Source organism: Somniosus microcephalus, chromosome 8 (genome assembly GCF_052327205.1).
Source record: "Somniosus microcephalus isolate GS21.2 chromosome 8, FLI_Smic_1.0, whole genome shotgun sequence".
Taxonomy (NCBI): Eukaryota; Metazoa; Chordata; class Chondrichthyes; order Squaliformes; family Somniosidae; genus Somniosus; species Somniosus microcephalus.
Genome location: NC_140994.1, coordinates 136,944,046 through 137,016,134, shown reverse-complemented (window position 1 = coordinate 137,016,134; position 72,089 = coordinate 136,944,046). Strand labels below are relative to the sequence as shown.

Sequence of the window (72,089 nt, the reverse complement as noted above, 5' to 3'; positions counted from 1 at the left end):
GAGGGGGGGGACCCTGCCCCGTGGGGAGGGAGGGGACCCTGCCCCGTGGGGCGGTGAATGCGATGCCCAGGTCATTTTAACTCCGGGGTCTCATTTGGTCTCCCAGCCAATCCCAGTGATTTTTAATTCCATAAATTCAAACGGATTGCTTGACTGCAGGAATTGTGCACCGTTTTTATTTTTTGAGCAACGTAATGTAACTTTAGCACTCCTGGTCATTGATCTGGTTTTGCCCTTGCAGACAGGGAATGCTGAACACAGACTCTAAATCCTTCACAGCTGAGGAGCTGAAAAGGGCCTTGAAGTTAATTAAACAAGAAGGCAACACTGAGATTGAAGAGGTAAGGAATTAGAAACAAATCGACCAGAATTTTCCTGCAAAAAAAAAAAGCTTGCTGTTTACGGAAGTTAGTGTAAAGAATTCACCTTTAATTATATAACTGAATGAGAACTCCATATATAGAGTTTCTGTAATTTTGCATCTTACTAGGACACCTGTAATCTCTCCCTCTTATTAAGTGTTTGTTTCTTGTGATCACTATGTCCTTTCAAACTGCTGGCAAAAGGCAAACATTTGTGTGGAGCTCACAACTGATGTGATATCATGAAGTTCCCCTCTAGTAAGCTGAAATTCTAACCTTCCCCACTTTGTTCTGTTGTCCTGGTCTGGCAGGGTGCAGAGCGTTATTACTTTTCCCCACCCCCAGCGGCAGTTTGAAAACACACAATCCAGTAATGAGGGGAACGGTATGCAGTGAGTTCATCAATTGCCCTTTTATAATATTGATTGCATAGTAATTCAGTAGAACTTTCAAAGCTGGATTTCTGGGTTCCTTATACTGGGAACTAATGAAGGAATGTGAAGCATTTAAAAATTGTAGGCTGCAAATATAAATTACACTAACTTTTAAGGGTTATTTTTAAGGGTCTCTTCAATTTACTTGAGTTGAATTTAAGTGCCGAATTAAACTGACAACCACAACACAATCAATTTTCCTTCCACGCAAAGCTGATTGATTCTTAAATGTCAAACTCTTGCTGAGAATTGAGTATTTCCAATCTTACTTTGCTTATCTGTAAAGCCTTCCATTTAGTTCCATATTTTGTCTTTGCTTTGAAAAAGCAAGACCTAACATTCTTTTTGTTGGGTAAGAGTATTAAGGGATATAGAACCAAGATGGGTAAATGCAGTTGAGGTGCAGATCAGCCATCATCTAATTGATTGATTGGTGGAACAGGCTTGAGGGGCTGAATGGCCTACTGCACTCCCTATATTCCACTTACAGAAGAGTCTATAGCAGCTGGGACTTGTGTGGCTGAGGTGTGCTACAGTCAGCTACTGCATGAGCTTAGTAATAACTTCTGCTGTAGTTTACCAGTAGTATGTTGGAAGGATCAAGATGCTATAATTTGGGCCCTTTCCCAACACTTGCTCTCTCTTCATGGCAGTTTCCATAGGCAGAGTCCCTTATGATATGAAACTTGTGCCTTTTTTGTATTGACTACGGGCTAGCTTGCACGGGTTTAACAATTAACCAACCAATAATTGCAGCATTTTGCTCTTGTAGAATAGAGATTCCTAACGAGTTCTGCTGTCCCTTTTCCATCTGACCATTAAAGCTACTTGTTCACATTCATCTAGTGTAATGCATAGAAGCAGAAAGACAGCAAGATACTAAGTACAGTAACCAGCTTTACAAAATGTGAACTATCCTAAAAATAAGTAGACAATCCAAAATCATTGTTCTTTCTAGTACCTTCTGAATGGCTGACTGTCTCTGGAAGGGATATGACCCTTGAGAAGCCTTTCTTGGTCCCTTGCGCGTAAAGGCAGAGCAAAGCAGGGAATTGAAACCCTCAAGTATGTGGGTTTTAAAAGTATCCTAAAAGGCTGAAAAACCTTCAAAAGTTGTCCTTCGACACGCTTTATAGCAAAATACACATTAACAATACAGGAAATGAGTATCGTTTTGGTGACCACACTTCTCGGTATAGTTGCTCTCAATATCCAGTAAAAGAAGAGATGGCAGGGCCATTTGTTCTCCTATTCTCCTCCCTCTCCGGGGGATGTAAAAGATCCCATATCGCTATTTGAAGAAGAGCAGGGGAGTTCTCCCCAGTGTCCGGGCCAATATTTATCCCCCAACCAACATCAGTTTTTAAAAAAAAACCAGATTATCTGGTCATTATCTGATTGCTGTTTTTAGGACCTGGCTGTGTGTAAACTGGCTGCCATGTTTCCTACATTACAACAGTGATTACACGTCGAAAGTGCTACATTGGCTGTGAAGCACTTTGGGACGTCCTAAGGTCATGCAAGGAGCCATAGAAATGCAAGGTCATTCTTGTTTCTTCCCTTGCCGTCAGTCACGCGTATAGTGAAGTTGTGGGCTCGCTGCATCTTGGGACAGGTGACCAAAAGATTAGTCAAAGAGGTGGGTTTTAAGGAGCATCTTAAAGGAGATGGAGGAGTTTAGGGAGAGAATTCCAGAGAAAAATCTACCTCTGTGCCTCTTTTTTGTTCATCAAGGGCCATGAGGAGAAGGTGCGCGAGACATTCCGCCCAATCAAGCAGCTGATGGAAGATTTTGAAGCAATGAATGTGATGATGGAGACCGACATGGAAATAATCAATAAACTTGTTGGCAAATTCAACAGTTCCAGTACGACACTGGAGGAGAAGATTGCAGCTCTATACGACCTGGAATACTACGTCCATCAGGTACTGCCAGAGCTTTCAATGTGTTACGTGATTGCTGGGGATTGGTGGTGAGGCTTAACTTGTATTATGGTTTCTCCTAGGTGGACAATGCCCAGCACCTGATATCCATTGGGGGACTGCAACTTGTGATCCACGCATTAAACATCACCGAGCCCCCGATTCAGGAGCATGCCGCCTTCGTGCTGGGATCTGCACTCTCCAGGTAACAACTTGCTTGTTGCACTCTTGGTAGGAGCGAGGTGTTCAGTACTCTGACTGTAAGATGTAACTGCAGCAGATGCTGGTGTAAAATTTAATTTGTCAAGTACGAGAGGCAGACTTCAACACTCAGTTTAACAATATTGACCAAGAATTTGTTGGAGCCGGACATCTCGCGGCGTGACCCGTTGGTTAGATTTTTTTTTTTCCCCCCCTCGCCCTTCAGCTCAAATTTTTTGAGCCACAAATTGCTGGAAGTCAGTGGGGCATCTGGGACCTTGGTGAACGACAGGACTAATGGTCTATCTCCTGAACGAATAAGAACAAAAGATTGAGAAAGAAACCAGAGGAATGACCGAAAAAGGAAATATGGTGAATTAGAGTCAAATTGGGTACAGAAAGAGAAAATAGAGAGGGAAAGAAAGATCAGATTAAGAAAGGGGGGAAAAAAAGAGATAAAGGAAAAGTAAGAAAATTTAAAAACCTCGAACAATTACAACCTGCAGGAATGAGACTCCACAGCTTCAGTTGTTCCCTTTCTGGGTCTCCGAGGTTGAGTGACATTGTGGGAATATAAATCTTATCATTATTAGGGTCCTTGCATCGTTAAGTACCAGCCCTAACTTTCTGCAGTGACTTTCATTTGTTTTAACAGTGCAAATGCAGCAATTTCTTGAAACTCACTGGGAGGTTGATAGTAAGCTCCCGTTTTTGAGAAGCTAATGGAGCGGTGCAGACATCCAGCAATTTGTGTCAATTAGTAAATCGCGGGGCCATCTTCTGTGCCAAAAATTGCTGGGCTATTTACACACTAATAAGGTGTGCACATTAAAGTCACCGTTATTTTTGACAGCCAGTTGTCAGCCTTGGCTCAGTAGTAGCATTTTCTCCTTTTGAGTCAGAATGTCGTGGGTTCAAGCCCCACTCCAAAGACTTGAGCACATCTAGACTGACATCAGTTCAGTACTGGGGCATTACTGCCCTGTCACAGGTGTCGTCTTTCAGATGGGATGTTAAACCTCTGGTGGACGTAAAAGATCCCATGGCACTATTCAAGGAAAAGCAGGGGAGTTCTCCCCGGTGTCCTGATCAATATTTATCCTCATTCACATTCACTCCCTCCACCACCATGCACGTGTCTGCAGTGTGTACCATCTACAAGATGCACTGCAGCAACTCGCCAAGGCTTCTTTGACAGTACCTCCCAAACCCACTCCCTCTGCCACCTACAAGGACAAGGGCAGCAGGCGCATGGGAACACCACCATCTCCAAGTCACACGCCATCCCGACTTGGAAATATATCGCTATTCCTTCATCGTCCCGGGTCAAAATCCTGGAACTCCCTAACGCACTGTGGGAGTATCTTCACCACATGAACTGCAACAGTTCAAGAAGGCGGATCAGTACCACCTTCTCGAGGGCAATTAGGGATGGGCAATAAATGCTGGATTTGCCAGCGACACCCAAATCCCATGAATAAATAAAAAAAATTAGGCTAAGTGTCAGATTTTGTTTGAATACGTTCCTGTGAAGACTCATTATAAATGCAAGTTGTTAAAACAATGGAAAATGGAATTAAATTTAAATGCGTAACACATTCATTATTAATGCTACGCTACACAATTTTGACTCAAATTTTAAACAATAGCAACCAACAATACCAAACAATACTCATGTGAGATGTCTCAGCCCTGCCTGTCTCATACAGACTGCTTTTTGATACCTTCAGTAACAGAAATCAACTGCTGTATAGAAACTGATAGATTTTACTCCTAATGTCTTGGTGATTGCAAATTCATAAAATCCATCTCTAATATCTTTCACCTAAAGCATTTAATATCTAGAATTTCATGTTTCAATAAAATATAGATGTATTTGTGTCAGCTGTGGCTCAGTGGGTAACACTCTCCTGAGTCAGAAGGCTGTGGGTTCAAGTCTCACTCCAGGGACTTGAGCACATAAAGCTAGGCTGACACTCCAGTGCAGTGCTGAGGGAGTGCAGCACTGTTGGACGTGCCGTCTTTCGGATGAGACGTTAAACCGAGTTCCCCATCTGCGCTCTCAGGTGGACATAAAAGATCCCATGGCACTATTTCGAAGAGGAGCAGGGGAGTTATCCCCGGTGTCCTGGCCAATATTTATCCCTCAACCAACATAACAATAAGAAATTATCTGGTCATTATCACATTGCTGTTTGTGGGAGCTTGCTGTGTGCAAATTGGCGGCCAAATTTCCCTACATTACAGCAATGACTACACTTATCATTGGCTGCAAAGTACTTTGGGATGTCCTGAGGTCACGAAAGGTGCTATATAAATGTAAGTCCTTTTCTTTTTCTATTGATTATTTGGTCCTGGATTTCTTATAAAGCCATTTGACAGCAGTGCATTTTTCATGCTATTGCTTCTATGCTTTTTGTTTGCCATGAATCTCTACATGTAATTTATATAAATGAGTTTATGATCTCTGCGATTACTGTCTTTAAAAGCAGACCATGCAAATATCTCGGCTTTCTGGGTGCGGCAGAGTTTGAAACTCCACCTCTCGTTAAACTGTGTTTTATTTTACCCTTTAGCAACCCAAAAGTTCAGATTGAGGCGATGGAAGCTGGGGCTTTGCAAAAATTATTGGTACTGTTGGCTACTGACCAGCCAGCGGCTATAAAGAAAAAGGTACTGGTAAAAAATCTCCGTGGGCCAGAGGGTGAGGGTGGATCTGTAGGAGGGAGCCAGAGTCAAAGTAGTGGCATATTTGTAGTGAAGAGGTTGCTGTACCATGGCCACTAGCTCAAAGAAAAATGTTGGTAAAGGTTACACACTTGGACTCTTAACTTGTGAAGTCATGCTCTTTTCAGCTTTAAAAAATGTACACACAAGCCTTTTTTTTTTAATGAGAGTAAATTTTCATTGCATTTGGGGGAGGAGAAGGAAGATTGGAAGTCAGGCATACTCCCCAAGCAAATATAACTCTTAATTCTCATCGTCTTGAAGTTGTACACATTGTTCAGGCAGCACCTTGAATATTGTATTGTGCTCTGGCTTGGGAGTCTAGAACTAGGGGTCACAGTCTCAGAATAAGGGGTCGGCCATTTAGGACTGATGAGAAATTTCTTCACTGAGTGGTGAATCTTTGAAATTCTCTACCCCAGAGGACTGGAGGCTCAGTCGTTGAGTATATTCAAGACAAAGATCGCTAGATCTTTGGATATTATGGGGATAGTGCAGGAAGGTGGAGTTGTGGTAGATGATCAGCCACGATTTTATTGAATGGTAGAGCAGGATTGAAGGGCCTACTCCTATTTCTTGTGTAAGCTGCATGAAGGACCCTGAGGCTAATTCGGAGTGTTGGAAAGCTGAGTTATGAGCTTAGTTAGAAAAATTTGCATTCTTCTATCTTGATAGGCGGTGAATGACTTGTGCCTGTTCCGCCATTCAGTTAGATCATGGCTGATCTGTACCTCAACTCCATTTGGCCGCCTTTGCTCCATATCCCTTGATACCCTTGCCTAATAAAAATCTGTTGCTCTGTCTGGAAAATTTCAATTGTTTTGCCTTCCACAGCCTTTTGAGGAGAGAATTCTAGATTTTCACGATCTTTTGTGTGAAACCGCATTTCCTGATTGGCCTGGCTCTAATTTTAAGACTGTGCCCCCTTGTTCTGGATTTGATTATCAGAGGAAATAGTTTCTCTTTATCTACCCTATCCAATCCTTTGATCATTTTAAGCACCTCAATGAAATCACTACTCAACCTTCTAACTTAAGGGAATACAAGCTAATTTTATGCAACCTACCCTCAATTTAAGCCCTGGTATCATTCTGCTGAATCTGCACTGTACCCTCTTAAGGCCAGTAAAGTGTTTCTGTGGTATGGTGCCCAAAACTAAATACATTACTCCTGATGAGGTTTGACTAAATCTTTGCAGAACTAAGCATAATTTCCTCCCCTTTGTATTCCAGCCCCTTTGAGAGAAATGCCAATATTCCATTTGCCTTTGATTACTTTTTGTACGTGCCCACTAGCTTTTAGCGATCTGTGTACATGGACTCCCAAATCCTTTTGCTGGTCTCTTGCCATTAAGAAAATATTTGGATTTGTCTTTCTTGGATCCAGCGTGGATGACTTCACACTGCCCCACATTGAACCCCCATCAGTGGCCAGTTTTACCCACTCACTTAATCGTATCTTATAGTCCACTGTAAGGTCCCTTTAGTGGAATACAAAATGTTAATGCTAAACACTATTTTAAGTTGAGCCATATCTGCAGGACGATGGGCACAAACTAGTAAAAAGGCAAGTTTGTGACTGATGTTGGGAAACATTTCTTCATTTTGAATGGTCTTTCTGGTAAAGTAATGGAGCTAAAACCCAAGGCAGTTGGAGGTTATGGGGAGAGGAATTGTAGATTTTTATAAAAGGGTGTATTATTGGGCCAGATCGCCCTCATTTGTTGTACTTGTTTTTCAGGCTCTCTTTGCGCTCTCATCTATGTTGCGTGACTTTCCCTTTGCCCAGCAGCAGTTCCTGAAACTTGGAGGCCTGCAAGTGCTAGGACAGCTCTTTCAGGCGAAGGGAATGGAGTCCCTGCGTATTCGAGTCATGACGCTGCTCTATGATATGATCATGGAGAAGGTGAGGAAATGGGCCAATAGAAAGACTTTGTCGTGAAATACTCAGTGTTCTGCAAATAAAGCTGGCATTTACACCATGCTGACTTCCTTCACCGAGCACGCCATCCTCATTGTGACTTTGTCACACAATCTTTATCTTTATTGTTTTCAGGTCACCTATTTCATAACTTGGTTCAAAGGAATTGTTTAGTTTCAATTGACTCATACTAATTTAAATAGCTGCTGTCTGGCTGTGACTTGACTTTGTTAGTATTCTTAAGCCACTCAAATGTTACTCTTGTGACTTGATGCCAAAAATACTGTACTGAATTAGTGATTTGCAACTGTCTGGGATCCAAGTATTGTCCTGTGACCTAGCTCCACAAAATGTATTTTCAGATTTCTTGAGACAGATTCTTGTTGAGATGCCCTTGTTCATCTGAGTTCAACAGAGGTTAGTTTCCAGGGGATCTTCAAGGAATGGCAGCACCATTCGAGACTCGTCAGATACTGATGCAGTCCGTGTCCATATGCAGCAAGACCTGGACAACATTCAGACTTGGGCTGACAAGTGGCAAGTAACATTCGCACCACACAAGTGCCAGGCAATGACCATCTCCAACAAGCGAGACTCTAACCATCTCCCCTTGACATTCAATGGCATTACCATCGCTGAATCCCCCACTATCAACATCCTGGGGGTTACCATTGATCAGAAACTGAACTGGACCAGCCATATAAATACTGTGGCTACAAGAGCAGGCCAGAGGCTGGGAATTCTGCGGCGAGTGTCTCACCTCCTGACTCCCCAAAGCCTTTCCACCATCTACAAGGCACAAGTCAGGAGTGTGATGGAATACTCTCCACTTGCCTGGATGAGTGCAGCTCCAACAACACTCAAGAAGCTCGACACCATTCAGGATAAAGCAGCCCGCTTGATTGGCACTCCATTCACCTTCAACATTCACTCCCTCCACCACCGGCGCACTGTGGCTGCAGTGTGTACCATCTACAAGATGCACTGCAGCAACTCGCCAAAGCTCCTTCAACAGCACCTTCCAAACCCGCGACCTCTACCACTTAGAAGGACAAGGGCAGCAGACGCATGGGAACATCACCACCTACAAGTTCCCCTCCAAGCCACACACCATCCTGACTTGGACCTGTATTGCCTTTCCTTCAGTCGCTGGGCCAAAATCCTGGAACTCCCTTCCTAACAGCATTGTGGGTGTACCTACACCATATGGACTGCAGCGGTTCAAGAAGGCGGCTCACCACCATCTTCTCAAGGGCAATTAGGGATGGGCACTAAATGCAGGCCTAGCCAGCGACGCCCACATCCCATCAATGAATTAAAAAAAAAAGTAGCCAGTTTAATTGGCAGCCCTACTGGCCAGCACCTAGACAGTGAGTCAGAGGTCAAACTAGCAACGTCCTATTCAGGTAACAAACAGAAGAAGAGACATAGTCTGGGTTAGTTGTGGAAGGCTGATGAAGGAGATGAGGAAGTAGCAGATTCTCTCCTGTTTCAGATAGAACTGGTCAGAGTTGGAGAGAAAAGGCTGACCATGAAAAGCCCCATTAGTGGAGCAACTTAATATCGTGGCACGCTTTGCTTTATATATTATTATTATGGGAAGTGTTAACAGAATAGGTAAAATTCAGGATTTACTACTCTGTTCAGTCACATAATCTGCAAAATAAAACAGTTTCTTAACTTTTTTTCAACAGCCTGGTTTCACCAGAGTGTTTTACCAGTTCTGCCTTTCAGACTGTTGTGCATAGAAAAATAGGAGCAGGAGTAGGCCATTCAATATGATCATGGTTGATCCTCTATCTCAATACCATATTCCCGCTCTCTCCCCATACCCCTTGATGCCTTTTGTGTCTAGAAATCTATCTATCTCCTTCTCAAATATATTCAGTGACTTGGCCTCCACAGCCTTCTGTGGTAGAGCATTCCACAGGTTCACCACCCTCTGAGTGAAGAAATTTCTCTTCATCTCAGTCCTAAATGTCCTCCCCCGTATCCTGAGACTGTGACCCCTCGTTATAGACCCCCAGCCAGGGGAATCATCCTCCAGTCTGTCTAGCCCTGTCAGAATTTTATACGTTTCAATGAGATCCCCTCTCATTCTTCTAAACTCTAGTGAATACAGTCGTAGTCGACCCAATCTCTCCTCATACGACAGTCCTGCCATCCCAGGAATCAGTCTGGTGAACCTTCGCTGCACTCCCGCTATGGCAAGCCTATCCTTTCTTAGATAAGGAGCCCAAAACTGCACACACTACTCCAGGTGTGGTCTCACCAAGGCCCTGTATAACTGTAGTAAGACATCCTTGCTCTTGTACTCAAATCCTCTTGCAATGAAGACCAACATGCCATTTGCCTTCCTAACTGCTTGCTGCACCTGCATGTTTTCTTTGTGACTGGTGTACAAGGACACCTATGTCCCTCTATACATCAACATTTCCCAATCTGTCACCATTTAAATAATACTCTGCCTTTCTGTTTTTCCTACCAAAGTGGATAACTTCACATTTGTCCATGTTATACTGCATCTGCTATGTATTTGCCCACTCACTCAACTTGTCTAAATTGCCTTGAAGCCTCTTTACATCCTCCTCACAACTCACAATCCCACCTAGTTTCGTGTCATCAGCAAACTTGGAAATATTACATTTGGTTCCCTCATCCAAATCATTGATATATATTGTGAATAGCTGGGACCCAAGCACTGATTCCTGCGATACCCCACTATTCACTGCCTGCCACCCCAAAGAGGTACATGCGAGTTTACAGTAACCAGTTGACACAAGGTGTTCGATTTGTTACAACCACAGATCATGCTATCATATGACTCGATATTGGGTAGTAAAGATAACCGGCACAGGACCTGCTTACAGGAGACACCAGCAACACTGAACCCGAGAGAATATCTAGAGCAGACCTGAAATGTGTAACACTTATCAACTCCCTTACTGTGGCAGAAATATCTCTGGCTAATCCCTCTTCCCTTTTTGAATCTAGATCTTTACCTGCACAGCATTTTCTTTCAAAAACAGTGTGTTCCTACAAACATTTCTTTGCAGCCGGGTTCATTTTTATTTCTTTTAAATTACAAAAACCTGTTAAATCTATGCCAACCAAGTTAGTCAGATTCACTGCTTTGGGTTATGCGCTGAAGTTGAGGAGACAACCCTGTGCAGGAATGTAGATGTGGGACAGTCTCTGAGGCAGTGGTCCTGATGTAAAACCAGCCAGTCAATGACAGTTGTTTGAGATTTAGTCCAGATGCGAACTCTAGTTTCCCCATTTGATTCCTCAGTTAGAAATATTTTAGTATGGGTAGCAGAAACTTGGAACTGGAATATAAAGCAGTAAATCCAGGGGTTTGGATGTTAACTCAATAGCTGAGTGAAGATTAAGTGTATTAAGTATTCAGTATAGTTTGATTACTCTTTTGCAGAAACTTATCGAAGAAGCACAAGACAACAGTGCTCAACACAAGGAGAAATGCCGTCAATATGATGAGGTTAACTTGCTGCCTCCCATGCTGGAGCAAGACTGGTGCATGCTGGTTCCAAAGCTCTTGACGTCTACTGACCACGACACGAGAGAGAAGGTCTTGAAGACCATGAACCTTATGATGTCGTACTGCAGGGGCGAGTACCAGGCTGTGCAGGGCCTGAGCTCCTCGCTGAACATGCTCCAAGCAGAGTATGAGGAACTGGCTGCTGAAGAGCACAGAGAGGGAGAGCAAGATGGTTACTTCCTGGGGCTCTTGAACTCTGCCAATGGCATCATTAAGAAACTGGGATGATTGGTGTCAAAAAAAAATCATCTGGAACTGGTTTCAACTTTAACTTAAAGATACTGTGACAATATATTGTGAAAGGTTTTACTTTCCTGAGTAAATTTAAGCCAAAGTGAACTTCAGGCTAACATGTCTCTTTCTATTTGGAATGTATTGTAATGCCTTATGATTAAGTGTGAAAATGAAACAGTTGGGTTAGTAAAGCCCTTTGTTATCTAAGTTGTCCTCTTCACCTCTGGTTTTAAAAGAAAACTGTGCATTTTGTTGTGTATTATTTATGCTGTATTGTGTAAATTCAGTATTCAGCAAGCTGTCTTTCTGTTAACTGACTGATTCCGAAGCTTTTTTTCCTCTTTGTACATTTTGCTTTTGATCCTCAAATTTCTCCAAGATCACATTTATTCTTTGAGGAGTCAGTAAATGTAATCAATACCAGACATGCAGGCCGTGGGTCCCATCAGATCGGTACCGGGGCCTTCCTGTTGATCTCATTCACCTGTCACTGGTCAGTAAATGTTGCTCCTGAGTTGGAACAGAGGAGTGCAGAAGGGGCAATTAAATGCTGACCAGTGTCCACTTTAAAATAATAGTTGGTCATTAGTTACAATGAGTACTGTAACATCTAATGGGTGTTTGAAAAATAGTGATTGAGAATGTTTTACTGAAGAGTTTAACACTTCTGCATATTTAAAATTATAGAGAAGAATTTTACTTATCCTTATTTAAAAAAATATATATTCGGTTTCCACCAGCACTTTTTTTTTTAAATGCCTGGCTACTGAAATTTCACAATGATTTCCTCCACTGGTGGAGGTGATGTTTATAACACTGGATGCATCATCTTTCAAGTTTTCTGTATCCAAACAAAATAAAAATGTAAATGTGTGCTCAATGAGTTCTGTTTGCAGTGAATTACTGATATGTTCAAATCTCCGCTTCAGCTGCAAGAATTTAAGAGCATCTGCTTAGTGCGGATTAAAAGGTAGAAGTCAGTGCTTGATGTGCTCCTTTAAGAAAAATATTATTGTACAGGTAGTGGTTTTGAATCTTTTCTGGAAATATATGGGATAAACCTCTGTTCTAGCTCCTGAAAGAAAAAAAGTGAGAATCAAGTTATTTGTATCTAGGCAAAAATCAGGCAAGGGGACAAGTAAGTTTGATTTAGTTAATGTTCAATATTTTGTGTCAACCTTAATAGTCTTGATGATAAAACTCTCTTTACTCTCTTTACTCCTCTTTTCTCTCCCCCCCCCCCCACCCCCCCAAAACAAAAAAGACAACTTAAGTTTTAAAAGGGCAACCTTTTTTATATGTGGTTTACATTTTAGAAATAGCTGGATATTTCATTTGAAAATTGGTCAGGTGGTAATCCAATTGGTTCAAAACTGGACAGGTGATAATCCAACTGCAAACTTGCATCCACAATTCTTCAGAAGCACAGTGGAGGAAGAAACTGTTCAAACTCAACTGCCTTGTTCAGTTTAGGTTTTAAAAACATCTTAGATTGCCATCTGGTCCAAAATCAGATGGATAATGGGCCACTGATAGCAGCTACAAGTGACCTAATTCCAAGAACTGCTTAGGATGGGTAGGGCTACATATTTTTAAAATGATCTACATGTACACAAAGCAATGATGCTCATGTGCACACAGCAGTTTTTTTTTTGAGACAGCAGTGGTAAAACTAGATTGTTGCTGTCCAATTTTCAATTACAAAAATTACTGGAAGGCGAATCTAGGAAAAAAAAACATTTTAAGTGACACTGATGTATTTTTAAGTTAGAATAGAGGGCAAATGCTGGCAACCGGCAATACAACCGGATGGCATCTATTTTAATGCAAGGAGCCTTGCAAATAAGGTGGATGAACTGAAGGTGTTGATAAACACATGGGAGTATGATATTGTTGCTATCACTGAGACATGGTTGAGGGAGGGGCAAGACTGGCAGCTCAATATTCCGGGGTACAGAATCTTCAGGCGAGACAGAGGGGGAGGTATAAGAGGAGGGGGTGTCGCAATATTAATTAAGGAGTCAATTACTACAGTAAGGAGGGATGATATATTAGCTGGGTCCTCTAATGAGGCCATATGGGTGGAGCTTAAAAACAAAAAGGGGGCAAGCACTTTGCTGGGAGTGTACTATAGGCCTCCAAACAGTCAGGGGGAGATAGAGGAACAGATATGTAGGCAAATCTCAGAGAAATGTGCAAATAATAGGGTAATAATAATGGGGGATTTCAACTTCCCCAATATTAACTGGGATAGTCAAAGTGTGAAAGGCTCAGAGGGTGTAGAATTCTTAAAGTGCATCCAGGAGAGCTTTTTGAGCCAGCATGTAGAAAGTCCTACAAGAGAGGGGGCGGTACTGGACCTAATTCTAGGGAATGTGGCCGGCCAAGTGGAAAAAGTGCTAGTAGGTGAGCACTTTGGTGATAGTGACCATAATATGGTAAGATTTAAGGTGGTCATGGAAAAGGACAGGGATGGGCCGGAAATAAAGGTTCTAAATTGGGGGAAGGCTGATTTTAATAGGATAAGGCAGGATCTGGCCAAAATGGACTGGGATCAGCTACTTGTAGGAAAATCCGCATCGGAGCAATGGGAGGCTTTCAGAAGGGAGATTGAGATCATACAAGGGCAACATGTTCCCATAAAGGTCAAGAGTGGTTCCAAAAACCACAGGGAACCGTGGATGTCAGGGGATATACGGGAATGGATTAGGAAAAAAAGGAGGGCTTTTGGTAGATACAAAAGGCTAAAGACGGAGGAAGCCCTAGAGGAGTACAAAAAGTGCAGGGGGATACTTAAAAAAGAAATTAGGAGATCAAGGAGGGGCCATGAAATAACACTGGCGAGCAAAATAAAGGAAAATCCGAAGATGTTTTATAAGTATATTAAGGGTAAAAGGATAACTAGGGAAAAAATAGGGCCCATTAGGGACAAAAGTGGCAATCTGTGTGTGGAGCCGGAAGATGTAGGAGGGGTTCTAAATGAATTTTTTGCATCTGTTTTCACTATGGAGAAGGACGATGTAGACAGAGAAATAGGGCGGGGGGACTGTGATATGCTCGAACATATTAACATCGAGAGGGAGGAGGTATTGGCGGTTTTAGCTGGCCTAAAAATGGATAAATCCCCAGGCCCCGATGAAATGTACCCCAGGCTGCTGTGTGAGGCAAAGGAGGAGATTGCGGGGGCTCTAACACATATATTCAGGACCTCTCTGGCCACAGGGGATGTGCCAGAGGACTGGAGAACCGCTAATGTAGTACCATTATTCAAGAAGGGTAGTAGGGAAAAACCGGGGAACTACAGGCCAGTGAGCCTAACATCAGTGGTAGGAAAATTACTGGAAAAAATCCTGAGGGACAAAATTTGTCTCCACTTGGAGAGGCAAGGATTAATCAGGGATAGTCAACATGGCTTTGTCAAGGGAAGATCATGTCTGACTAATTTGATTGAATTTTTTGAGGGGGTGACTAGGTGTGTGGATGAGGGTAACGCAGTGGATGTGGTATACATGGATTTCAGTAAGGCCTTCGATAAAGTCCCGCACAGGAGACTGGTCAAGAAGGTAAGAGCCCATGGAATCCAGGGTGCCTTGGCACATTGGATACAAAACTGGCTTAGTGGCAGAAGGCAGAGGGTGATGGTCGAAGGTTGTTTTTGTGACTGGAAACCTGTGGCCAGTGGGGTACCACAGGGATCGGTGCTGGGTCCCTTGCTGTTTGTGGTCTACATTAATGACTTGGATATGAATGTAAAGGGTATGATCAGTAAATTCGCGGATGATACTAAAATTGGTAGGGTGGTAAATAGCGAGGAGGGTAGCCTCAGTCTGCAGAACGATATAGATGGGTTGGTCAGATGGGCGGAACAGTGGCAAATGGAATTTAACCCGGAAAAGTGCGAGGTGATGCACTTTGGGGGGTCTAACAAGGCAAGGGAATACACAATGAATGGTAAGACCCTAGGCAAGACGGAGGGTCAGAGGGATCTGGGTGTGCAGGTACACAGATCCCTGAAGGCGGCGGAACAGGTGGATAAGGTGGTAAAAAAGGCATATGGGATACTTGCCTTCATTAGCCGAGGCATAGAATATAAGAGCAAGGAGGTTATGATGGAGCTGTATAAAACACTGGTTAGGCCACAGCTGGAATACTGTGTGCAGTTCTGGTCGCCACACTACAGGAAAGATGTGATCGCGTTAGAGAGGGTGCAGAGGAGGTTCACCAGGATGTTACCAGGGCTGGAGCGCTTCAGCTATGAAGAGAGACTGGGCAGATTGGGTTTGTTTTCCTTGGAGCAGAGGAGGCTGAGGGGGGACATGATTGAGGTGTACAAAATTGTGAGGGGCATAGATAGGATGGATGCTGAGGAGCTTTTCCCCTTAGTAGAGGGGTCAATAACTAGGGGGCATAGATTCAAGGTAAAGGGAGGGAGGTTTAGAGGGGATTTGAGAAAGAACTTTTTCACCCAGAGGGTGGTTGGAGTCTGGAACTCACTGCCTGAAAGGGTTGTGGAGGCAGAAACCCTCACAACATTTAAGAAGCATTTGGATGAGCATTTGAAATGCCATAGCATACAAGGCTACGGGCCAAATGCTGGAATATGGGATTAGATTAGACAGGGCTTGATGGCCGGCATGGACACGATGGGCCGAAGGGCCTCTATCTGTGCTGTATTATTCTATGACTCTATGACTAACCAAAAGCTGCTGCCTATAAAAGGACAACTGGTGATCAGCTTGGGTGTGTACTGTAAGGTGCATTACATTAATGGATTTGTGTACACTTGCAAGCACAAACTAGTTGCTTGTATTCAAATTCTACCATGGTCTTGCCCCTCCCTATCTGTAATCTTCTCCCCACCCCGCACCATATCTGCGCTCCTACAATTCTGCCCTCTTGAGCATCCCTGATTATAATCGCTCACCCATTTGTGGCTGTGCCTTCTGTTGCCGTGGCCCTAAGTGCTAGAATTCCCTGCCGAAACCGCTCTGCCTCTCTTTCCTCAAAACTTACCTCTTTGACCAAGCTTTTGGTTACCTGCCCTAATTTCTCCTTATGTGGCTTAGTGTCAAATTTCTCCTGTCTCTTTATACTCCTGTGAAGCGCCTTGGGACGTTTTACTACGTTAAAGGCGCTATATAAATACAAGTTGATGCTGTCTGATGCCGACCTTTGACCCCAGCTGCTGTCTGACGAAAGTTTGTGCAAGACGCTGTAACCCCCCGGTAACCTTCACACACAAGGACCCAAGGCCCGGACTGCCTATCCAACGCCAGCAGCCCTCGGAACAAAAATTGAAGATACAACGCACAGTATTCCGGCTGTAGACACTTCCTGGCGACCCTTCTTGAGCGCTGAACCGATTTCGTTGCTGCTTCTCCCTGTGTCTAGTTAGTTTAAAAAAAAAACTGCTCGGGCGCGGTGTGAAGTCGGACTGCTGGGGGGTCCTTGCTGCCGGGCTCCGACGACACCACCTCCCCATAGCACGTGCGGCCGGCGGATCTTTCCAGAAGCAGCGGCGGAGCCCAAGCGGACACTGTCAGCGCGGCCCCGCAACCCACCGGAGCCCGCCCGCCCGCCCGGACACACACACACACAGACGGAGACCGCGCCGCCCGGACACACACACACACACACACACACAGACGGAGACCGCGCCGCCCGGACACGAATCTGCACGGACTCGCCTAGCAACCCGCCGTCGCTATGCTCCACTTGGTGCGTGCCGCCTCTCAGCGCCTCGCCGCCGGCAGGGTAAGTTGGGAGAGGGCTGGGGGCGGTTGAGTGGGTTGAGGTGATGGTGAAGGGGTACTGGCGGGGTGTGTGGACGGTGTAGGCCGTGAATCCTGGGCCTCCCATCGTGTGCGGCCGAGAGCGCGAGTGACCTTCACCGTCTTCCTCTGGCGGCGGGGCTGTCTGAGGCCGCGGGGCTCGCTGGCCGATTGGTCAGGGCAGCTGCCCCCCAGCTGTTCGATAGCCGAGCGGAGGGCCCGAGGGTTCGGACTGGGCTCTGCTTCTGTGTGGCCTGACAGCTCGCAGCCCCGCGCCCAGGCTGTTTCTCGCTCTTGGTTTGTAGTTCATCTAAATCCGGGAGAAGTACCTTCAGCGTCGCACACTTGCTCCCCTCAAAAAGCCGTGGATGCCGGGGGCCAATTAAAATTTAAGCCTGTGATCGAGATGTTTTTTAACGTAAGGGTATCACGCAACGTGGAACAAATCTGGGAAGGCGCAAATCAGCCATCACCTCATCGAACAGGCTTGAGGGTTCAATGGCCTACAATCCTGTTCATATGTTCCTAAGTGGCATAATGCGTTGGTACGGTGTCTCTTCACCTCTGGGAACTGGGTTTAAATGTAGTCCAGACTAAAGTGATGAAAGTCTCTTCTCTGGCTGACCAGGTGGTAAGTGAAATGAGTTTGAGCAGTCTTACCCTGATCATTATTGGCACAGTAAAAAAAAAAATCCACTGAATTAGGCAGTAATTGCAAATAGATTGACAATCTCACTCAGGCAAAGGCTGCTGTTTATATTAATGTGGACTTGGATCTTGGGAGCTCAGTATCAAAATTTGCAGATGATATGAAACTGTCCTAATCAAAGTCACAAATAACACCCTCTGTGACTGGTAGACTACCCTTCCTTGTCATTCTCGACCTCTTGCCTTTGATGTCGACCACACCGCCGTCCTCCAAAACCTTTCCTCTGTTGTCTTGCTGAGTGGGACTGCCCTCGATTGGTTCCACTCTTGCCTATACAATCGTAGCCAGAGCACAGTATCTCCATAGAATTTTACAGCACAGGAAGAGGTCATTCAAGCCAGCATGTCAGCTATTTGAATGAGCTGTCCAATTAGTCCTACTCCCCTGCTATTTTCCTATAGCCTCTCAATTTTTTCCAGTTCAAGTGTATATCCAGTTCCCTTTTGAAAGTTACTAACAAATCTGCTTCCACTATCCTTTCAGGCAGTGCATTCTTGATCATAACTCACTGCATTAAAAAAAATCTCATCTCCCCTGGATCATAGAATCATAGAATAGTACAGCACAGAAGGAGGCCATTCGGCCCATTGAGTCTGTGCCGGCTCTTTCTAAGAGCAATCCAGTTAGTCCCACTCCCCTGCTCTCTCCATTTCCCTGCAGTTTTTTCTCTCAAATATTTATCCAGCTTCCTTTTGAAGGCTACTAATTAATCTGTATCCACTACCCTATCGGGCAGCGCATTCCAAATCATAACCGCTCGTGTAAATAAGTCTTTCCTCATGTCGCCTCTGGTTCTTTTGCTAAACACCTTAAATCTGTGCCCTCTTGCTATCGACCCTTCAGCCATTGGAAATAGTTTCTCTTTATTTACTCTATCTGAACCCTGAGGATTGGGAGCAGTTTAGGATTCAACAAAGGAGGACAAAGGGATTAATTAAGAGGGGGAAAATAGAGCATGAGAGTAAGCTAGCAGGGAACATAAAAACTGACTAAAAGCTTTTATAGATATGTGAAGAGAAAAAGATTGGCGAAGTCAAGTGTAGGTCCCTTGCAGTCAGAATCGGGGGAATTTATACTAGGGGACAAAGAAATGGCAGACCAATTTAAATACATACTTTGGTTCTGTTTTCACAAAGGAGGACACAAATAACCTCCCAGAGATGTCGGGGAACATGGGGTCTAATGAGAGGGAGGAACTGAAAGAAATCAGTATTTGTAGGGAAATGGTGTTAGGGAAATTGACGGGATGGAAGGCTGATAAATCCCCAGGGCCTGATAATCTACATCCTAGGGTACTTAAGGAAGTGGCCTTAGAAATAGTAGATGCATTGCTGGTCATCTTCCAAAATTCTATAGACTCTGGAACAGTTCCCATGGATTGGAGGGTAGCTAATGTAACCCCACTATTTAAAAAAGGTGGTAGAGAGAAAACGGGGAATTATAAGCCTGACATCGGTAGTGGGGAAAATGCTAGAGTCCATTATAAAATATGTAATAGCAGAGCACTTGGAAAACAGTGACAGGATTGGACAAAGTCAACATGGTTTTACAAAAGGTAAATCGTGCTTGACTAATCTACAGGAATTTTTTGAGGATGTAACTGGTAGAATAGATAAGGGATGTGGTGTATTTGGACTTTCAGAAGGCTTTCGATAAGGTCCCGCATAAGAGATTAGCGTGTAAAGTTAAAGCACATGGGATTGGGGGTAAGGTATTGACTTGGGATAGAGAATTGGTTGGCAGACAGGAAGCAAAGAGTTGGAATAAACGGGTCGTTTTCAGAGTGGCAGGCAGTGACTAGTGGGGTACCACAGGGATTGATGCTAGGACCCCAGTTATTCATCACAATATATATTAATGATCTAGACGAGGGAACTAGATGTAATATCTCCAAGTTTGCAGTCGACACAAAACTGGGTGGGCGTGTGTGCTGTGAGGAGGATGCAGAGAAACTCCAGTATGATTTGGACAGGTTGGGTGATTGGGCCAGATGCATGGCAGATGCAGTATAATGTGGATAAATGCGAGGTTTTCCACTTTGGTGGCAAAAACAGGGAGGCAGATTATTATCTGAGCGGCAATAGATTGGGAGAAGGGGGAGTGCAACGAGACCTGGGTGTCCTTGTGCACCAGTCGCTGAAGGTAAGCATGCAGGTGCAGCAGGCGGTTAAGAAGGCAAATGGTATGTTGGCCTTCATAGCGAGAGGATTTGAGTACAGGAACAAGGATGTCTTGCTGCAGGGGGCCTTGGTGAGACCACACCTTGAGTATTGTGTGCAGATTTGGTCGCCTTATCTGAGGAAGGATGTTCTTGCCATGGAGGGCGTGCAGCGAAGATTCACCAGACTGATACCTGGGATGGCAGGAATGACGTATGAAGAGAGATTGGGTTGATTAGGCTTATATTCGCTGGAGTTTAGAACAATGAGAGGGGATCTCATTGAAACGTATAAAATTCTAACAGGATTAGACGGACTAAATGCAGGAAGGATGTTCCCAATGGCAGGGGAGTCCAGAAACAAGGGTCACAGTCATAAGGATAATGGATAAGCCATTTAGGACTGAGATGAGGAATTTCTTCACCCAGAGAGTGGCGAACCTGTGGAATTCTCTACCACAGAAGGCAGTAGAGGCCAATTCATTAAATATATTCAGGAAGGAGTTAGATATATTTCTTAAGGCTAAAGGGATCAAGGGATATGGGGAGAAAGCAGGGACAGGGTACTGAATTTGGATGATCAGCCATGATCTCATTAAATGGCAGAACCATCTCGAGGGGCCGAATGGCCTACTCCTGCTCCTATCTTCTATGTTTCATGATTTTAAACACCTCTATCAAATCCCCTCTTAGCCTTCTCTGTTCCAAGGAGAAGAACCCCAGCTTCTCTAGTCTATCCACGTAACTGTAATCCCTCATCCATGGAACCATTCAAGTAAATCTCTTCTGTACTCTCTCCAAAGCCTTCACATCCTTCCTAAAGTGTGGTGCCCAGAATTGGACACAATGCTCCAGCTGGGGCCGAACTAGTGTTTTATATAGGTTTAGCATGACTTCCTGCCTCTATTTATAAAGCTCAGGATCCCATATACTTAATTAACTGCTTTGTTAAACTGTCCTGTCACCTTCAAAGATTTGTGCAGAAGCACCCCGTCTCTCTGTTCTAGCACCCCCTTTAAAATTGTACCATTTAGTATGTATGGTCTCTCCTTATTCTTCCTACCAAAAGGTATGACCTTGCACTTCTTCTCTACATTGAATTTCATCTGCCATGTGTCTGCCCATTCCACCAGCCTGTCTTGTCTGTCTTGAAGTCTATTACTATCTTCTTCATTGTTTTCCTCACTGTTTACTACACTTCCAAGTTTCGTGTCATCTGCAAATTGTGCCCTGTACCCTCAAGTCCAAGTCATTAATGTATATCAAAAACAGCAATGGTCCTAGTACTGAACCTTGGACAACACCACTGTATACCTTCCTCCAGTCCGAGAAACAGCTATTTACCACAACTCTGTTTTCTATCCCTTAGCCAATTTTGTATCCATGCTGCTGTTGCCCCTTTTATCCCATGGGCTTCAATTTTGCTAATGAGCCTAGTATGTGATATCCTATCAAATGCCTTTTGAAAGCCCATATACACATCGGGCCAGAATTTGCGGTCGGAGGCGTACCTCCGGAGTACGCCTGTGACCTGATTTTTAAAATAAAATTCTGCACCTACCTTTGGGCTCCTGGGCTTTGGAGACTTGCACCTTCAAATTTTATCTATGTGACCCCTTAGGTCTCTACCTGTGCTCCCTTTAAAATTGTTCCATTTAGTTTATATTGCTGCATCTCATACCTCTAAAAATGCATTACAACACACTTCTCCAAAACTCCTTAGTCCTTCCTATTCCTTATTTACGTGCTGCCCCTCGGTGACATCATCCAAAGATGTGGCATCAAGTTCCACAAATACGATGTCAGCCTGCTTGCCCAACATCCAGTCCTGGATAATGCACATTTTCCTCCAGTTAAACATTGAGAAGACCAAAGCCATCGTCTTCACCCTCTACAAACTCCACTACCTCGTCACAGATTCCATTCCCCACCCCGAGCTGAGCTTCTGACCCCATCACAAAAACCGCCTACCTCCACCTCGTAACATCGCTTGTCTCCGTCCCTGCCTCAGCCCATCTTTTGCGGCAGCCCTCACCCATGCCTTTGTCACCTCCAAACTCAATTATTCCGACGTTCTCCTGTTCGCCCCCCATCCTACACCAAGTCCCACTCGCCCATCTCCCAGTCCCCCAACGTCTCCAATGAAAGCTATTTCAGCTGGTGGTTGAATCAATAATTAGAAGACATAAATTTAAGATCTTCAAAAAGCAACAGAAGAGGCTAGACTTCTTTGTTTTGCAGAGGGTTATTAGGATTGGAACGCTCTACTGGGACGCAGATTTTAAAAGGGAAGTGGATAAACATTTGGTAAAATAAAAATTTGGAAGAGCGAGGGAATGGGACTGCATGGATAGCTCTGAGAGCTGGCTCAGCACAACCCGAGTGGTTTCTGTGTCCTGCATATCTTAACTACAGTCTGCAGTTGGAGATTTAGAATTTTAAAAACACTCTGAATGCTTGCTTTGAGATACTCCAAGATGTGTCTGCTATTTTCCTGCTCGCTAATCATAAGTGCTGTAACTTATATTTTAAAGAATTACAAAACAATTAGAGAACATGTTTCCTTCATTCTCTGGGGGAATTAGGATATAAATAATGTGATGGTACCTGTTTGCAGTGTGCTTGGTGATGGGGCCTACTGAGAGTGGCGTAGAGTCAGCAGACCTGTTGAACTGATGGCTCCACATTGTTGTCTAGCAAAGTAGCATGTCCCCGATGGCCTCCGAATGCTGGTTAAATTCTTGATTTTAGTTAGTCTAACCAAGCAATTGGGAGCTCTTATAGTTCATTTGCATCGATCGCAGTTATGCTGTAACTTGTGTGAAGCCAGATTGGTGAGTGACTACCTTCTTGACGTAGTCTCGCACAGCTTGGCCGAATGTAATCTGGCCAACTTCTCTCAAATTATACTACACAGTTATCATTGGTGTGAAGCCAAAACTGCTTTGCATCAATGTGAACTGTAGAATAACTGTCCTATAAGTCTTATTGGGTTGCTGTTTGGAGAGATCTTGCACAATTCATTGGTTTTGTCTTTGCTTACTAATAGCAGCCATATTAGGGAGTGCAAAAGGAATGGTGCAGTTTGTAGTTTAATTTACTACACCTTACTGGGAGGCTTAGTTAGTATCTGCAATAAACAGAATGGTACAAATGATGAAAAAGTGTTAACACTAAGATATTTACTTTCCAGGGTCATTGGAATGGACTCAGCCAGGATGTACTTCGAACTTTGGCGAGACGTAATTATGCGTGAGTGTTTTTATTGAAGTAGTCAAAAATGAGATAAATCTTGTTACTGTCTATCATTGACTAGTAATGTTCTTATGAGTTTATGGCATATAGCAATTCTAGTTTTAATGTCCATAAATAATCTCAGTAATTTAAAACTTAGGTTAAAATTCTGGCTGTGGTGGTGAATTATTGCTCCTCAGTTTACATAAGTGATTATGTGCAATAGTACCCTTGTGCTTCAGCCATTATTAATCTTTGGTCACCAACTTGTAACCTTGAATCGTAGTCATCTATAGGTTGGGATGGCAGGAATGACGTATGAGGAGAGATTGTGTCGATTGGGCTTATACTCACTGGAGTTTAGAAGATTGAGAGGGGACCTCATCGAAACCTATAAAATTCTGTCAGGTCTGGACAGACTAGATGCAGGAAGGATGTTTCTGATGGCCGGGGAGTCCAGAACCAGGGGTCATAGTCTAAGGATAGGGGTAAGCCATTTAGGACTGAAACGAGGAGGAATTTCTTCACCCAGAGAGTGGTGAACCTGTGGAATTCTCTACCACAGAGGGCAGTGGAGGCTAGTTCATTAAATATATTCAAGAAAGAGTTGAATATATTTCTTGAGGCTAAAGGGATCAAGGGATATGGGGAAAAGGCAGGGACAGGGTACTGAATTTGGATGATCAGCCATGATCACATTGAATGGCGGAGCAGGCTCGAATGGCCTACTCCTCCTATCTTCTATGTTTCTATGTTGATATCCAGAGTGCGATGTTCTCCAGTATTGGTGTTCTGGGTAATTTTGAAATGTTAAATGTTTGTGGTCCTGGATGACTCCAAAAGGCTGGTTAAAATCCACATTTGTAAAGCTTTCAAACTTTATAGAGCTGAAGCTTTCATGTTTTTAGACTTTGGATGAGGGGAGTGAAGGAAGATGGTAGGGGGTCTCACCTCTTGTGTGTTTGTGGGTCTTGCCTGTCTGTGTCCATGTGGTCTCCCTTTTTATGTACATGGGGTGTCATCATTCTGTTTGTGAGGCCTTGCATTATTTTGCAATCCTGTAAGGTTTTGCTCCATATATCCAACTCACAGCTCCAAATGGCTGGACATTTCTAGAATGTTTAATTCATTCTCAGGATGTGGATGTTGATGGCAAAGTTGGCACTTCTTGCCCATCCCTAGTTGCCCTGAGAAGGTGGTGGTGGGCCACCAACCTGAACTCCTGGCACTGCTTTTTTTGAGTGGCTTGCTAGACAACTCCAAAGGGCAGTTAAGAGTCAACCATGTTGGTGTAAGACTCCATCGTGTTGTGTGGCACTACCACCATGCTAAATGGGATAGATTCAGAACAGTTCTAGCAGCTCAAAACTGGGCACCCACGAGGTGCTGTAGGCCATCAGCAGCAGCAGAATTGTATTCCACCACAATCTGTAACCTCATGGCCTGGCATATGCCTCACTCAACCATTACCATCACGCCAGGGGACCAACCCTGGTTCAATGAGGAGTGCAGAAGAGCATGTCAGGAGCAGCACCAGGCGTACCTAAAAATTAGGTGCCGACCTGGGGAAGCTGCAACACAGGGCTACATGCATGCTAAACAGCAGAAGCAGCATGCTATAGACAGAGCTAAGCGATCCTACAATCATCAGATCAAATCAAAGCTCTGCAGTCCTGCCACATCCAGTCGTGAATGGTGGTGGGCAATTAAACAACTAACTGGAGGGGGAGGCTCCATGAATATCCCCATCCTTAATGATGGCAGAGCCCAGCACGCGAGTGCAAAAGACAAGGCTGAAGCATTTGCAACCAGAAGTGCCGAGTGGATGATCCATGTCAGCCTCCTCCTGAGGTCCCCACCATCACAGAAGCCAGTCTTCAGCCAATTTGATTCACACCACGTGATATCAAGAAACAGCTGAGTGCACTGGATACAGCAAAGGCTATGGGCTCCGACAACATCCCGGCTGTCGTGCTGAAGACTTGTGCTCCAGAACTAGCCGCGCCTCTAACCAAACTGTTCCAGTACAGCTACAACACTGGTATCTACCTGACAATGTGGAAAACTGCCCAGGTATGACCTGTCTGCAAAAAGCAGGACAAATCCAATCCGGTCAGTTGCTGCCCCATCAGTCTACTCTCAATCATCAGCAGAGTGATAGAAGTTGTCATCGACAGTGCTATCAAATGGCACTCACTCACCAATAACCTGCTCCCCGATGCTCAGTTTGGGTTCTGCCAGGACCACTCGGTTCCAGACCTCAGTACAGTCTTGGTCCAAACATGGACAAAAAGGCTGAATTCCAGAGGTGAGGTGAGATTGACTGCCCTTGACATCAAGGCAGCATTTGACCGAGTGTGGAATCAAGGAGCCCTGGTAAAATTGAAGTCAATGGGAATTGGGGAAAACTCTCCACTGGCTGGAGTCATACCTAGCACAAAGGAAGATGGTTGTAGTTATCGAAGGTCAATCATCACAGCCCCAGGATATCGCTGCAGGAGTTCCTCAGGGCAGTGTCCTAGGCCCAACCAACCATCTTCAGCTGCTTCATCAATGACCTTCCCTCTATCATAAGGTCAGAAGTGGGGATGTTAGCTGATGACTGTACAGTGTTCAGTTCCATTCGCAACTTCTCAGATAATGAAGCAGTCCGTGCCCACATGCCGCAAGACCTGTACAACATTCAGGCTTGGGCTGATAAGTGGCAAGTAACATTCGTGCCACACAAGTGCCAGGCAATGACTATCTCCAACAAGTGAGAGTCTAACCACCGCCCCATGACATTTAACGGCATTACCATCGCCGAATCTCCCACCATCAACATCCTGGGGGTCACCATTGACCAGAAACTTAACTGGACCAGCCACATAAATACTGTGGCACCAAGAGCAGGTCAGAGGCTGGGAATTCTGCGGCGAGTGTCTCACCTCCTGACTCCACAAAGCCTTTCCACCATCTACAAGGCACAAGTCAGGAGTGTGATGGAATACTCTCCACTTGCCTGGGTGAATGCAGCTCCAACAACACTCAAGAAGTTTGACACCATCCTACCAAAATGTAATACCTCACATTTTTCTGTGTTGAACTTCATTTGCCAATCACATGCCCATTCTGCAAGTTTATTAATGTCCTGTAATTTGTTGCAGTCCTCCTCAGTATTGACTACCCCCCCTAATTTGGTGACATCCACAAATTTAGAAATTGTGTTTTTGATTCCAAAGTCTAAATTGTTAATGTAAATTGTGAACAACAGTGGTCCCAGCACTGATCCTTGTGGAACACCACTACCCACCTTCTGCCACTGTGAATAGCTACCCTTTACCCCCACTCTCTGCTTTCTGTCTTGAAGCCAGCTAGCTATCTATTCTGCTACTTGTCCCCTGGATGAGTGCAGCTCCAACAACACAAGAAGCTCGACACCATCCAGAACAAAACAGCCGGCTTGATTGGAACCCCATCCACCACCTTAAACATTCACTCCCTCCACCACCAGCGCACTGTGGCTGCAGTATGTACAATCTACAAGATGCACTGCAGCAACTTGCCAAGGCTTCTTCGGCAGCACCTCCCAAACCCGCGATCTCTTCCACCTAGAAGGACAAGGGCAGCAGGCGCATGGGAACACCACCACCTCCAAGTTCCCCTCCAAGTCACACACCATCCTGACTTGGAAATATATCACCGTTCCTTCATCGTCACTGGGTCAAAATCCTGGCACTCCTTCCTTAATGGCACTGTGGGAGTACCTTCACACGGACTGCATTGGTTCAAGGCGGCGGCTCACCATCACTTTCCCGAGGGCAATTAGAGATGGGCAATAACTGCTGGCCTTGCCAGCGCCGCCCACATCCCAGAGACGAATGAAAAAACATATAGGCCAGACCGGTAAGGACAGCGGGTTTCCTTCCGTACAGGACATTTGTGAACCAGAGTTTCTTTCAGCAATCTTGACAGTTTCATGGTCACTTTCACTTGTTAACTTTTTTTATTTCTAGATTTTTTTTTAACTGAATTAAAATTCTCAAACTGCCATGGTGGAATTTGAACTTGCATTCTCTGGATTACTCGTCCAGTAACATAACCACTACACTACCTGCTACTGTGTATCTTAATTTGACAATACCCTGTGTTATTAAATAACTTGGGGACCGTGTTGGTGGAATGGAGGAAATTAGTTGAGCGTGTGGTCAGTTGTCATTCATAATTGGACCTCAGTGATACAGTTGTGTTAACTATTTTCAAGTTGTGATTTAGGTTGAATCCCATATTTGGATGGAGGCTTATAACTGCTAATAAAGAATTCAAAATGTGCATGCAAGTCAATATTTGCACTTTGTATTTCTCAGGTCTGAAGCTATTAAGGGTGCTGTTATTGGAATTGATCTCGGCACAACCAACTCCTGTGTTGCTGTGATGGAAGGCAAACAAGCAAAGGTAGGTTGCTATAGCCAATGCAGGACTTTAGAAGGGAAGGTTTGAAATAGTGTGGTAATTGGAGAAGGTGGAGGGGTTTAAGTTTGTTTTTTGAGGTTGATGCATACTGCTTCAAAAGGTACTAACCATGATGGAAGATAATTTGATTGCAGCAAGCAGAGAGCTGAGTAGGAGCATTTTAGTGATAAGGAGGTACGGTTGGGGGTAATAGAGCATGTGGTAGGTTTCATTAACGGGGGGGCGGCGGGGTGATCGTCAATACTGAGGAGGACTGCAACAAATTACAGAAGGACATTAATAAACTTGCAGAATGGGCAAATAATTGGCAAATGAAGTTCAACACAGACAAATGAGGTATTAAATTTTGGTAGGAAGAATAGGGAGGTCACTTATCACTTGGCAGGTGTGAGACTAGGTGGGGTAGAGGAACAAAGGGATCTCGGAGTACAAAAACACAAATCACAAAGTTGCGCCACAGGTTCGCAAGGGCATTAAAAATGCAAACCAAGCATTAGGGTTTCTTTCTAGAGGAATAGAATTGAAAAGTAGGGATGTTATGCAAAACCTGTATCGAACCTTGGTTAGACCACACTTGGAGTACTGCGTGCAGTTTTTTATTATTTAAATTTCTTTTTTAAATTCGTTTATGGGGTCGGCACCGCTGACAAGGCCAGCATTTATTGCCCATCCCTAGTTGCCCTTGAGAAGGTGGTGGTGAGCCGCCTTCTTGAACGGCTGCACTCCGTGTGGTGATGGTACTCCCACAGTGCTGTTAGGTAGGGAGTTCCAGGATTTTGACCCAGCGACGATGAAGTTCTGGTCACCATGTTATATAAAAAGGATATAGAGGCACTGGAGAGGGTGCAGAGATTTACAAGGATGATACCAAAAATGCGAGTGTACACATCAGGAAAGGATGAACAGGCTGGGTCTCTTTTCTCTTGGGAAAAAAAAAGGCTGAGGTCTATAAAATCGTGAACGGTTTTGATAGAGAGAATAAACATGAGAAATAGGAGCAGGAGTCGGCCATTTGGTTCATCGAGCCTGCTCCGCCAGAATGTTTCCACTTGTGGGGAAGAGCATAATTAGAGGCCATCAATATAAGAAAGTCACCAAAAAATCCAATAGGGAATTCAGAAGAAACTTCTTTACCCAAAGAATGGTGAAAATGTGGAATTCACTACCACAGGGAGTGGTTGAAGCGAATAGTGTAGATGCATTTAAGGGGAGGCTAGATAACCATATGAGGGAGAAGGGAATAGAGGGTTACGCTGATAGATTTAGATGAGGAAAGACGGGAGGAGGCTCAAGTGGAGCATAAACACCAGCATGGACTGATTGGCCTGTTTCTGTGCCGTATATCCTATGTAACTAGATGAGTTGATGAGGCCAAATTGGAGACGTGGGGAAAGCTGGAATTAAATGTGGGTGGAGCTATGAATTGAAAGATGGAAGAAGCAAGGGATTGGAGTCTGGGGTGGAGGACGTGGCAGAAGTGCCACTATGATTGCATCAGTTTTGGTTGCAAACTAGTTTGGAAATTTCTCTTATTTAGAATATGAGGATGGCATGGAATTCACATTGAGCAATCCAAAACTAATCCCATTATCCTGCTCTCTTGAAGGGATAATTACTAGTCCTAGCCCCTTTAGGCCTACCCTGGATCAGGCGTATTCCTCAGACGTTCACTTTCAACTAAAGTTTGAGGTAGCCGAATCCTAAAGATGCTTAATTGGGTCTAAAGGTCTGGACTATCTCTCCCTAAAGGAAAGGAACAACCTGAAAATGTTACTGTCCTCCAGATAGCACTTTTAATAAGTTTAGCTAGACTGTAACTCCTCGCCAAAGAGTGTACATAGATTGAGTTTGCAAGTTTGATACAGAAGTCTTATGTGAGACAATTCTAAAAATATATAGATTTATTAAAGAACCGACATGTAATTTACAGTTGGTGAGTCAATCGCAACATTAACAGTTCCAAAAAGAGAGAGCTTACAATTCTATTATCAGAGAACCTTACTCTCAAATCTTAACTTCGCTACAGTTTTACAGTTCTTAGTTTTCTACAGGATATCCACCAAAATCAAATGCCTTTGATACCCGGGGTACAAAGAGTTGGAGACTTACAGAGCCGCCTCTGAAGTAGAGAATTGCTTTGCCCCTTTAAAGCGAGTCTACTATCGCATTTGAGAGTTCAATATTTACACCCTTTTCCAGTGGTATTTCTTTTAAGGTTTTCTGCTGATGTAAGCTAATTATCTCGTCATTTTTCTGCTGACCCCTGCAATTCTTAGCCACCTCAGCTGGTAGCATTACAGAATTATGTCTCTTTAGGTGTTCTAAGTTTACAATAAAAAACGGTGTAACAGCAGGTGCGTTTTACTTGGTCATTTTTACGAAGGCAGATGTTTCTGCTTCTTTACATAGAGACATAGACATAGAAGATAGGAGCAGGAGTAGGCCATTCGGCCCCTCGAGCCTCTTCCGCCATTCAATGAGATCATGGCTGATCATCCAAATTCAGTACCCTGTCCCTGCCTTCTCTACACATCCCTTGATCCCTTTAGCCTTAAAAAATATATCCAACTCCTTCTTGAATATATTTAATGAACTGGCCTCCACCGCCCTCTGTGGCAGGGAATTCCACAGGTTCACCACTCTCTGGGTGAAGAAATTCCTCCTCATCTCAGTCCTAAATGGCTTACGCCTTATCCTTAGACTATGACCCCTGGTTCTGGACTCCCTGGCCGTCGGGAACATCCTTCCTGCATCTAGTCTGTCCAGGCCTGACAGAATTTTATAGGTTTCGATGAGATCCCCTCTCAATCTTCTAAACTGCAGTGAGTATAAGCCCAATCGACACAATCTCTCCTCATACGTCATTCCTGCCATCCCAGGTATCAGCCTGGTGAATCTTTGCTGCACTCCTTCCATGGCAAGAACATCCTTCCTCAGATAAGGCGACCAAAACTGCACACAATACTCAAGGTGCGGTCTCACCAAGGCCCTGTACAACTGCAGCAAGACATCCTTGTTCCTGTACTCGAACCCTCTTGCTACGAAGGCCAACATACCATTTGCCTTCTTTAACCGCCGGCTGCACTTGCATGCTTACCTTCAGCGACTGGTGCACAAGAACACCCAGGTCTCTGCACTTCCCCTTCTCCCAATCTATTGCCATTCAAATAATAATGTGCCTTCCTGTTTTTGCCACCAAAGTGGATAACCTCACATTTATCCACATTATAGTGCATTTGCCATGTTTCTGCCCAATCACCCAACCTGTCCAAATCGTACTGGAGTTTCACGACACCCTCCTCACAGCATACCCTCCCACCCAGCTTTGTGTTGTCTGCAAATTTGGAGATATTACATCCAATTCCCTCATCCAGATCATTAATATATATTGTGAACAGCTGGGGTCCTAGGACCGATCCTTGCGGTACCCCACTAGTCACTGCCTGCCACTCGGAAAATGACCCGTTTATTCCAACTCTTTGCTTTCTATCTGCCAACCAGTTCTCTATCCAAGTCAATACCTTGCCCCCAATCCCATATGCCTTAATTTTGCACGCTAATCTCTTATGTGGGACCTTATCGAAAGCCTTCTGAAAGTCCAAATACACCACGTCCACTGGTTCTCCCTTATCTATTTTACCAGTTACATCCTCAAAAAATTCCAGTAGATTAGTCAAGCACGATTTACCTTTTGTAAATCTATGTTGACTTTGTCCGACCCTGTCACTGCTTTCCAAGAGCTCTGCTATTACATCTTATATAATGGAGTCTAGCATTTTCCCCACTACCGATGTCAGGCTTACCGGTCTATAATTTCCTGCTTTTTCTCTACCAGCATTTTTGAATAGTGGGGTAACATTAGCTACCCTCCAATCCATGGGTACTGTTCCAGAGTCTATCGAGTTCTGGAAGATGACCAGCAATGCATCTACTATCTCCAGGGCCACTTCCTTAAGTACCCTAGGATGTAGATTATCAGGCCCTGGGGATTTATCAGCTTTCAATCCCGTCAACTTCCCCAACACCATTTCCCTACAAATACTGATTTCTTTCAGTTCCTCCCTCATTAGTCCCTATGTTCCCCGACATCTCTGGGAGGTTATTTGTGTCCTCCTTTGTGAAGACAGAACCAAAATATGTATTTAATTGGTCTGCCATTTCTTTGTTCCCCATTATAAATTCCCCTGATTCTGACTGTAAGGGACCTACGCTTGACTTTACCAACCTTTTACGAGGTGTAAATTAGAACACCTTGTACAGGGTGAACCATTGTCTTGTTCCTAAAGGTCAGCCTGTCAGGAGCCTTTAACCTTCTGTTTCAATAAGGTTATGGATTCAGTGTCAACAACTATCTTATCTCAATAGCCAGAATGCTATCACAGCTTTTTCATAGTTCGGTTTCTAGATTTCCAGACCCAGTTTGTCATGTTTTAATAAAGCCAGAATTCTTTCATAGAATGGTGTATTTTTCTGAATAGGTTATATGGCTTATTCCTTCACACTCTCTCATAGCCCTGTAATTTCCTCTTTAAATATCCACCTTTTCTCAAAAGATGCAAGGTCTCTGCCACCCCCTGTGGTGAAGCATTGCATGCTGCATCAACCCACTGCGTAAATACATTTATCCTAACCCCATTCCTCACTGATAACTTTAAATTGATAATCCCTTGTCACTGACTCCCCTACCAGAGACACTAGTCTTTCCTTATTCACCCTATTCAAAATGCTCCATATGTTTTTTAGCCTTCTCTGCTCCAGTGGAAGTCCCAGTATCTTGTGTCTCAAAACTATAGTTGCCCACTCTGACATCATCCTGGTGAATCTATTTTGTACACTCTGTACAGTTTAATCCCATTTTCTAACAGGGTGCCTAAAATTGCACAGAGTACTCTAATTGTAACCATTGCCATGTACAGATTTGCCATTACCTCTTTATTCTTGTAGTCTAAGCCCTTATTTATAAACCCAAATGCTATTGGCTTTTAGCTTTGTGACTTATTTGCACTTTTAAGGAATTATTTATTGAACTCCTGAACTCAACCTTGCCCATCAATATCTTGCCATTGAGTGCATGTGCCCATTCCTTATTTCCCCACGTTAAATTGCATCTGCCACCTATTTGACCATTCCGCTAACCTATCAGTGTCTGCCTAAGTTTTTTATAGCACCCCTTGCTGTTTACTAACCCCCCCCCCCCCCCCATTTACGTCACTAGCAAATTTCAATTTTGTACTTCCTATGCCCAAATCCAAATCACATATATACACCAATATCAAAAGTGTACACTGACCATTGGAGTACATCACTTCCAGCTCTTCTCCAATCCGAGCAATACTTATTAATCCTGTGCGAACCTTATCAAATGTTTCTTGAAAATCTACTGTACCGATATTTATACAACCACTCACTTTATAAAAAAAAAAAAAAAAAAAACTATTAAATTGGTGAAACATGATTAGCTTTTAACAAAAAGCTGGCTGTCTTTGATTAATCCATACATTTCTAAATACTCACTAATTTTGTCTTGAATTATGGAGTAGAGGTTGGTAGCTAATGGAGAATAGGAATTTTAAAATTGGTCCTGGTCTTTAGATGTTCAAGCCAGATCTGACGACAAGCTGCCATGCTATGTACATTCAAGCTTGCATCATGCAGACTTGAGGCTACAAAGCTGGCTGTTGTTTAGTGGAAAGCGATGGGAATGAGAGACTATCTGAGATCTATGGCCATGGAATATGGAGGCAAGGCACTTACGAAGGAAATCAACCAAGGCATTGGTATCTTTGCACTTGGAGGGCCAGAGAATCGAATGGTTGGAGGTTGCAAGGGTGCCAGTGAAGGCATTTGCATAGGAGGTAATGATTTGGGAGATACATGAATGAATGAGTCAGAGAGGTCTGGTGAGAAAATGTGTGAGGTGTGAAGAGAAAGAGACCAAGAAGGACACTGAAAGACAAAGAATGCAAAGATGGAGGCTAAAATTACAGTGGTAGAGTCTTGTATAGGACATGGAGTTTTTCCTGTGCAATTCCCGAGGAGATCAACTAATGGTTTAATTCATTCTTTATTGTTGTATAAAGACCTCAGTCGTTGGAATGTTTTTTATTGTTGTATAAAGACCTCAGTCGTTGGAATGTTTTGGTGAAGCCACATTTTTGGTTCTCTGTGAAGATGGTATTTTAACAATGCAAGTAATGTACAATTGTTTGCAGGCTTAAGCTGTTTCACTTCCAGAAATTAAAGCATTGGTTGAAAAACTTAATGCTTGCAGAAGCAGTAACCCTTAGTATTGGAGAGCTAGGCCAATAAGTCTTGTAAAGTGTGCGTTGAGACTATGCCTGTACATGGATTGTCAGTTTGTAAAGTTTAAGTGGTTCTTAAATGAAAAGAGATTCACCTTTTGTGCAACCCCTAGTGTCTAGCGAGTATAGTAAACTTTTACCAGCATTGTTAGACTGGAGTTTGTTTGTTTAAGATGGTTCGTCGGTATTTCTGTTTTTAAGATCCTGACCCAAGTTAAATGAAGTGTTGGTGGCTGTATCACATTCACCAGTAAATTCTGGATGGTTACTGCTTATTGGTACTAGTCTCGCTGTCTGAGGGTCCCGTCTGAGAAGGAAAATTTGTGTCACCCCTCTGCAGCTGTCCTTACAAAACTCAAAATTCCTCTGCGGGTGCATGTTGCTTAGACAGTCTTAATAACTGTTGCTTTGTGTTCCAGGTGCTTGAAAATTCAGAAGGTGCCAGGACAACTCCCTCTGTAGTTGCTTTTACAGCAGATGGTGAGCGTTTGGTTGGGATGCCAGCCAAAAGACAATCCGTAACCAATCCTCAGAACACTTTATATGCCACAAAGCGCTTGATTGGGCGGCGTTTTGATGACTCTGAAGTACAGAAAGATATGTAAGTTTGACATTTAGTCAAAAATCTTTTTTTTAAATAAAAGCTTCAAGATTAACATTTTGATTCTCTAACAATGAAAACTAATTTCTGCCTTTTTTTAAAAAACAATGTTCACAGGCAAAATCTGCCATATAAAATTGTTCGTGCCTCAAACGGTGATGCCTGGGTGGAAGCTCATGGGAAGATGTATTCTCCAAGCCAAGTTGGGGCATTTGTCCTGATGAAGATGAAGGAAACAGCAGGTAGGAGCAACAATGGCAGTGGGCAGCTTTGAACCTGGCCACCTCTGGCGCTAAAGGCTTGACCAGTCCTAGGCCTTCAAGGTGTTTACAATTTCAAGTTAAAGTTTTTGAAGTTTAATAATTAATTCAACTTAGTTAAATTTTCAGTGTTTAGTGTGATCGGTAGGACTAGTCTATGTTAACCACATGGCCAATATTACCTTGTGGTTGGTATGGACTAAGCAGGAATCAATTTAATCACGCATTCACGGTCACAATTTACACAGATGTAGAAATCTGTTTTGAGGTAGGGTTTGTACACTGCAATACTACCAAACCAGGTATAGATGTAATTATTTTACATTGAAGCATTCTGATATTAACTTTCTGTTTATAGAAAGCTACCTGGGACAATCTGCAAAGAATGCAGTTATTACAGTGCCTGCTTATTTCAATGATTCCCAAAGACAGGTAAAAAAAAGTTTGTGCAAATGTTTATGAATTTAATTGTTTTTGACTTGACGTATTTACAGTCCACAAGTTTAGCGTCAGTAAGAAGCCAAAACAACGTTACACTTTAGCTAAACTCAATGTGTATTGGGTGTTGAGGCCTGAACTGGCTTCAGAGGGAAGTGGAGTGAGACTCTATCTTCCAGGGAGCTTCACTCTGCTTCACTACAGTGTGAATACATCCTTAATATCGTGTTTCAACTGTTACATGTCTTCAGCTGGTGCTTTATACAACAAATATTGTAAATCGAGAAGGCCGTTAAGCATCAGAGGTTTTTACACAAATGTGAAAGGAGATTAAAATTATAATGTCGCTGTGGCAACAATGAGCTGCTTTGATGTGTCTCAACCATGTAATTGTGCATGAAAATGCTGGCAGCCACATATGCAACATATTTACACTATAGTGTTGCTTTCAACTGTGAAACAGCATCTATAACAAAAGTAGATGAGTTCATTTACATTTTAAATGCTATAATTGTGATGTTGTGTCCATCTAGGCCACAAAAGATGCTGGACAGATCTCTGGGTTAAATGTTCTACGAGTCATCAATGAGCCCACAGCAGCTGCTCTAGCATATGGATTAGACAAGTCCGAAGACAAAATGTATGTAAAGAGTAAAACTTCTAATTCATGAACAAGTTTCTTCGTTTTATTAAAAAAGGATGACACTTGGTTCACAATTCCATTTGTCTGCTGCCGTCACTTGTGCTGTAATCTTGCAGCACGAACTCTACACTGTGCATTAGTTTCTTGCTCAACACCAGTCCTCGTCATGCACTGTTAAAATGCATGTGTCATGCAGTTGTATCCAAACTGGTGCAGTCACTACTGTGCAATCTACCATCAACAGAAGATAATAGCTGGACACACTTGGGGCTAATCTGAAATAGTATGCTTTTTTCCTTTGCAAGCGCTTTCAAAGTAGGGGTTCAGCTTGCAAGTTACACTGGTCTAGCTGCTCCCTTGATTTCCTACAGTATAGTGTTGCGATGTTAAGGTGGTTAATAGAGAAAAGGCTCTAGATGGTTTAAATGTAGGCCAGTTCTGGTGCAGGGCATTTGTCCATTGTATAGTGTGGTAGAGCATGGGTTCACGCGAGTGATTTCTCAAACACTGTAAAGAGGACATTTCTGAATGTCATTGTAAACTGATACCGCACATCTCCTGAAAGATCATCCTGTTGGCTAGAGCTGGTGCAGCGAGTTCATAAAGTAGGCAAAATGTCAAGACTATTTGTGGTTAGATCAGGTCCTCGAACCTATGTGATCCTAACCATTTACAAATAGGATAAATATATATATATGGCTCTTTTTCATACTGATGGCTAATGTATCTTGAATTTTGGCTTATGGACTAACTGCTGTCACGATTTTACAGCACAAATAGCTTTCAAGCTATTTATATCATTGAATTGGAAAATTGCAAATTTAATTCCATAATATAAGAAGGGAGGGAGGCAGAAACCAGGTAACTACAGACCTGTCCATTTAATATAAATGGTGGGGAAGAGAGTCAGTATGGATTTATGAAGGATAGGTCGCGTCTGACTAATTCAGTTGAATTTTTTGAGGTTACAAGCATGATGGCTAGGGAATGTCTATGAATGTTTACTTCCAGAAGACACTTAAGGTTCTTATTAGGTTATTAGCAAAACTGAGAACATGAGGAATTGGAGGTAACCTTGTGACATGGGTTGGTAATTGGTTGGGATGTAGGAGGCGGAGAGTATGGATAACTGGTACGTTCTCTGAATGGGTGGATGTGACATGTACAGGGATCTGTACTGGGGCCTCAGCTTTTCACCATAGCTATTAATGATTTGGATGAAGGAATAGAGGGTTGTAAATCCCAAGTTTGCAGATGGCACTAAGTTGGGAGGCATAGTAAATTGTGTGGATGGGAGGCGGAAGTTGCAAAGGAACATAAACCGACTAAGTGGGCAAAACTATGACAGATGGAGTTCAATGTGAGGAAGTGATTCACTCTGGATCTGAGAAAGACAAATTGGAATATTTTCTTAATGGCGAGAGTCCAGCAGCTGTGGAGGAGCAAAGGCATTTAGGTATCCATCTACACAAATTACTAAAAGCTACAGCACTGGTACAAAAAGTAATTGAATCCTGGCCTTGATCTCAAAAGAATTAGAATTAAAAATGAGGAAGTTATGTTTCAGTTGTACAGAGCCTTGGTCAGACTCCATCTGTAGTACTGTGTTGCAGTTTTAGGCGCTGAACCTCAGGAAAGATATAATGACCAGAATGATACCGGGTGTAAAGGGTTAACTTATGGGGACAGATTGCATTCCCTTGAGTTTGGATGGTTGAGGGGTGATTATTTCGAGGTATTTCAAATAATTAACGGATTCAATAGGGCAGGTACAGAGAAACTGTTTCTAGAATCCAGAACAAGAGACTTACCAGGACTGAGAGGTTATAACTATTAGGAAAGACTGAACAGTTTGGGGTTCTTTTCTCTCAAAGAGAAGACAGAGAGGTGACCTGATAGAGGTCTTTAAAGTTATGATTAGAGAAAATGTTTCCACTTGTGGGGCATTCCAAAACTAGGGGCCATAAATATCAGTTGGTCACTAAATCCAATAAGGAATTCAGGAGAAACTGCTTTACAGAGAGTGGTTAGAATGTGAAACTTGCTACCACATAAAATAGTTGAGGCAAATAGCATAGATGCATTTAAGGAGAAGCTAGATCAGTACATGAGGGAGAAAGGAATAGAAGGATACGTTGATAGGGTAGGAAGAGGCTCGTGTGGAGCATAAACACTGGCATAGACCTGTTGGGCCAAATGGCCTGTTTCTGTGCTGTAAATTCTATGTAAACGAGGGCATAATACACTTGGAGCTAGTCCATTTAGGAGTGAAAATCACGAAGCACTTTTTCACACAAAGTGTAGTGGAAATCTGGGGCTTGCTCCCCCTAAAAGGCTAGATGCCAGGTCAACTAAAATTTTCAAGACTGAAATCGATCGAATTTTGTTGGGTAAGGGAACCGAGGGATTTGGAGCAAAGGTGGGTAAACGGAGTTGAGGTACAGATCAGCCACAATCTAATAGAATGGCCTACTCCTGTTCCTAAAGATAAACCTATGAAATTATATTGTAATTTGTATTCAAAGAGAAGATCCTGTTAAACAGTATAATAGCTACATTTGTTAACTATATCCTTGTGTCTTTCACCCAAGTTGAATTGGTGCTCCGAAAGTTCCTGTTGAACTGCATATAATAAAATCATAAATAACTATCAATGCTTATGTTTTATTGAACTTGTTTTTCTTGTACAGCATTGCTGTCTATGATCTGGGTGGTGGCACCTTTGATATCTCTGTGCTGGAGATTCAGAAAGGAGTCTTTGAAGTAAAATCCACAAATGGGGACACCTTTTTGGGGGGTGAGGACTTCGACCAGGCCCTACTCAAGCACATCATCAAGGAATTCAAGAGAGAGGTTAGTATTAACAATGACTGGGTATTTTGAAATTTGGTTGGGTGCATTTTAAATGGAGAGTTTGAGTTTCATTGTATAATTTGCAACAGTTCTTCATCAAGAGATAATGTCACTTGCATTGTAATAATTGTTTCAACAGTGCCTTTCTAAGTCTGAGGTACATGGCCTGATGATCATACCTACAGGCAGTCAGAAGAGCTGACAATCTTTTTGCTTATGCTCTGTTTCAATTTCTTGACAGGTGTCCCAGGCATCTCCTCCCCCTCCCCACAACTCTTCCCCTGTCCCTCTATTCAAAAGAAAGTTTAATTGCAACACATATCTTTAGTGTTTTGGGCTGAATAGTTCATCTGTTCACGAGTCTGTGGAAGTATCTGAAAACTAGTATAGCAGATGGTACATCTAACATGCTTGTCACCCACTGTACTGTATTGAGTCTTATTTAATTTTTAGTCAGGTGTGGACCTCGCCAAGGACAACATGGCACTACAGCGAGTGAGAGAAGCAGCAGAGAAAGCCAAGTGTGAGCTGTCTTCATCCCTTCAGGTCAGAACGTGTTTTTCAAACTGGTGTAACTGCCTGCACACATTCATAGAGTCATAACTAGGATTCAGTAAGAGAACTGTAACTGTTTTTCATCTTGTTTCCCCTCACAGTTTTGCAAAGAACTGTAAAGGGTGGGTCATCCTGTGAAAGGCTGGTTCACAATGACAGCAAATATTTTACGGCTTTGAAGTCTCCTGGATAATTTGACTTGAATCTGCAAATAGATGGCTGGTCAAGTTAATTTAACTATGTAATATATCTTTTTTATAAATATATATGGATTTTGTACACATATGGAACAGACTTAGCGATACATTTGGGTGATAATTATTCAGATTAAAGTACTACTGTGGTTGTGAATCATTTTGCCATTCATGTGAAATGATAATTGTGAGCAAATCATTTACAGGGGATTAACTTTATAGGTTTTGTATGTAAAGGAGAGCAGTTAACTATCTCTGAGATGGATGTTAGTGGAAAGCTGAATGCTAGCAATGGTGTCCCAGTCCTTCTCGTGTTAAAGGATGAGCTAGCTTGGAAATGGCATTCTATACCTACATGCTTTTACGTTACTTATTTTTGGGGGTATGTGAGGGCAGGGTCCTACAATGGTGGTTCTACATTTTAATGGATTTTTGTATGTACTTGGAGGGTACATTCTGGAAGACTGGGTAAAGTGGTGCATTTTAATACTAACCTTCACCGCTCCCCCTTACTCCCCGGGGCCTGAGTTACAAGTCCAACCTTGAATGTTAGGATTTTTTCCCCTGCTGTTCAATGTAAGGTTCCTATGTAAAATAAGCTGTAGGCAGTCTCAAACTAGTTCATAGTGGGCATGGACACACAGCACAAAACTGCTAATTTGGCATTAATTGTCAAACTCACTTGAAGAGTTTACAGGGTGGTTGGTATGAGAATTGTAAAATGTCACCCAAATGGAGTAGGGGTGCTCTTCTAGGGTTTGGGTTGAGAGAGTAAAAAAAGTGTTGGTTGCTATCTCGGCAATAATATCTTCAGTTCCCATATCCCATTTGTCTCCATCAGTTTATCACTGCCACCTCCAATACAGTTCTCATTAGAGTTGATTGTTCCAATAGTGCCTTATACTCGGACATCTACCCTGGTGTAATTATACACCTTAAAAAAATTAAAAAAAAAAAAGTCATCCTACTGTCTGACTTCCAGCCAGTATGTGCTGTTTTCCCATCGGCTTGTCTATCTTGTGATGGATTAGCAAAAAGTCTGTGGTTGTGCACTTGTATGTGTCCTGTATCCTAGTGCTGAGTGTTTCTTCTGTATTTTAACAGACTGACATTAACCTTCCTTACTTGACAATGGATGCTTCTGGACCAAAACATCTGAATATTAAAATTACTCGTGCTCAGTTTGAAAACATTGTTGGCGACCTCATTAAGAGGACCATTAATCCCTGCCAAAAAGCCATGCAGGATGCAGAGGTCAGCAAAAGTGACATTGGTGAGATCATCCTCGTGGGTGGAATGAGCAGAATGCCAAAGGTAAGTGACATTAAGATATCCAGGCCAGTTTAGGGGAGCCCCAAACATGTTGCTGTCTGAAATTACACTGTGTTGTGATGTTCTATATAAACACATCATTCTGACTCCAAAATTGTAGAGAATCTTGGATAACTGAACACAGTCTTTAACTCCCCAGTGGTTCTGTCGATAGATAGTGTGGTATTGAGTGATACAGACAAGAAGGTTTGTTCCCCTGGTCTCTGTCTAGACTCACAGTGAAGAATGGCTATTTGGGTGAGCTGCTGACACTCATGGAACCATAACCCAGCAAAAGTCAATGTCTTAGGTGAGGATGGGAGAAAATGTGGATGGAAGCTAACTAAGTATAGAATGTTAGCCTATGCTTTGTATTAAGTGATCTCTCTAGTTATTACATTAAGGTCAGGACTGGGAATAGCTGCCTTAATTTGTATGAGCATTTTAGCCCGGCAGTAGATCACATTCTCATGCAAATTGGGCTAAGTAAAGAATTTTAGTTTTGACAGTTATTTTATGCTGTTCCATGCCTTGTTCCCTTCTTTAGGTCCAGGCAACTGTTCAGGAGCTCTTTGGTCGTTCCCCCAGCAAGTCGGTGAACCCGGATGAAGCTGTTGCTATTGGTGCTGCTATCCAAGGTGGTGTGCTTGCTGGTGACGTCACAGATGTGTTGCTGCTTGATGTTACACCCTTGTCGCTAGGTATCGAGACCCTGGGTGGCGTTTTCACCAAACTCATCAACAGGAATACTACAATTCCAACAAAGAAAGGCCAGGTATGGAGTTAAGCAGTTTTAACAGGGCGAGGCCATGGAGTGCATTAGTAAATGCAGTTTGCTCAGAAAATTACATTAAACTGAAAATTTGTCACATTTAAATTTGGGGATTCCAGCCATTAGGGCTCCAGATCTTAAGAACTGTAAGGCTGTTCAAAGTACTTCCTCTAATATTGAGCAGCCACTCGTGTTGTACAGACACCATGCTCGGAGATTAGACAGACTCAATTTTCTGTTTCATAAATTCATAAAAGCATGTTTGTAATTCTACTGGGTGCAAATGCGGGCTAAGTTTTGGTTATTGTTCACAAACTGGCCTCGGTAGGGGATTTACAGGAGAAATTCATCGTCTCCTGTTCGTAACCATTGTCAAAAGGTGGCAAATTATAGATCTGAGAGCTTCAGTCTGACTTGACTGAGTGATGCTCATCAACGTGTGTCAGAATATGTATATGGAGCAAAAAAAGCTGCAATAACTGACCACAGCTACTCCTCAAAACCTACTAAACATGGAACTGCTTACCATTCAGTTGTAATTGTACATGGAAAGGGGCAAATTGGGTGTTGTATAATAATTCACATGCTTTTTGCAATATTTCAAGTTGATCATCCTACAGAGTGTTCTCTAATCCATAATGGGTATATGCTGAAGTTGGGATTCTTGATAGTTATGCCAACATCATGATCTGATGCCAAATAATAGTTTTTAAAACTCTGGCTTTAAGATGTGCATTTTATGTTGGCTGCTTATGTGATTGGCAGGTCTTTTCTACGGCTGCTGATGGACAGACGCAGGTTGAGATCAAAGTGTTCCAGGGAGAGCGAGATATGGCAACTGACAACAAACTTCTAGGACAGTTCACGCTGGTGAGTTCTTTTGGAGTCCATCAATTTGCTTATACTGCACAATAGTGTCTGAAATTGGGAAACTGATCTGTATTTTAGCACCTCAGATCTGAGGACTCGGTAAATGAGGCTAAACAGTTTAAAGTACCCATAACCGTGAGACATGGGTTACCACTATTTTGCACCGTATTTTGAAAATATTTTTTGAGGTACACATTAACCACAGGACAGATTTACAGCTGAATCTAGATATATTTTCATGAAAGAATTTGAGTGGGCTTGTTACAAAAATGCTGTATAATTCTAGGGACTCTGGTTGTAATTTCAGCATTATCAGAGGTCTGAATGCTTGTCTCAGAATTGTGAAAATCAGACCCGTCTGCTGTAACTTTCTATGTTGAAATTTTGTTTGTGCAGAACTGTGGAAAAAGTAAGTAATTGAGCTGTTCCTGCAGGTCATCTGAATATTCTTGTGCTGGACAAACTAGGCAAAAAAACGTTTTAGAGCCATTATGAGGGTTAGTGACATTTGCTTGATTTGGAAATGAATATACTGAAGTTCTTGTTTCTTTTGCTAGGTTGGAATGCCCCCAGCTCCCCGTGGAGTTCCACAAATTGAAGTTACATTTGATATTGATGCCAATGGTATTGTCCACGTTTCTGCAAGGGACAAGGGCACAGGCCGTGAGCAGCAGAGTAAGTACTGTCGCAAATTGCAGCAGATGCGCGCACAGGCATTAAGCAACACCTGATTTGGTAAGCGTTATTTGATATTGATTGTAAAGGTTTTCACTTTAACAAAGGAGTATCGATATGAAGCCCATTGTTCAGTTTTGTAGTGAAGGGTCTTGTCATAAAAAGAATGTAAGGAAAAGGAGGTCCCGTATGCATTGGAATTGTGAATGGTCATTGGAGTGCTTGGATTTGAAACTGATTGGAACTGTCCGTTAAATCATAGTTTTTCTACCCAAGATTCAATTAGACAAACGGTTATACAGGTAGACTACCCTTTATCCGGACTTCCGAAAACCAAAACCCTCTAAAAACCGAAGGTTTTTTCGTTCAGCGTAAGTCGTGCGTACCCCGACAACCGCCGACCCCGACAACCGCCGACCCCGACAACCGCCGACCCCCCCCCCCCCCCCGGCCCCGACAACCGCCGACCCCGACTGACATACGCTGAGCGTCAGCGTAAGTCGTGCGCACGACCCCCCCCGCCGACCCACCTTCCGAAATCCGAAATTCTCCTTTATCCGAAACTCGGCTGGTCCCGAGGTTTTCGGATAAAGGATAGTCTACCTGTACTTGTAATCCATTTGTGTTTTGGAAGTTGAAGTTTTGGAAATTATTTTCAATTCCAGTTGTCATCCAGTCTTCTGGTGGGCTTAGCAAGGACGACATTGAGAACATGATCAAAAATGCAGAGAAGTATGCTGAAGCAGACAGGAGGAAGAAGGTATGACAGCAATAGGATTAATTAATGGGTATATGGAAAAGCTCTGAAGAGGATTATGATCAATTTGAGGCCTATTTCTTGCTTAAAGCTACTTTGTATTTAATTTAGTTCCTATTTTACATATCACTTATTTAAACTGAACTGGAGCAGAATCTTAGCAACAGCTCTAAATGATTATAAAATTTATAAAGGGGATTGTGTAGTCATTTTATCTGTACTGTACTTTCAAAGTTATAGTTTAATATTAATTATCTGAATACTTTTGTTAACTAATAAAGTGACCAGTGCTTAAAGCACTGCACTACTGTACCTTGCATCAAAATTGTAACCAGTTAGTTAGTTGGAGGCTGGAGTAGTTGTTGTACATAACAGATTTCAGAATTCTGCTTTATGTCCCCACAGGAAACCGTTGAAGCAGTAAACAACGCTGAAGGAATTATTCATGACACAGAGTCTAAAATGGAAGAGTTCAAGGATCAGCTTCCAAAAGAGGAGGTATGAGCCTGGGATTACAGACTGCTGCCAAATGAATTAAATCTCAAAGCAAAAATCAGAACCCGTGTTGAAAACTGTGATACTGTGAAAGTCATTGGTTTATTTTTATTTGGTTTGTTTAACCAGTGTGACAAATTGAGAGAGGAGATTACAAAAGTGAAGGATCTGTTGGCTCGAAAGGATTCTGAGACGGGCGAAACCATCAAAGCAGCAGCATCCAACCTACAGCAAGCCTCACTGAAGCTTTTTGAGGTGGCATACAAGAAGGTGAAGTATTCATTTTTTGAAGTTCGTATAGAGTTGAGATAATCTTTAGCATAAGAACGGTAGACCGTTTACTACTCAGCTGCAGTCTAATAATTCTTGTAAATTCCATCTGCTTTTGCCTTTATAAGATGTATAAGTAGGTGGTCAAGTTCCATCTTGATCATACCTCTGAGCTGAACCTTGGGGAGAATGCACACTGACCAACTGCTTTTGTTGACTTTCAGATGGCATCTGAGCGGGAGGGTTCAGGCAGCACGGAAAGTGGAGACAAGAAAGAGGAGAAGCAATAAAAGGTCTCGTAGTAATTGTTTTACTTTAATGAACTGGCAAGGAGACATAAGCTTGGGAGTGGCAGAGCCAGAAGAGAACTTTTTCCTGAGCGGTTTGCACGATATTCATTCTTGTACTGTGTTTTTGCAGTATACTATACATAGTTTCTCTTTATAAAGTAGAAGTATCAGCGTTGAGTCTGCGTTTTAACAAATCCATCAGGTTTGTTGTCATTCCTGTAACTTAATTCATCTTGTAATAGCTGATGTGTCTGAGGGCCAGACTTTGCAGTAGAAGAAATAAACTTTTGGTTTGCAGCCAAATTTGTTTGTAATTTCCAGTATGTGATAAGTTCCTTTTTATTTTGGGAGGAGCATTTGATCCTAATGAGGACATTGAAATACAGTGGTTCATTTAATTTGTCTCTGGTTTTGTCTTAATTCAGACAAACACACCTGAAAAGAAAGCTTTAGAAACTACCCAGAGCTCTGGCGGTCTTCTGTGGAGTGGGCGAGTTCCAGTGTAAAGCTGAAGTTTTTGATTACTGTAAGATAGTTTTGTTTACAGTACCAATTGCAAAATATCTGGCAGCATTTGTTTTACCGTTGAATATAAAGATGTTGCAGGGACTGTTGTACAAAAGAGATGAAAAGAAGGGCTGTTAATGCCTGAAATATGAAATCAAAACACAACACTGCAAATATATAGTCAACACCTGAAAGAGAAAAGAGAAATTAATATTGGATAGGACCATTTGTGGGAGCTGTCGCCACCGCTGAGGCTTTCCTTCCAGAACTAACCTTTATATATCTCTTTCAGATGGATGATGACTGACCTAACATTGGTAACTTTCTAGCTTAGTACTTTTGCCATGTGTAAAGTGTTGATCACCTCCCACTCCACAGGCAGCTCCTTCACACTCTGTATGTAAGTGGCTTCTGCCACAATGAGGCAGTATACTTTTCTGTTTATTAATGGTAATCAGTTTAACTGAAACAGGATGGCTATTTTGGGAGACAAAAACTCTCATCAATGGATATTTGGCTCTTGAGATGAAGCCTCAGCAAGCTGCATCAGACACCTAATTGCTGCACTGAAATGGTTATAAAGACACAGGCGCATTCAAATAGTTGAGTTTATGATCCTATCAGTAAGCTGTGTATAATTTAAGTTCTTGATGCATTCTGTAGTATGGTGATCTCAGATTTGACTTCATTTTTATTCTGATTTATATAAATTACATTTTGATTTATATAAATTATGTTGAAGTCTGGAGGGGGGCCACTCCTCTGACTGTCCTGCTGCCAGTTGATGGGGTTGTGTGAAATTTAAACCAGATTTCCCACAGCCAGTAGTTTTGCTGATCTCGCCCTTGTGATTTCTTTTTAAATAAAAGTTGAAGGCGAAATGACCAACCAGTTTTTTGTGATCTTTCTGTATTTGTTCCGACTTGCACTCATGCGGGCTTCATTGATGTGCTTTGCTTGATTTAGGTTGAAATGGAGATGGTTTTCTGATTTATATTAGTCATTAGTTTAATGCCCCAGACCTACCCTTGTTCAATATTATTAATCGTCTAGTGCATGTTTGACGTGTGGTTGGCAAAAGGCATTATTCAACGGGGCAAAAATTGGCATTTGGTTGAAATGAGCACTTTTCTTGAACCAAATAGCCATTTGATTAAATGTGAACAAATGGAATCCATTCAATTGGTAGATAACAAAGAATCAGAAAGCAGCAATCAAATCTTTTTTTGTTTAAGCTCCCTGTGCTGAACTGATGAGTAGGAGAAACTGACCAATCAAGTTACTCCCTTACAAACTTGATTTAAGATGTGGCCTTCATTTTTCAATTACTGGAAAATATATTTCTAACATTTTGTACGCAAGGGATGAATGCATTTAAAAAAAAGTAGATTCTTACTCGCAGTTGTAAATACCTGGAAAATGTTTTCTTGCTGAGGTGTAGTCCTGTGAATGTCACATCTTAAAACAAGTTCATAAAATATTGCAATCACCAACTCTGATCCACAGCCTCTTTGTTCTCTGTCCCAAATCTCTTACCTATAATTTTATATCTATGTCCCCTAGTTTTATACCCCTCAATCACTGGAAACAGTCTGTTTCTATTTACTCTACCCCATTCCTTCAAAGTTTTAAACACATATCAATATTTAGAAATATTGAATAATTATTTTGCCTCCGTATTTATCAGGGAGACTTAACAGGGTAGACATGACATTAAAAGAAAAGATCAGAAACAGATACCATGACATTTAAGATGGAAAGGGGGAAGATGATTGACAGCACGGTGGCATAGTGGTTAGCACTGTTGCCTCACAGCACCAGGGACCCAGGTTCAAATCCGGCCTCGGGTGACTGTGTGGAGTTTGCACATTCTCCCCGTGTTTGCGTGGGTTTCCTCCGGGTGCTCCGGTTTCCTCCCACAGTCCAAAGATGTGCGGGTTAGGTTGATCGGCTATGATTAAAAATTGGCCCTTAGTGTTAGGGGGGATTAAATACGTGGGGTTACGGGGATAGGGCTTGGGTGGGATGGCTGTCGGTGTAGGGACCGGGTGCTAGGGTTTGGATGATCAGCCATGATCTCGTTGAATGGCGGAGCAGGCTCGAAGGGCCGAATGGCCTACTCCTGTTCCTAGCTTCTATGTTTCTAAACTACTCAAACTTAGAGAGGATAAAACCCCTGGTCCAGGGAACTATAGACCAGTTAGTTTAACATCGGTGGTAGGAAAGATGATGGAATCTTTACTCGGATGTAATAGAAAAACATCTAGGAACCAAATTATAATGGAGTAGTTAGTGTGGATTTCAAATAGGATGGTCGTGCTTGAGGGGGTGATCTAAAATTATACACGTTATTCCAAATGAAGATTTATTCAAGTCTTCGGACAGGTTTTGTACTGAATAGTCTGGACAATACAACCCAGGACTTTTAACAGTTTCCAGTTTCCTGGCCCCAACCGCCTCTCTTCCTCCGCTTCTTCCTTGAACAGAGGCCCGACCAGTCCCCATCCACCACTACCCTCCTTCGCCTGGCTGAACTTGTTCTCACATTGAACAACTTCTCCTTTGACTCCACTCATTTCCTCCAAATCAAAGGTGTTGCTATGGGTACCCGCATGGGTCCTAGCTATGCCTGCCTTTTCGTGGGATACGTGGAACACTCTGTACCAGTCCTACTCGGGTCCCTTCCCTCACCTTCACATGGTCCATCTCCAACTCTTCCCTTCCCTTCCTCGACTTCTCCATCTCTGGGGATAGGTCATTGACCAACATTCACTACAAGCCCACTGACTCCCACAGATACCTGGACTACACTTCCCCCCCACCCCGCCTCCTGTAAGGACTCTATTCCATTCTCCCAGTTTCTTCGTCTCCGCCACATCTACTCCGACGATGCCACCTTCCACACCAGTGCTTCCGACATGTCTTCCTTTTTCCTCAACCGAGGATTCCCCTCTACCGTGGTTGACACGGCCCTTGACCGTGTCCATTCTATCTCCCGCACTTCTGCCCTCACCCCTGCCCCTTCCTCCCGGAACCATGATAGGGTTCCCCTTGTCCTCACCTTTCACCCCACCAGGCTCCACATTCAACGGATCATCCTCCGCCATTTCCACCACCTCCAAAGTGATCCCACCACCAAACACATCTTCCCCCTCCCCGCCCCTTTCTGCATTCCGTAGGGACCGCACCCTCCGAGACACCCTAGTCCACTCCTCTATCACCCCCAGCACCCCTTCCCCTTCGCCCGGCACCTTCCCGTGCAAGCGCAGGAGATGCAACACCTGCCTTTATACCTCCCCACTGTCCAGGGCCCCAGGCACCCCTTCCAGGTGAAACAGCGATTTACTTGTACTTGCAATCTAGTATACTGTATTCGCTGCTCACGATACGGTCTCCTCTACATTGGGGAGACCAAACGCAGATTGGGTGACCGCTTTGCGGAACAACTCCGTTCAGTCCGTAAGGGTGACCCTGAGCTTCCGGTCGCCTGTCATTTTAATTCACCGTCCCATTCCCACTCTGACCTCACCGTCCTCGGCCTCTTGCATTGTTCCACGGAAGCTCAGCGTAAACTCGAGGAACAGCACCTCATCTTCTGATTAGGTACTTTACAGCCTTCCGGACTCAATATTGAGTTCAACAATTTCAGATCATAACCTCGGCCCCTATTACATTTTTACTTATTTTTTATCCCCCCCCCCCCTCCCTTTTTATTCTCTCTCTCTCCCACATGGCAGCTGTCACTCATTCTGCCAGCACATTTCACACCTAATCTAGAGCCGTCTTTTGTCTCCACTAGTCCTATCACTATCTCGTCTCGTTTTGAATACCTCTTAATGTCTCTTCTCTATTGTTCTCTCCCAGCCTGGCCTCTCAATCTATTTCATTTCCTGTGCCTTTCCAGTCTTGACGAAGAGTTTGTCTCGAAACGTTGACTCTTATTTTCTCTGCACGGATGTTGCCTGGCCTGCTGAGTTTTTCCAGCATTTTCTGTTGTTATTTCAACCCAGGACTTTGTTCGATTTGGCTACAATGTCCTGACAATACTTGAACCTTTAGGGAGTGGTGAATAATCACTCCTAAGTCTCCTTTCCTGTCAGCTTTAACCTACACCCACTGATGTTATACTCTGTTGTCAGGAATTTTCTCAGGGATTCTCCTGACCGGCTACACAACATAAAGGGTTACCTCTGATCTTCTGCCCAAGTTACAGTGGCGATTGGGAGAATCCCAGAGGAGATGCCCAGCATATACCTGACCTAGGGGCCAAATTAAAAAGCAGAACCACAATGGTAATAATCTCTGGATTACTACCTGAGCCACAAGCAAATTTGGCTAGGGTAAATAAAATCAGAGAGTTAAATGCGTGGCTCAAAGACTGGTGTGGGAGAAATGGGTTTTGCTTCTTGGGACACTGGCACCAGTACTAGGACAGGAGAGAGCTGTTCCGTTGGGACGGACTTCACTTGGCCAGTGCTGGGACTAGAATCCTGGCGAATCGAATAACTAGGGCTGTAGCGAGGGCTTTAAACTAATTAGTGGGGGGGAGGTTTCAAGAGAGCGAAAAATAAAAATGTCAGTGGCGAAGGCAATAGAGCACGGTAGCAGTGGGGGAATTAAAAACCAGAGCGTGTCAGGAAGGGACAATATATAAAGGTAAAGTAGTAAAGGGGGTAAAAGCAGGAATAAATGGTCACAAAACATATTTAAAAGTTCTTTATCTGAATGCACGCAGCATTCGTAACAAAATAGACGAGTTGACGGTACAAATAACTACACATGGGTATGATCTGGTGGCCATTACGGAGACATGGCTGCAGGGTGACCATGACTGGGAACTAAACATCAAGGGGTATTTGACTATTAGGGAGGACAGACAGACAGGAAGGAAAGGGAGGTGGGGTGGCTGTGTTAATAAACTGCAATAGTGAGAAATGATATTGGGTCAAAGGATCAGGATAGTGAAATGGTTTGGGTGGAGATAAGGAATAATAAGGGGGAAAAGCCACTAGTTGGCGTAGTCTATAGACCTCCTAACAGTTGCAACTCTATTGGTCGGAGTATAAATCAGGAAATAGTTGGGGCTTGTAATAAGGGAACAGCTATAATCATGGGAGATTTTAACTATCAAATTGGGCAGGGCAGCCTTGAGGAAGAGTTCATAGAGTGCATTAGGGACGGGTTCCTTGAGCAGTATGTTACTGAACCAACCAGGGGGCAGGCAATCTTGGATCTGGTCCTGTGTAATGAGACAGGATTAATAAAAAATGTCCTAGTAAAGGATCCCCTTGGAATGAGTGACCATAACATGGTTGAATTCCAAATTCAGTTGGAGGGTGAGAGAGTTGGATCTCAAACTAGCGTACTAAGCTTAAATAAAGGAGACTATGAAGGTATGAGAGCAGAGTTGACTAAAGTGGACTGGGAAAATAGATTAAGGTGTAAGACGGTACATGAGCAGTGGTGTACATTCAAGGAGATATTTCACAACTTTCAAGAAAAATATATTCCACTGAGGAAAAAGGGGCGTAAAAGAAAAGACAGCCATCCGTGGCTAAGTAAATAAAGGATAGTATCCGACTGAAAACAAGGGCATATAAAGTAGCCAAATCTAGTGGGAGGATAGAAGATTGGGAAGCATTTAAAAGCCAGCAAAGAATAACTAAAAGATTAATTAAGAAAGGGAAGATAGATTATGAAAGTAAATTAGCAAAAATATAAAAACAGATAGCAAGAGTTTCTACAGTTATATAAAAAGAAAAAGGGTGGCTAAAGTGAATGTTGGTCCCTTAGAGGACGAGACCGGGAAATTAGTAGTGGGGAACATGGAGATGGCAAAAACGCTGAACAAATATTTTGTATCAGTCTTTACAGTAGAGGACACTAAAAATATCCCAACACTGGACAAACAGGGGGCTATGGGGGGGAGGAGCTAAACACGATTAAAATCACTAAGGAGATGGTACTCGGTAAGATAATGGGACTTAAGGCGGATAAATCCCCTGGACCTGATGGCTTACATCCTAGGGTCTTGAGAGAAGTAGCGTTAGGGATTGTAGATGCATTGGTGGTAATTTTCCAAAACTCCCTGGATTCAGGAAAGGTCCCAGCAGATTGGAAAACTGCTAATGTAACGCCCTTATTTAAAAAGGGAGGTAGACAAAAGGCTGGAAACTATAGACCAGTTAGCCTAACGTCTGTGGTTGGTAAAATGTTGGAGTCCATTATTAAGGAAGCAGTAACAGGACATTTGGATAAGCATAATTTAATCAGAGTCAGCATGGTTTTATGAAGGGGAAGTCATGTTTGACAAATTTGCTCGAATTCTTTGAGGATGTAACAAACAGGGTGGATAAAGGGGAACCAATGGATGTGGTGTATTTGGACTTCCAAAAGGCATTTGACAAGGTGCCACACAAAAGATTACTGCACAAGATAAAAAATCACGGGATTGGGGGTAATATACTGGCATGGGTGGAAGATTTGCTATCTAACAGAAAACAGAGTTGGGATAAATGGTTCATTCTCGGGGTGGCAATCAGTAACTAGTGGTGTTCTGCAGGGGTCAGTGCTGGGACCCCAACTCTTTACAATCTATATTAACGATTTGGAGGAAGGGACCGAGTGCAACATATCCAAGTTTGCTGACGATACAAAGATGGGAGGGAAAGCAGTGAGTGAGGAGGACATAAAAAACCTGCAAAAGGACATAGACAGGCTAAGTGAGTGGGCAGAAATTTGGCAGATGGAATATAATGTTGGAAAGTGTAAGGTTATACACTTTGGCAGAAAAAATTAAAGAGCAAGTTATTATCTAAATGGAGAGAAACTGCAAAGTGCTACAGTACAAAGGGATCTGGGGGTCCTGGTGCATGAAACACAGAAGGTTAGTATGCAGGTACAGCAGGTGATCAGGAAGGCCAATGGAATCTTGGCTTTTATTGCAAGGGGGATGGAGTATAAAAGCAGGGAAGTCTTGCTTCAGTTATACAGGGTACTGGTGAGGCCACACCTGGAATATTGCGTACAGTTTTGGTTTCCATATTTTACAAAAGATATACTTGCTCTCGACAGTTCAGGGAAGGTTCACTCGGTTGATTCCGGAGATGAGGGGGTTGACTTATGAGGAAAGGTTGAGTAGGTTGGGCCTCTACTCATTGGAATTCAGAAGAATGAGAGGCGATCTTATCGAAACATATAAGATTGTGAGGGGGCTTGATCGGGTGGATGCGGGGAGGATGTTTCCACTGATGGGTGAGACCAGAACTAGGGGGCATAATCTTAGAATAAGGGGCTGCCGTTTCAAAACTGAGATGAGGAGAAACTTCTTCACTCGGAGGGTAGTAAATCTATGGAATTTGCTACCCCAGAGAGCTGTGGAAGCTGCAACATTAAATAAATTTAAAATGGAGATAGACATTGTCCTAGCAGATAAGGGAATTAGGGGTTACGGGGAGAGGGCAGGGAAGTGGACGCGAGTCTAGATTCGGATCAGCCATGATCCTATTGAATGGCGGAGCAGGCCCGAGGGGCCGTACGGCCTACTCCTACTTATGTTATGGTCTTATGTTCTATGTGTATAACTGCACACATTGAAGGACATCTGCCTGCCTTGGGCCAAACTTCCCCAATCTACCCAAAAATGGAGTTGCAATCTATTTCCTTCTGGCACCTTGATTCTACTACAATTAGTATTTTCTGCTAATGTAATCACTGTACTAGCTATACCTTGCTCCAGATCATTAGTTTCTACGATGAACAGAAGAGGAACCAGCACCGAACCTGGGGCACCCCCACTTGTGACTGGATTCCATTGGGAAGCCATCACATTTAAAACCACTACAACAGAAGCAAAATACCACGGATGCTGGAAATCTGAAATAAAAACAAAATGCTGGAGATACTCCGTAGGTCAGGCAACATCTGTGGAGACAAACAGAGTTAATGTTTCAGGTCGATGACCCTCGGTCAGAACATTTAAAACCACCCTTTGCCTACAGTCCTTTGCCAATTACAATCCACCACACCATATCACTCCTGACACTATGGAGCATAATTTTAGCACTCAGGCTCTCGTGGCATTTTATCAAAAGCTTTTGGAAATCCAAGTTTAAAGTGTCTTGGAGCTACCTGACCCACTGTTCTAGTGACTTCCAAAAAACTGAATCAGGTTTGTCAAGCCCTTTCATTATCTTAAAAACCTCTAGATCAGGTCATCCCTCAGCCTTCTCTGCTTTAGAGAAAAGAGTCCCAGCCTGTTCAGTCTTTCCTGAAGGGTTGCCAACCTCATGATCATTAATGTCATCATTAATGATGCTTTCCATTAATTGCTCCACCACAGAGGTTAATCTCACATGTCTGTAGTTTGCAGGTTGTTATTTTAATCCATTTTTAAATAAGGGCATCAAATGTCCTTTGTCTGATCATTCAGCACCAGGTTATTGGTAAACTATTGAAAATATTTACTAGAGCCTCACTCGTGACCTCTGCCATTTCTTTCAGTGCTTGTATTTATATAGCGCCTTTAATGTAGTTAAATGCCCCAAGATGCTTCACAGAAGTGTTAATCTAACAAAATTTAACACCGAGGCACATGAGATAGTAGGACAGGTAGAAGAGGGAGGTTTTAAGGAGCGCCAATCGGCCCCTCGAGCCTGCTTCGCCATTCAATAAGACCATGTCTGATCTACCTCAACTCCACTTTCCTGCATTATCCTCATATCCCTTGATTCCCTTAACACCCAAAAATCTATCGATCTCTGTCTTGAATATACTCAACGACAGCCTCCACAACTCTTGGGTAGAGAATTCCAAAGATTCACCACCCTCTGAAGACCTCATCTCAGCCCTAAATCGCCAATCCCTTATTCTGAGACTGTGACCCCTGGTTCTAGACTCCCCAGTCAGGGGAAACATCCTCCCTGCATCTACCCTGTCAAGACCTGTAAGAATTTTGTATGTTTCAATGAGATCACCTCCCATTCTTCGAGGTTATACACTTTGGCAGGAAAAATAAAAAAGCAAATTATTATTTAAATGATTACAAAATGCTACAGTGCAGAGGGACCTGGGGGTCCTTGTGCATGAAGCACAAAAAGTTAGCATGCAGGTACAGCAAGTAATCAAAAAGGCAAATGGAATGTTGGCCTTTATTTCAAAGGGGTTGGAGTATAAAAGCAGGGAAGTCCTGCTACAACTGTACAGGGTATTGGTGAGACCACACCTTGAGTACTGCATATAGTTTTGGTCTCCTTATTTAAGGAAGGATATACTTGCATTGGAGGCAGTTCAGAGACGATTCACTAGGTTAATTCCAGAGATGAGGGGGTTGACTAATGAGGAAAGGTTGAGCAGGCTGGGCTTATACTTATTGGAATTTAGAAGAATGAGAGGTGATCTTATTGAAGCATATAAGATACTGAGGGGGCACGACAAGGTAGATGCAGAGAGGATGTTTCCCCTAGTGGGGAAATCTGGAATGCGGTGGCACAGTTTTAGAATAAAGGGTCGCCCGTTTAGAACTGAGATGAGGAGGAAGTTCTTCTCTGAGGGCCATAAATCTGTGGAATTCTCTGCCCCAGAGAGCTGTGGAGGCTGGGTCATTAAATACATTTAAGGTGGAGATAGACACATTTTTGCAAGATAAGGGAATGAAGGGTTATGGGGAGCGGGCGGGGAAGTGGCTTTGAGCCCAAGATCAGCCATGATCTTAATGAATGGCGGAGCAGGCTCGAGGGGCCAAGTGGCCTATTCCTGCTCCTATTTCTTATGTTCTTATGTAAACTCCAAAGAATATAGGCCTAGTCTACTCAATCTCTCCTCATAGGACAATCCCCCCCCATCCCAGGAATCAGTCTGGTAAACCTTTGTTGCACTCCCTCTATGGCAAGTATATCCTTCCTTAGGTAAGGAGAATAAAACTGTATACAATACTCCAGGGCCCTACATAATTGCAGTAAGACGTCTTTACTCTTATACTCAAACCCAAATAAAGGCGAACATACCATTTGCTTTCCTAATTGCTTGCTGTACCTGCATGTTAACTTTCTGATTTGTGTACAAGGACACCCAGGTCCCTCTGAACACCAACATTTCCCAATCTCTCACCATTTAAAAAATACTCTGCTTTTCTATTTTTCCTACCAAAGTGGATAACTTCACATTTCTCCACATTATATTACTTTTGCCATGTTCTTGCCCACTCACTCCCCTTGGAAGCCTCTTTGCATTCTCCTCACAACTTACATTCCCACCTAGCATTGTGTAATGTGGAGTATTTGATCATCCCAGTCCATATTTATATAACATGTGAATGAGATTTCTCCCACGGGATCCTATAAATAGAATTAAAATGTAATCAATTACAACTTGTTCCCTGTGCACTAAAGTTCTCGTAAATAACCATCCTCATATTGTCTTGTTTGCACTCTCCAAAAATTGTCACTGACTACATTCTCTTAGAACCTGCCCTGTTGGAGTTCAGTTCCTGTTTCTGTGCAGTGGTCTTGTGAATTTTAAAAGTGAATAGTGGAAGGATGAAACCGAAAGACAAACTGAAGAGGTGACCTGGTGGAAGAGGTGACCTGGTGGGTTAGTGTGATAAGTTACAGACAATGTAAGTTGGTGGCACCCTTAGGTGAGTTTGCTCATTTTCAAGGGTTTTTGTGCATGTCTTTCCCTCTCCCAACCCACCCACATTATATGATTGCTTGGTGACTAGGGCGGCTGCTGATGATTAACCATTTGAACACAATGAGATGTGAAATGGCAGTGACAGTGAAATGGCAGAAATATTGAATAGTTACTTTGCCTCAGATTTTACAAGGCGGACATGACATTACAAGAAGAGATCAAAAAGAACATTAAGACATTTAAGATAGAAACATAGAAGATAGGAGCAGGAGTAGGCCATTCGGCCCCTCGAGCCTGTTCCGCCATTTAATGAGATCATGGCTGATCATCCAAATTCAGCAACCTGTCCCTGTTTTCTCCCCATATCCCTTGATCCCTTTAACCTTAAGAAATGTGTCTAACTCCTTCTTGAATATATTTAATGAATTGGCCTCAACTGCCTTCTGTGGTAGAGAATTCCACAGGTTCACCACTCTGGGTGAAGAAATTCCTCCTCATCTCAGCCCTAAATGGCTTACCCCTTATCCTTAGACTGTGACCTCTGGTTCTGGACTCCCCTGCCATCGGGAACATCCTTCCTGCATCTAGTCTGTAGTCCTGTTAGAATTTTATAAGTTTCAATGAGAGCCCCTCTCATTCTTCTAAACTCTGGTGAATATAAGCCTAATCGACCCAATCTCTCTCCATACGTCATTCCTGCATGCTTACCTTCAGTGACTGGTGCACAAGGGCACCCAGGTCTCGTTGCATTTCCCCTTTTCCCAATCTATTGCCGTTCAGATAATAATCTGCCTTCCTGTCTTTGCCACATTATACTGCATCTGCCATGCATCTGCTCAATCTCCCAACCTGTCCAAATCATACTGGAGTTTCTCTGCATCCTCCTCACAGCACACGTGCCCACCCAGCTTTGTGTCATCTGCAAACTTGGAGATATTACATCTAGTTCCCTCATCTAGATCATTAATATATATTGTGAATAACTGGGGTCCTAGCACGATCCCTGCGGTACCCCACTAGTCAATGCATGCCACTCGGAAAAAGACCCGTTTATTCCAACTCTTGCTTTCTGTTTGCCAACCAGTTCTCTATCCAAGTCAGTACCTTACCCCCAATCCCATGTGCTTTAACTTTACACGCTAATCACTTATGCGGGACCTTATCGAAAGCCTTCTGAAAGCCCAAATACACCACATCCACTGGTTCTCCCTTATCTATTCTACCAGTTACATCCTCAAAAAATTCCAGATTAGTCAAACATGATTTACCTTTTGTAAATCTATGTTGACTTTGTCTGATCCTGTCACTGTTTTCCAAGTGCTCTGCTATTACATCTTTTATAATGGACTCTAGCATTTTCCCCACAACCGGTGTCAGGCTTACCGATCTATAATTCCCCGTTTTCTCTCTACCACCTTTTTTGAACAGTGGGGTTACATTAGCTACCCTCCAATCCATGGGAACTGTTCCAGAGTCTATAGAATTTTGGAAGATGACCAGCAATGCATCTCCTATTTCTAGGGCCACTTTCTTAAGTACCCTAGTATGTAGATTATTAGACACTGGGGATTTATCTGCCTTCAATCCCATCAATTTCCCTAACACCATTTCCCTACAAATACTGATTTCATTCAATTCCTCCTTCTTACTAGATCCTATGTTCCCCAACATCTCTGGGAGGTTATTTGTGTCCTCCTTTGTGAAGACAGAACCAAAGTATGTCTTTAATTGGTCTGCCATTTCTTTGTTCCCCATTATAAATTCCCCTGATTCTGACTGCAAGGGACCTACGCTTGACTTCACCAATCTTTTTCTCTTCACATATCTATAGAAGCTTTTACAGTCAGTTTTTATGTTCCCTGAAAGCTTACTCTCATATTCTATTTTCTCTCTTAATTAATCCCTTTGTCCTCCTTTGCTGAATCCTAAACTGTTCCCAATCCTCAGGTTTGCTGCTTTTTCTGGCCAATTTGTTCCTCTCCTTGGATCTTATGCTATCCCTAATTTCCCTTGTTAGCCACGGTTGAATCACCTTTTTTGTTTTATTTTTATGCCAAACAGTGATGAGCAAATTCTGTAGTTCATCCATGTGATCTTTAAATGTTTGCCATTGCCTATCCACTACCAACCCTTTAAGTTACACTCCCCAATCCATCCTAGCCAACTCGCGCCTCATACCATTGTAGTTTCCTTTATTTAAATTCAGGACCCTAGTCTCTGAGTCAACTACTTCACTCTCCATCTTAATAAAGAATTCTATCATTATTATCGCTCTTCCCCCAAGGGGCCTCGCACAACAAGATTGCTAATTAATCCTGTCTCATTACATAATACCCAGTCTAAGATGGCCTGATCTCTAGTTGGTTCCTCGACATATTGGTCCAGGAAACCATCCCGTATACACTCTAGGAATTCCTCCTCCACAGTATTGTTACTAATTTGGTTAGCCCAATCTATATGTAGATTAAAGTCACCCATGATAACTACTGTGCCCTTATTGCACGCGTCTCTAATTTCTCATTTAATGCCATCCCCAACCTCAGCATTACTGTTTGGGGGTCTGTATACAACTCCCACTAACGTTTTCTGCCCCATGGTATTTCTCAGCTCTACCCATACAGATTCCACATCATCAGAGCTAATATCCTTCCTTACAATTGTGTTAATCTCCTCTTTAACCAGCAATGCTACCCCACCACCTTTTCCTTTTTGCCTGTCCTTCCTGAATATTGAATACCCCTAGATGTTGAATTCCCAGCCTTGGTCACCCTGGAGCCATGTCTCCGTAATCCCAATTATATCATATCCGTTTACATCTATTTGCGCAGCTAATTCATCCACTTTATTACGAATGCTCCTCGCATTAAGGCTTGTTGTTTTAACACTCTTATCCTAGATAGATAGATAGGAGGAAGATAATTGATAAACTAGACAAAGTTAGAGAGGATAAAACCCTGGGTCCAAATGGATTGCATCTGCACATACTCAGTGCCAGAGGACTGCCGAACAGCTAGTGTTATTCCTATATTCTCGATTACTACCTGAGCCACGAGCGAATTTGCATAGGGTAAATAAGATCAGAGAAATGAACGAGTAGCTCAAAGACTGGTGGGAGAAATGGGTTTCGATTTGTTGGGCACTGGCACCAGTACTGGGATAAGAGGGAGCTGTTCCGCTTGGACGGGCTTCACTTGAACCATGCTGGGGCTAGAGTCCTGGCGAATCGAATAACTAGGGCTGTAGAGAGGGCTTTAAACCAAATAGGGGGTGGGATCCAGGTGAGCGGGAATTTAAAATGTCAATGAGAAATGAGAAAGCAATAGAGCAGGATAGAGATGGGGAAATAATAACCAGAGTGTTTAAAAATAAGAGTGCAACAGAAAATGGGGCCAAAACAAGGAGAAATGGTAAAAACACAAAGTTAAAAGCTCTATATTTGAATGCACGCAGCATTCGTAACAAGATAGATGCCATTACAGAGACGTGGTTGCACGGTGATCAGGCCTGGGAACTGAATATTCCAGGGTATTTGACAATTCGGAAGGATAGACAGAAAGGAAAGGGAGGTGAGTGGCTTTGTTGGTAAAGGATGGGATCAGTGCAGTGGTGAGAAGTGATATTGGCTCAGAAGATCAAGATGTAGAATTGGTTTGGGTGGAGATAAAAAAAATAAAGGGAAAAGGTCTCCGGTGGACATAGTCTACATGCCCCCGAAGAGTAGCAATACTGTTGGAAAGAGTATAAATCAACAAATAATGGAGGCCTGTAAAAAAGGTACAGTAATAATCAAGGGTGATTTTAATCTCCATATTGATTGGACAAATCAAATTTGCCATGGTAGCCTTGAAGAGGAGTTCATAGAGTGCATCTGGAATGGTTTCCTAGAACAGTATGTAATGGAACCAACCAGGGAGCAGGCTATCTTGGATCTGGTACTGTGTAATGAGACAGAATTAATAAATGATCTCATAGTAAAAGATCCTCTAGGAAAGAGTGATCATAGCATGGTTGAATTTCAAATTCAGTTGGAGGGTGAGAAAGTTGTATCTCAAACCAGTGTCCTGATCTTAAACAAAGGCAATTACAATGGCATGAGGGCAGAACTGGTTAAAGTGGACTGGAAAAATAAATTAAAAGGTAAGACAGTTGAAATGCAGTGGCGGACATTTAAGGAGATATTTCATAACTCTCAACAAAAGTATATTCCAGTGAGAGAGAAAGATTTTAAGAGAAGGGAGCACCATCCGTGGCTAACTAAGGAAGTAAAGGATGGTATCAAATTGAAAATGAAGGCATACAATGTTGCCAAGATTGGTGGGAGACCAGAGGATTGGGAAAAAATTTTAAACCAGCAAAGGATGACTAAAAAAATAATAGAAGATGAATTAGAGTAAACTGGCAATAAACATTATAACAGATTGTAAGAGCTTCTGCAGTTATACAAAAAGGAAGAGGGTAGCTAAAGTAAACGTTGGTCCCTTAGAGGATGAGACTGGGGAATTAATAATGGTGAACAGGGAAATGGCAGAGACTCTGAATAAATATTTTGTATCTGTCTTCACGGTAGAAGACACCAACAACATCCCAATAATGGATAATCAAGGGGGGGACTAAAGCTAATCACTATCACTAAGGAAATAGTACTTGGTAAAATAATGGGACTAAAAGACGACAAGTCCCCTGGACCAGATAGCCTGCATCCCAGGGTCTTAGAAGAAGTGGCTGCAGAGATAGTGGATGCATTGGTTGCAATATACCAAAATTCCCTGGACTCTGGAGAGGTCCCAGCGGATTGGAAAACCACAAATGTAACACCCCTATTTAAGAAAGGAGGGAGACAGAAAGCAGGAAACTATAGACCAGTTAGCCTAACCTCTGTCATTGGGAAAATGCTGGAGTCCTTCATTAAGGAAGCAGTAGCAGGGCATTTGGAAAATCATAACGCAGTCAAGCAGAGTCAGCATGGTTTTATGAAAGGGAAGTCATGTTTAACAAATTTGCTGGAGTTCTTTGAGAAGGTAACGAGCAGGGTGGACAAAGGGGAACCAGTGGATGTGGTGTATTTGGATTTCCAGAAGGCATTCGATAAGGTGCCACATAAAAGGTTACTGCACAAGATAAGAGCTCACAGAATTGGGGGTAATATATTAGCATTGATAGAGAATTGGCTAACTAACAGAAGAGTCGGGATAAATGGGTAATTTTCCGGTTGGCAAATGTTAACTAGTGGGGTGCAACATGATCGGTGCTGGGGCCTCGACTATTTACAATCTACATTCATGACTTGGATGAAGGGACCCAGTGTAATGTAGCCAAGTTTGCGGACGATACAAAAATGGGTGGGAAAGCAGGGGGCATGAAAAAACACTGACTGGCAAAATAAAGGAAAATCCCAAGGTGTTTTATAAGTATATTAAGGGCAAGAGGATAACCAGGGAAAGAGTAGGGTCCATTAGGGACCAAAGTGGCAATCTGTGTATAGAGCCGGAAGATGTAGGTGAGGTTTTAAATGAATATTTTGCATCTGTGTTCACTATGGAGAAGGACGATGTAGGCATAGAAATCAGGCAGGGGGATTGTGATATACTTGAACAAATTAGTATTGAGAGGGAGGAGGTACTAGCGGTTTTAGCGGGCTTAAAAGTAGATACATCCCCAGGCCCTGACCAGATGTATCCCAGGCTGCTGTGTGAGGCAAGGGAGGAGATTGCAGGGGCTCTAACACACATTTTCAGAACCTCTCTGGCCACAGGGGAGGTGCCAGAGGACTGGAGAACAGCTAACATAGTACCATTATTCAAGAAGGGTAGTAGGGATAAACCAGGGAATTACAGGCCAGTGAGCCTAACATCAGTGGTAGGGAAATTATTGGAAAAAATTTTGAGGGTCAGAATTAGTCTCCACTTAGAGAGGCAAGGATTAATCAAGGATAGTCAGCATAGCTTTGTCTGGGGGAGATCATGTCTAACCAATTTGATTGAATTTTTCGAGGGGTGACTAGGTGTGTGGATGAGGGTAGTGCAGTTGATGTAGTCTACATGGACTTCAGTAAGGCTTTTGACAAAGTCCCGCATGGGAAACTGGTCAAGAAGGTAAGAGCCCATGGGATCTAGGGCAATTTGGCACATTAGATCCAAAATTGGCTTAGTGGCAGGAGGCAGAGGGTGATGGTCGAAGGTTGTTTTTGTGACTGGAAGCCTGTGTCCAGTGGTGTAGCGCAGGGATCGGTGCTGGGTCCTTTGCTGTTTGTAGTGTACATTAATGATTTAGATATGAATGTAGGAGGTATGATCAGTAAGTTCACAGATGGCACGAAAATTGGTAGAGTGGTTGATGGCGAGGAGGGAAGCCTCAAGCTACAGGACGATATAGATGGGTTGGTTAGATGGGCAGAACAGTGGCAAATGGAATTTAACCCTGAAAAGTGTGAGGTGATGCATTTTGGGAGGAGTAACAAGGCAAGGGAATTCACAATGAATGGTAGGACCCTAGGAAGGACAGAGGATCAGAGGGACCTTGGTGTGCATGTACATAGATCCCTGAAGGCAGCAGGACAGGTAGATAAGGTGGTTAAAAAGGCATATGGGATACTTGCCTTCATTAACCGAGGCATAGAATGTAAGAGCAGGGAGGTTATGATGGAGCTGTACAAAACGCTAGTTAGGCCACAGCTGGAATACTGTGTGCAGTTCTGGTCGCCACACTATAGGAGGGATGTGATTGCATTGGAGAGGGTGCAGAGGAGATTCACCAGGATGTTACCTGGGCTGGAGCGCTTCAGCTAGGACGAGAGATTGGACAGGCTGGGGTTGTTTTCCTTAGAGCAGAGAAGGCTGAGGGGGGGACCTGATTGAGGTGTACAAAATTATGAGGGGCATAGATAGGGTAGATAGAAAGGAACTTTTCCCCTTAGTAGAGGTCAATAACCAGGGGGCATAGTTTCAAGGTAAGGGGCAGGAGGTTTAGAGGGGATTTGCGGAAAAACTTTTTCACCCAGAGAGTAGTTGGAATCTGGAACTCACTGCCTGAAAGGGTGGTAGAGGCAGAAACCCTCACAACATTCAAGAAGTATTTAGATGAGCACTTGAAACAGCATAGCATACAAGGCTATGGACCAAGTGCTGGAAAATGGGATTAGAATAGACAGGGCTTGATGGCCGGTGCGAACACGATGGGCTGAAGGGCCTCTTTCTGTGCTGTATAACTCAAAAATCTGCAAAGGGATATAGACAGGCTAAATGAGTGGGCAAACATTTGGCAGATGGAGTATAATGCGGGAAAGTGCGAGGTTATACACTTTGGCAGGAAAAATAAAACTAATTATTGTTTAAATGGAGAGAGATTACAAAATGCTACAGTTCAGAGGGACCTGGGGGTCCTTGTGCATGAAGTACAAAAAGTTAGCAAGTAATCAAAAAGGCAAATGGAATGTTGGCCTTTATTTCAAAGGGGTTGGAGTATAAAAGCAGGGAAGTCCTGCTACAACTTTACAGGGTATTGGTGAGACCACACCTTGAGTACTGCGTACAGTTTTGGTCTCCTTATTTAAGGAAGGATATACTTGCATTGGAGGCAGTTCAGAGACGATTCGCTAGGTTAATTCCGGAGATGAGGGGGTTGACTTATGAGGAAAGGTTGAGCAGGCTGGGCCTATGCTCATTGGAATTTAGAAGAATGAAAGGTGATCTTACTGAAACATATGATACTGAGGGGGCACGACAAAGTAGATGCAGAGAGGATGTTTCCCCTTGTGGGGAAACCTAGAACGTGGGGCACAGTTTTAGGATAAAGGGTCGTCCTTTTAGAACTGAGATGAGGAGGAATTTCTTCTCTGAGGGTTGTAAATCTGTGGAATTCTCTGCCCCAGAGAGCTGGGGAGGCTGGGTCATTAAATACATTTAAGGTGGAGATAGACAAATTTTTGCAAGATAAGGGAGTGAAGGGTTATGGGGAGCGGGCAGGGAAGTGGCTTTGAGCCCAAGATCAGCCATGATCTTATTGAATGGCGGAGCAGGCTCGAGAGGCCAAGTGGCCTATTCCTGCTCCTATTTCTTATGTTCTTATTCAAAAAGGGAGATGGAACAAATCCAGGGAATTATAGACCAGTTAGCTTAATGTCGGTGGCAGGAACGATATTGGACTCTTTACTCAAAGATGTAATAGAAAAACATCTAGAAACTGAAAATATAATGGTCAGCACGGATTTCAAAAGGGATGGTCATGCTTGACAAACTTTGTTGAATTCTTTGAAGAAGTAACAGAGTAGATAAGGCTAATGCAGTGGGTATAATATACATGGACTTTCAAAAGGCCTTTGATAAGGTACTGCATAGCAGACTCATGACGAATGAGAATGTGGAGTCGGGACAAGTAGCAGAATCGATAGCAAACTGGCTACAAAGTAGAGTAGGGGTTCACAGAATCACAGAAACCCCACAATGCAGATAGAGGCCATTTCGGCCCATTGAGCCTGCACCGACACATATCCCACCCGATCCCCGTAACCCCTACACCAACACATATCCCACCCTATCCCCGTAACCCCACGTATTTAATCCCCCTAACACTAAGGGTCAATTTATCATAGCCAATCAACCTAACCCGCACATCTTTGGACTGTGGGAGGAAACCGGAGCACCCGGAGGAAACCCACGCAAACACGGGGAGAATGTGCAAACTCCACACAGACAGTCACCCGAGGCCGGATTCGAACCCGGGTCCCTGGCGCTGTGAGGCAACAGTGCTATTAAAGGTAGTTACTCAGACAGGTGGATGGTGGGAAGTGGTGTTCCACTGGGATCAGTACCGGGGCCACTGTTCACCATTTACATAAAGGATTTGGACTTTGATCGGAAATACAATATCAAAATTTGTGGATGACACCAAATTGGGGGTATAGTTAATACTGAGGAAGAGTGTGACAAAATACAGGAAGACGTTAACAAACTTGCAGAATGGGCGTGTAAATGGCAAATTAATTTCAATATAGATACGTGTGAAGTTGTGCATTTTGGTAGAAGGAATAAGGAAAACGCTCATTGGAAATCAAGAGTCTAAATGGGGTAGAGACGTAAAGGGATCGAGGGGTATAGATTCACAAATCATTGTAAGTAGCAACGCAGGTTAACAAAGCCATCAAAAGTGCAAACAAAGCACTGGGATTCATTTCTAGACAAATGGAATTCAAAAGCAGAGAAGTTATGTTAAACTTATATAGAACCTTAGTTAGATCACACTTAAGAGTACTGTGCACAGTTCTGGTCTCCATGACACAAAAAGGATATAGAAGCACTGGTGAAGGTGCAAAAAAAGATTTACAAGGATGACACTAGAACTGAGAGGGTACAAATATCAGGAAAGACTGGGGCTCTTTTCTCTGGAAAGGAGATGACTGATAGAAGTCTTTAAACTTATGAAGGGGTTTGATAGGTTAGATGTGGAGAAGATGTTTCCACTTGGGGAGTAGGTGGAGGGGAAGAGAGAAAAGAGTCCAAAATTAGGGGCCATAAATATAAGAGTCACTAATAAGGAATTCAGGAGAAACTTCTTTACTTAGAATGTGGACTTGCTACCACAAGGAGTGGTTGAGGTGAATAGCATAGATGCATTTAAAGAGAGGGTAGAAAGGTATGTGAGGGAGAAAGGAATAGAAGGATATGTTGATAGGGTGCAAAGAAGTCAGATGGGAGGTGGCTTGTGTGGAGCATTAACACCGGCATAGACTTGTTGGGTCAAATGGCCTGTTTCTGTACTGTAATATTCTGTGATATAAATGCATAAATATAATCAGGGATTTTATCAATGTGGACAAAAGCTGCTTTTTGGTGCTATTTCTTTGTGGACGAGCTCTGAACAGATATGGAGGAAAAAGTGCAATGAGATAACCTGGCAACTCAATGAATGAGGAATTCACTGTGGGAGGGAAATGGTTCCAGACAGAAGAATGTGTTGATGTTGTAGTGTAGCTTACATCAGACAGAATGATCACCGGGGTCTCAGACTAGCTCAGTGATATTAAACATCGCTTCTGGAGTGGGCTAAAAAATGTAATTGTGAAAGCACCAACTTGCATTGATATAGATCCTTATTGTGTCCCTCGGTGTCCTAAAGTGCGTCATGCAGAATGAATTACTTTGAAGTGCAGCAACCATGTTTATGTAGGCAATTGCTGCAGCTGTTTTACACAAACAGCGATGACCAGTTCATCTTCTTGGTGGTGTTGGTTGAGGCTAGTATGTTGTCTAGGAAACAGGGAAATTGCCTTGTTCCTTGAATTCAGCCACGGCATCCTTAACCTGTACCTAAACAGGCCGATATTTAACATCTTATCTGAAGGGTGGCACATCTGACAAACTAGTCAATCCCTTAGTATGATACTCAGGTGGCAGCTGAGATTTTGTGCTCAAACCCTGATTAAGAACTGAGCACAGCTAATGTTTCTGGTGGTCAAAGAGTTAAAGAGGATGAGTTAAAGAGTGAGACCTTTGCTCTGCTAATATTGATTTGGTCAGTTCTGACACAGCAAATTTCATATTGATTTTTGCAGATCATGAAAGTTCAAGGAAAGTGCTGGATTGTTTATTTCAAACCGGCTTGCTGTATTGCTACTGCTTGCTATGTGTTCCATCTTGCACCAATGGGAAGCACTTCCTATGTCCTAATAAGAAGCCCTAGTAGAAAGAGGTGTCATGTATATAGGTGCATTTTAACTACCTGTATTTCAGACCTGTGCTCTGAACACTAATAGGAGCCATTCCTTGTGATTAGGAGCAGTGGTGCATGAGGCAGCGAGTGACGTCCTTGCTCCCAGGGTAGAGAGGCACTGCTTCCTCAGCTTGTTTTTAAATACCTCCTCCTGGCTGCTCTCCGAGCAACCCTGGCAGAGTGCTGATAGAAGGTTAGTCATATAGTCAGCCTGTTGCCCAGAGGCCTGAACAAGTCATTTGGTTAGAAAAATAATAAATCGTGTGCTGTCCAAAGTTCCAGTTCGCACTGGACAGGCCACACACATGGAAGATGAGGCTACTTGCCAGACTCGTAAAATTAGGCCTTGTACCTTGGAGAACAATCTCTATGCTAACTGCTAAGGTTAAGTGAAATGGAAGGCTAGGAGGGTGACCTGAATTTAAGGCTGGGAGAATGAGCACATTTGGGAAGAGACGACTGAGGTTTATGACTCAGGGAAAATTGATTTCCTATAGCCCCAAGTTAAAACAAAATCCACTTCCACTCTAGCTGCAGCCTACCACCATCCACGTCCACTCTAGCTGCAGCCTACCACCATCCACGTCCACTCTAGCTGCAGCCTACCACCATCCACGTCCGCTCTAGCTGCAGCCTACCACCATCCACGTCCGCTCTAGCTGCAGCCTACCACCATCCACGTCCGCTCTAGCTGCAGCCTACCACCATCCACGTCCGCTCTAGCTGCAGCCTACCACCATCCACGTCCGCTCTAGCTGCAGCCTACCACCATCCACGTCCGCTCTAGCTGCAGCCTACCACCATCCACGTCCGCTCTAGCTGCAGCCTACCACCATCCACGTCCGCTCTAGCTGCAGCCTACCACCATCCACGTCCGCTCTAGCTGCAGCCTACCACCATCCACGTCCGCTCTAGCTGCAGCCTACCACCATCCACGTCCGCTCTAGCTGTTTTATCTGATACATCCTGGGGCTTCAGGACAAGTGGACCACTAGTAAATTTATTCAAAATATAAATTTAGTCCTGCAGTTTTAAATCAATATCCAGAAAGCATTTTTGAAATTGAAGAACCTGGGTGAAGGGCAAAGGCCCATAGTGCAGGACACTACAGAAGATAAAGGCATAGGAACAGGGCACAAACTGTCCAGAATTCAGTAAAAATTGACATTGAATTTACAGAATAGAAACGGGCCATTCGCCCCATCAGGTCTGTGCCGGTGTTTATATTCCACACAAGCCTCCTCCCTCCCTACTTCATCTCACCCTATCTGCATACAATTTTGAACAGCTATTTTGAAATTGGGCATTTTGTCCTCCGATGAAGCAGCAATATATTGTAAGGGAAATGCAACTGTCAGTAAAATTAAAAAATGACTTGCACGACCACCGGACATCCCACACGCTTTACAGCCAATGAAGTACTTTTTGAAGTGCAGTCACTGTTGTAATGTAGGAAAAGTAGATGTAATGGGGCTGGTCGGCTGCTATTACCTAGGAGGGATTGATTGGCCAATGTACAAGCAGCTTTACTTTCCATCAACTCATGGGCTTCATTATCAACTCACGGGTTAAAATAAACCGTTTGGTATCTTTCATTAAAATAGTACATGCAGGAATTTGACTAGAAAACTTAATCAGGGCATTACCAAGAGGAATTTCAATCTCTGCTGTGCCTGGCTTTGGCTTGCTCAAAATTGAGGGGGGTGGGAGGGGAAATGTTGCCCATCCCTTATGTTGAACACAAAATGTATAAATTTGAACAAAAATTTGCTGGATGAATTGCCAGAGCTAAGCCCTGCTAACAGGTTCCTTGAAAATACACATTGCATCCTAGGGTCACGAAGCACAAACCTGAACAAATCGAAGCCCCTTCATTTGTGCTTTTTTATATGATTAAGCTAAACTTGTCCTGAAATAACTTCACCTTTTATGTAACTGGAGAAACGTCGAGGTGAAGATTTCTTCTTGGAGCTTCTGGTCACAGCTGCAAATAAGATCCACTTGAAGCTGTTATTTGCGATCAGGTAGACTGTTACGTGTGGGTACACAATAACTCCATTCTCATTCCACCTACCTACAAGACAGCTGAAAAGTGATTATTGGCTCGGGTGTGCCAACCCTAACCAGTAACTCCACTAGCACACGATGCTGCAAAAATCCCTGGTGACTGACAGTTCAGTACAGTCAGTAATTTTGTCCGTGGCCACCGGAGGGTGCTGGTTCCCTACGCGTGTTGCCTCCATTGCTTCATTCTGTCTGACTGCACAACAGCAAACTGACTGCCTGACTCTCTCACCCAGAAGAATAAGGGGGAGCAAAGAAGTGAGAGAGAGATTTAAAAACCAAATTAAAATCACAATTAACCTTTAACTCGGTTTTCTCAGTAGGCTGAGTATTTGGAGGAAGCAACTGTTCCACAATTCCAATGAACACCTGCCTATCCAGGTGGCCGTGGCAAAACGGGATCTTGTCCTTAACCTCCCCGTTATTTTTAAGAACTTGCTGGATTTGCACATTAATTGCCTATTCAACTCAATTCATTGGTGTTGCCCAGTTGGGCCGAATGGCCTGTTTCTGTGGTGTAAATTCTATGTAACTTGCTACAGAAAGTTAAGTCTGGCAATTAAAAAACAACCTTTTTTAACAGAGTGATAATTGTTAATGCAATGCTGATCAATCTCTGGCCCAGAAATTGAGCAATTGAAACGGTGGAGTCTCATTCATTCCAGTGGTAAATTGTTCTTAGAGAGCTGATGGGTGCAGAAAAAAGTCTGACGAAGCCAGCACACCCCGAGATGCCCTGTTCCAGCAAGATCAGGTCAATTGTGCTGAATTGCCTTAAAATATACATTTAGCATCTGGTATTCCACTTTGATTGGTCCCTGTGGAATTTCCTGAAAACTTTGCTGGATTTCATAGATTAAACATGTTATATTTCACAGATTTTATGCTCAGAGCACAGAAATAGGAAATCATCAGCAACACTTCTCCACCCTACACTGACAATAGTAATTATTCAAAACACTGATAATTATAATAATCATTAAAAACACTCAACTTACAGTGACTTCCTCCATCAGATTGCAATTAGAGATGACAGGGAAAATGCGGAGTCACAGAAATTAACAGTTTCCCTTCACGTCTTTTGTTTCCTTCAACTAATTTTTGCCCCTCCTCTGATGAAGGCACAGAATAATGCTGGTGTACAGTTTCAGCAGTGCCACCTGTCTTTTGATACTTCGCCCAAGAGGTCATTCTTCAAACAAGTGTGAGGTGGACAACAAATGTCAGAAACAATCATGGCCTAGTCCTCTCCTGCTCTAGCCTGTCCTGACCCAATATTCACACTTGCATGACTTTCAGCAAGAGTTTCCTGGAACCATGGCTGATTTTTCTCACTCCCGAACCCAAAGGCACTGAAGCCAATTGTAGTACTCTTACTGCCACTTGAGCTGAGATCACCTAATTCAACAACATCAACAAAACCAGCTTATATTTTTAGAGCAGATCCCATGTAGAAGAACATCCGAGAGCTTTACATGAGAGTGAGGAAGGCGGCCAACATGAGATGGGAAAGAAGGGGGCAGGGGTGGATTGAAAGCACATTTGAAGAGTTACATTTTTAAGAGTTGCTTGAAGGAGGGAAGAGAGTGGGAAGCTAATGCTTTTAACAACATACGAACAGAAGTAGGCCATTCAGTGACACGAGCCTGCTCTGCCATTCAATTAGATCATGGCTGATCTGTACCTCAACTCCATTTACCCGTCATGGCTCCATATCACTTGATACCTTTACCCAACAAAAGTCTATCAATCTCAGTCTTGAAAGCTCCAATTGACCCAGCATCCACCGCCTTTTTGGGCAGAAAATTCCAGATTTCTACTACCCTTTATGTGAAAGAAATGCTTCCTGATTTCACTCCTAAATGGCCTAGCTCTCATTTTAAAATTATGTCCCCTTGTTCTTGATTCCCCCATTAGAGGAAATTGTTTCTCTGTATCTCAAATCCTTTTAACATTTTAAGCACCTTTATCAGATAACCCCTCAATCTTCTATACTCAAGCGAATGCAAGCCAAGCCTACGCAACCTGTCCTCATAATTTATCCCTGTAAGCCCCAGTATCATTCTGGCGAATCTGCTCTGCACCCCCTCCATGGCCAATATATCCTTCCTGAGGTGCAGTGCCCAGAACTGAAGGCAGTGCTCCAGATGTGGTCTGACCAAGGCTCGATAAACTGAAGCATAACTTCCTTCTCTTTGTATTCCAGCCCCTTTGGATAAAAGCCAATGTTCCATTAGCCTTTTAGATTGCTTTTTGAACCTATCCACTAGCTTTAAATGAATAGTGTACTTGGACTCCAAAATCTCTCTGCTCCTCTACAGCTCCTAGGGGGGAAAATTCGGTTGATTTCCGCCTCCCGTTAGTGCCCTAAGAGGGTGCTAATAGGGCGCAAAGCAACTAGCGCCTGGGCATGGCGGGAGGTTAGCGCCGGCGGTAACTGTTAGCGCCCCATGGTGCTGCGCTGCCGGCGATGATGTCATTGTGCGCAGCACCCCGCTCGTGCCCCGGCTGTGATCTTTGGTAGCGCCCCCCGACTTACGGGGTCAGGGGGGCCTACCTGCGGCCAGGGCGGCGCAAATTAAAGGGAAGGTGCCGGGCAGCCATTTTTGTTGCTGGCCGCCTGCCAGCACCTGCCCGCTTTGCCATCCCCGGCCTTCTGTTCAGCCCCCCCATGGACAGCCGACTGTGCTCTGTGAACCCGGCACTTCTCTTGAGTGCCGGGTTCTTTTGCCGGCACTCCGATCCCTGGTGGCCCAGCTGGGCCCCGGGTCACGCTACACTAGGCCCCTCCCCTTTAGTAAAGGGAGGAAGGCCATGCGCTGCGGCGTGATATTCACTCGCAGCGCCCCAAGAGGGAGGTGGGGCGCTTTCAGTAGCGCCCTGTGAAGGAATAAGCCATATTCAGAAAAATACACCATTCTATGAAAGAATTTGGACCTTTGTAACACGACAAACTGGGTTTGGAAATCTGGAAGCCTCAACAATGGAGAAGCTGTGAACAGTATTCAGGCTATTGAGATAAGATAAGTTGTTGACACTGAATCAATAACCTTATTGAAACAGGTGGTTGGAGGTTCCTGATAGTCTGAAGCTTTGGAAAGAACTCAATGGTACGCCCTGTTAAGGTGTCCTAAATTACACTTTGGAAAGAATCACATAAGATTAAGAAACATATGCCTTCATAAAAATGACATCAAATGAAACACAGGAGA

The 72,089-nt window shown here is 43.2% G+C and overlaps 2 protein-coding genes and 1 non-coding gene across 4 annotated transcripts in view; all 3 read left to right on the top strand.

The window, feature by feature from the left end:
* The window catches only part of sil1 (SIL1 nucleotide exchange factor), a 40,549-nt gene extending 28,306 nt beyond the window's left edge, over positions 1-12,243 (top strand). For both annotated transcript variants that reach the window (XM_085995155.1, XM_085995156.1), the window contains exons 5-10: positions 242-341; positions 2,531-2,722; positions 2,803-2,924; positions 5,497-5,593; positions 7,388-7,552; positions 11,001-12,243. In XM_085995155.1, the coding sequence (XP_085851281.1) occupies positions 242-341; positions 2,531-2,722; positions 2,803-2,924; positions 5,497-5,593; positions 7,388-7,552; positions 11,001-11,354 (1,030 nt within the window). In that variant the 3' untranslated portion in view covers positions 11,355-12,243. The remainder of the gene's footprint in view (positions 1-241; positions 342-2,530; positions 2,723-2,802; positions 2,925-5,496; positions 5,594-7,387; positions 7,553-11,000) is intronic.
* A 4,432-nt stretch (positions 12,244-16,675) lies between these two features.
* Positions 16,676-46,365, top strand: hspa9 (heat shock protein family A (Hsp70) member 9). Its single transcript, XM_085995154.1, has 17 exons — positions 16,676-17,114; positions 23,192-23,250; positions 27,579-27,666; positions 34,406-34,587; positions 34,705-34,829; positions 35,206-35,279; positions 35,819-35,925; positions 38,619-38,781; positions 39,235-39,327; positions 40,635-40,844; positions 41,389-41,616; positions 42,379-42,483; positions 43,041-43,158; positions 43,824-43,918; positions 44,321-44,413; positions 44,540-44,680; positions 44,905-46,365. Exons 1-17 carry the CDS (start codon positions 17,067-17,069, stop codon positions 44,968-44,970), a joined length of 1,995 nt encoding a protein of 664 aa, XP_085851280.1. The 5' UTR covers positions 16,676-17,066; the 3' UTR covers positions 44,971-46,365.
* Positions 40,914-40,985, top strand: LOC147113812 (small nucleolar RNA SNORD63). Its single transcript, XR_015079428.1, has one exon. It is a non-coding gene; the product is annotated as a small nucleolar RNA SNORD63 (small nucleolar RNA).
* Positions 46,366-72,089: the final 25,724 nt, after the last annotated feature.

Coding starts and splice junctions, on each gene's coding strand:
- hspa9 (XM_085995154.1), top strand. CDS start 17,067: ATGCTCCACTTGGTGCGTGCCGCCTCTCAGCGCCTCGCCGCCGGCAGG. Junction 40,845..41,388: donor GAATGAGCAGAATGCCAAAG/GTAAGTGACATT, acceptor TCCCTTCTTTAG/GTCCAGGCAACTGTTCAGGA. Junction 41,617..42,378: donor TTCCAACAAAGAAAGGCCAG/GTATGGAGTTAA, acceptor TGTGATTGGCAG/GTCTTTTCTACGGCTGCTGA.